The 72,089-nt window shown below is 40.0% G+C and overlaps 1 protein-coding gene and 1 long non-coding RNA gene across 2 annotated transcripts; both read right to left on the bottom strand.

The window, feature by feature from the left end:
* Positions 1-1,475: 1,475 nt before the first annotated feature.
* On the bottom strand, positions 1,476-9,330 carry PGRMC1 (progesterone receptor membrane component 1). The gene is made up of 3 exons (XM_019717038.2): positions 8,906-9,330; positions 5,426-5,581; positions 1,476-2,770 (listed from the first exon to the last, which is right to left on the bottom strand). Exons 1-3 carry the CDS (start codon positions 9,228-9,230, stop codon positions 2,667-2,669), a joined length of 585 nt encoding a protein of 194 aa, XP_019572597.1. The 5' UTR covers positions 9,231-9,330; the 3' UTR covers positions 1,476-2,666.
* A 3,391-nt stretch (positions 9,331-12,721) lies between these two features.
* On the bottom strand, positions 12,722-41,416 carry LOC141569606 (uncharacterized). The gene is made up of 3 exons (XR_012493294.1): positions 41,260-41,416; positions 39,375-39,432; positions 12,722-13,033 (listed from the first exon to the last, which is right to left on the bottom strand). It is a non-coding gene; the product is annotated as an uncharacterized LOC141569606 (long non-coding RNA).
* Between the last annotated feature and the right edge of the window lie 30,673 nt (positions 41,417-72,089).

The raw sequence follows: 72,089 nt of genomic DNA, 5'->3' as shown, positions 1-72,089 counted from the left end.
CACAGTAATATCCTTTTACATATAGTGAACACAATGTTGATTTAGTTTTGAGTGGAGGGAAATCAGGGTATTTGGAATAAAAGCTTTAACTAAGCTCTGGATGTTTTCGTCTTGGCGTCAGACGAAATCTGTTTAACTTTGTAAAAGGAGTAGTCTAATCTTCACATCTAAATGAGATTTCAGGCAGCAAATGTGGCCCAAGCTCTCTCTCCCACCCCTCCCCCAAAGCATACGAGGAAGATAATGCGTAACAGATTGTTTGGCACAAGACAGACAACTCGAATATTTGTTGAATTAAACCTAGTTGGGGAAAGGGGCATGTTTAAAAACAAAACCAAGGAATAATATGGTTTAAAAAAAAAAACCACAGCAAAGCTGTGAGGCCTTTGGTTCAGGGAGTACATCTCTTGTCAGAAAACTGCCAACAATAAAAAGGCAAAACTCTTAACATTGAGAATGAGATGTCTGTGTTCATACAACTGGCTATATGCAAATCTGGTATCCTCGTTTTGACATGAAGTGAATTAACTTTGCTACTCTAAAGTTTCCTGAATACTTTCCTGATCAGATACATTAAAAACAAAACAAAACAAACCCACAACAAAACCCTGCCTTGGCACTTGCTAACAATGCCTTCTGTAAAATTACCCCTTAAAATCCTTGCTATACATAGACCTCAAATGTGGAGGTCTGCCTTTGAGTTTAGAAAGTTCTGATTTAAAGAGGCAGAATTTGACTAGTCACAGAGTCAATTCAATTCACCATTTCTTTTTTTTTTTTTAAGATTTTTTTGGGGGGAGGGGGGAATGGGAACAGGACTTTATTGGGGAACAGTGTATACTTCTGGGACTCTTCCAAGTCGTTTGTTGTCCTTTCAATCTTAGTCGTGGAGGGCGCAGCTCAGCTCCAGGTCCAGTTGCTGTTGTTAGTTGCAGGGGGTGCAGCCCACCATCCCTTGCGGGAGTTGAACCGGCAACCTTGTGGTTGAGAGGATGCACTCCAACCAACTGAGCCATCCAGGAGCTCAGCAGCAGCTCAGCTCAAAGTGCCGTGTTCAATCTTAGTTGTAGGGGGTGCAGCCCACCATCCCTTGCAAGAGTTGAACGGGCAACCTTGTAGTTGAGAGCCCACCCTCCAACTGAGCCATCTGGCCACCGGGGAGCTGAGTGGCAGCTCACTGACTTCATTCTAATTGCGGGGGTTGCAGCTTGCTGGCCCATGTGGGAATCGAACCGGTAGCTCTGTTGCCCAGTTTGTGTTCTAACCAACTGAGCCACCTGTCCTCCCCAATTCACCATTTCTCAACAAGACACGCTGGTATTTGGTTTGTAGTGTGAGGCATCTGAAGTTTTGGCACTTGTTTCTTTTGGAATACAAAAATCACTCAAAAGTAAAACTCTCAGTATTAAGATAAAGTAAAATGGCTGAAACTGGTTCTTAGATTAAGGTTTTAAAATAAAACCCACCACACTACACTGGGTAAAACCATTTTATTAACTGACCAAAGCACTTCATTTTGTTTTCTGATTTGAGGTAAAACCATGAAACACGGTTCACAAGAAAATACAATGAAAATATTATTCAACTACAAGAGTTTGAAACCTCACTAGTTGTTCATATACTTTTACAAATTCATATAACTGTACAGTCTACTTAAGCTAAGTTTATTGTTAACCAAAAGACCAATATCAAAGACCTAGACACTTGACTACTACCCTTGCAGTGACTATAGTTTTGCAACAACAAAAGACAACTGCTACCTTATGAATATACTTCACTTCTTCAAAAACCACTTGGCTAGTGATGTGTACTGCTTCCTGTCTTCAGGGGTGTCTGTGAAGGTTCTCAGGAGAGCAAACACCAGTTCTACATGACCCTCTCATGTCAGATCGTGTAAAATAACCATTGCCCCACCATGAATATGGCGATTGGGAAGATACTCCTACAATCTTCATGTATTTAGGTTTTTAGGCAAGCCAGTTGATTTTTCCCCAAAGCTTTCTTTTGAATGTTCAGATCTGGTTTTAATCCTTACTACAGGTTACTATGTTAGTGGGGGTGTCTGAGGGTCTGAAGGACAATGATGCTGTCTCAAAACATTTAATGTATTTCTTCCAACTAAGCCCAGCTTTGAAATTTCATTTTGTTACTGGACACCTTTGTTTAATCAATACTAAAGCCTCTGGGATACTGCAGATTTGCTTTAGAGGTAGATAAAACAGAAATCACGCAGCTAAGTCAATTGAGAAATAAGGAATTTGCTCTCTTTCGAGAATATCATGACTAAAAGTTGATCCGTTGTTCTTGGTACTTGAAGGACTTTGCACATTTTACATTTTTATCTGTTTTGGGGAAATACCCAAGTCTTACCTGTCTCTCAGGAAAACAAATTTAAATTCAGCCTGTAATAACTACAAATAGAAGAAAAACTACTAACATTTGTATTACGGCACTGCAGTTCACTTTTCTGGATTTGTGACACAAACATATCATGCATTCTAAGACAGAAGTTAATTTTATCAGGGTCACTAGTGATGTTAATTTAAAAAATTTACAGCAAGTTCAAAACTTTTCTAAATATTGAAATCACCATGTTTTAAAGACAGACTGGAATGTTACAAATGATTCTGCAAAATACAAAAATAGATATGCTTCCACTGAATGCTTTAATCATTTTTCCGAGCATTCTCATCTTTTGGTTCATCCTCATCTGAGTACACAGTGGGCTCCTCCCCGTCCTTCAGCAGTTTGCCCACGTGATGATACTTGACTAGAAGTAGAGAGGAAAACACAAATGGTCATTCTCATGCTTGACAGGAAATCACATTTCATGTTAAAGCATTTGAGGCCTACAATCTACACAGCAATATGTTGGGCTTCTGAGTTTTGATTTTTGCTCCAAAAGATGCATTAGGGCTGATTGTCTGGCTAGGTCTTATTTTTGGGGAAACACGGTAGTGATATCTGACAATGAGTATGCACAAAGTGTCTAGACGAGCTGTGTTTGTGCTTATGTTTAGAAGAGCAGGGGATTGTTATGAGTTAGTGAGAAGGGTTGCAGATCACTTCATAAAAGAAGGATATGCTTTGGAAAATGTGTAGGACTGGGAGGGGGGGATTTCCAGAAAATGAAAACACCACACACACAAAAGCATGCAGGTGAAACTGAATGTATCTGGGGAACAATTAAAGAGCCCAAGTTGGTAGGAGTAGAGTAAGAATAAGGTTGGCTGAGCAGTGTGGGGAAATAAAAAAGATGTGGAAAGCCAGCCTGAGGAGTTTGGACTTATCCTACAGGTGGCAAAGAGCACTGAAGGTTTATGACAAAGGAATGACAAGGTAAAATAGTGCTTTGGCAACGATGGTATCACTGTGGTATTGAGGGCAGATTACAGTAAGCAGGAACAGAGTGACCAGGAGGCTGATAGGCAGATCCACATGTGAAGGAACAAGAGCCAGGAGTAGGGGGGTATCTGTGGGAGTGGAAAGGAAGAATATGAGATAATTTAAAGAACTGAAAACAAGAGTTAATGAAGTGAAAACTGGAGATTACATGGACTGAAACAGGGACTCAGGAGAGGGAGCCACTCTGGAGGGGAACATGACAGAAGATTTAGTACAAGGACTGGAGAAGTGAAGTTAGTATTGGCAAAAAGCAGGTCCCTGGAAACCTTTTAGAAAGTTCAATTGAATTGTGGGTCTTCTAGAAACCATATTGTAGGGAGGAAGGAGGTATAGAGAGGAAATGAAGGAAGCAGTGGATAGAACAACCACTTACTAGATGGTTATTTGACAGTGAGAAGGAAAGAATGATAATAATCTAGTGGATGGAGAGGATAGATAGCAGATGAAATTATTCTCCAACATGAGGAAAAAGTTATATATAATTAAAGGAAGTGGTAAAGGAGGCCGGAGAGCACTGGAGATATTGGGGAAAAGAGTTTTAAGAGAATAAACCAGAATGCAAGACTTGAGATGGGATGGAGCTAGCAAACCACCACCAAAATGGTTTGTATCACTGCGGCCCAGCTACTGCAGGGTTAATCATCTCAGTGTCAGAAGCCAAGAGGGCAGAGCCTTCTCTTTCCCAGTATGGGTGGGAATTAGAGGAGTACCCAACCTGTCTAACCAGGTAACCAGAGTGGCTTTTGTGTGAAATAATCACCAGAAACAATGGGAACTTCCCTATCTGAACATATTATAAAGGTCCCCAAGGGCGCTGGGGACTGTGCAAGACAAATAAAAGCCATGGTGCCTGAGAAACCTGCCTTAAAGGGAATCCACACCAGCCCTGAGTGTAGCTGAAGTTTCACAGCAGTATTTGGGGCTAGCCTTAGTTTAAGCAGGGAAAACCCACATTTTACCCCACCGATGAAGGCAAGCCCTAGAAAATAGAGCTTCGTAAGTTGTAAGTTACAACTCATTGGTTTCATATAGAAGACTATTGTTACAAAGGCATCTTGAGGATGCAAAAAAATGAGGGACTATGTTAGACAGCTGATTATGTTTTTCAACTAAAAAGACTTGCCTCTAGACTTGAAAGCTATAGTCTGCTTAGGATCCAAACTCTAAAGGTAGAGCCATCTCTGCCTAATTATTAACCCAGATCTCTCTCTCTGAAGTAAGTGTTAATTTCAAAGAAAATGGTTGAATTTACCCAAAAGTAATATGTAACTGATTATAGGGAACAGCAAATAGAAAACCACATTTTGAATGAAAAATCTTCCTCAAAGAAATGATCATGGTTTTTATATACTATTTCAAAGCCGGGAAAGATTATCATTCAAATTCTTAGCAATGAAATATTGCTAAAGGGATAAACACTTGGGTTTGACAAAAGCCATTTCCTCAGACTTTGAAATTAACCTCCATTCTTACCCCTAAAGACCTTAGCCCATAGCAGACGGCAGGAAACAAGTGTCTCCTTTTTTTCTCTTTTTAAAAATGCAGATACCATTGTTGCTGGGAAGATTATAAGCATCATTTGTAGATGAAGTCTATAGTTAGGCTCAATTAAATTCAGAGAAGCTGTTCTGTAGAATACAAGTCTCCCATTCTTCAACAAAAACACGGGCTGCTTATAAATGGCAAGTTCTACAAGTAAGGACTTATGAAAACCCTTTTCTGTAGCTAAGATGGCCACTCTCTTTCCCCCTCGCACCAAGCACCAAATCCTAGTGTGGAATCTATGCAAACCTCTCAAATACAAGTTTTCATAGAGGATGAGCTAAAAATTGGTATGCAGTCATGGCAAGTGACTCAGCACTTCTGCAATTACTTCAAGCCATGAACTTGATCTGTCTAAGATTCAGAAGCCAATGAAAGTGCTCCCAAGTTTCAGGCTGTTTGGTAATAACTATTGGACTGCCGTGAATCCCATTACTGGTCAAAATTTGATCTAGACACAATTTTTAAAAATGCTTACAAGTGAACTGAGAGTCCCAGTCACTCAGGGTCTCCTGCTGGGCAGGAGTGAGGTCAGAAAGGTCATCATACTCATCCTTCAGCGCGTCCTTATCCAGGCAAAATGTGGCGAGGCCCCTGGATGCATCTCTTCCCGCAAAGACCCCATACGGCCCCTCTTTTAAAGACAAAACAAAACCAAAGACCAATTCTTTATTAGACAGTCAAGTTCTCTGTTGTTCATGCACAGAAAATGGCTTCCTTACCCATCAACATAGAAAGCCCTCTTTTGGAATACCCAATTCCATTTGGAAAACGTAAGTGATGTTGATACTTTAATCATTATGTAGTGGATAGTAAAAGATCTGTTGTTATTAAACTTTTAAATAACTAAAACTAAATCAAAATGTTATACATTATCATTAATTTCCTGTGATTTTCAAACAGCTAATAAAAAGGCCATAAAACACTATCGCACCCATCTAGGTAATGGGTCCACAGGTCAGAATTCAGTTTTAGGACATTGAACCCAAAGCCTGGCTCTGTTCTGGGCACCTGGGCTACACCAGGGAAAGTTATGGTTTCTTAAGATAATAAACACTAAGATTTTAGTAAATGAGACCATTTCCTTCTAAATGTATTCTAATATGTTTTAATGAGTCAAACATATCGTATAGAGATTTTTGGTTGTGAAACTGTATTAAACATTAACATGTGGCACCTGCAGGAGAAATCATTTTATAAGAGTATCAGAAATCTATCCCCGTTACATAATCTCCACTGTCAATAAAGAGATAGCACAGAGATCAGCTCTATCACTGTTTTTGGTGGCCTTGAAGAAAAGAAGACTAAAAATCCTAAAACTATCATGGGAAATAAAGGCTCAATCAATATCCCAAACTAATTCTATAAAACATTAGAATGCTATTACATATATTATACTGAACTTTTGTCTAAGAGAGCAGTGATTTATTCTGTAGGTACGTAAAGTGGATGTTTATACTTATTTAAATATTGCACAAATACATGAAAAGAATCCAGTGTACTTTAAACAATGTGTGTTTCCCCAAAGGTTGACTGAGTAGCAACCCTGACATTAAAAAGTTTGTAGGTAACCACTATGCCAAGTATGAGAATGGGTCAAGTTTCAATATGGCCTGGTCACCTGCAACCTCAATCCACCAGGCTTTTTTCAAATTAGATTAAATTTAAGATCAACTTTTAAATGTTATCACCAGAATATTCACTAGAATGTAAACTTCATGAGCAGAGATTTGTTTTTTGTTGTTGTTCACTGCCATAGCCCCAGCACCTACAAAAGTGCCACGCATAGAATAGACACTCAAATGTATAATTCTTAGGAATCCTTTGTAACATGAAGTATCCTTTCCACGTGATGTCATATATTCAGGGTATCACGGGATGATAGTGCAGGGGAGAGACTAAGAGTGGGACATCCTTATGATTTTAAAGAGGGACAACTACTGTTTCCCCGAAAATAAGACCTAGCCGAACCATCAGCTCTAATGTGTCCTTTGGAGCAAAAATTAATATAAGACCCGGTATATTATATTATATTGTATTATATTCCCGGTCTTATTTCATTAATATAAGACCAAGTCTTATACTAATTTTTGCTCCAAAAGAAACATTAGAACTGATGGTCCGGCTAGGTCTTATTTTTGGGGAAACACGGTAAGGTCCACAGAGAACAATGCTTTGCACTGGGTCACACAGCTAGTCAATGATCCAACAAGGGCTAGAACCCAGGTTGCCTGACTCCCAGTTTTGGTGCTGTACACAGGCCTACATTCCTCTCAATGACTTTGCAAACTACAATCATATGACGATGCCCAATGCATGTGTTTTGACAACTTTATGATGTAGCTCAGTAATAACAGGTATTTACATGATTATGTTTATTGATAATGCCTCTAGGTGTGCCGCTGTGACAATACAGGTATGGTTTTTAAATTATTTTGAGTTACATATCTGCATTAAGTAGGTCTTCTAAATGATCCACAAGGAAAAACTGCTAAGTGGGAGAGTTCCTTAAGAATTTTAACATCTGATTTTGATGAGTCAGACTGGGAGAGTAAGACAAAGCAGAAGTGGAAATGGCCAGATTGCTGCCTTCTATACTCTTCCAGAGCAGCAGGGAAGAGAACACTGTCAATGTGGACACATTCCCTGAGTTCCCTGATTTTAGAAGAGTCCATATTGGAGGAGTTAAAATAAAATGTCTTCCACCTCCTCTGCAAATACTCTTTAAAGCAGGACTTTCCAAACCTGGCTGCAATGGCCTGGGGAAGCATGTTAAAAGTGTAGATTCCAGGTTATCTCCCCTAGAGACTCTTCCGTTGTTACGGTGATTAGGTCAGAATCAGTATGTTAACTCATTTGCATCAGGTGATTCTGATCCGACCAGGCTTAAATAAAAAGCCACATCACTAAGGCCCCTTCAAGCCTGCCTCCTCCAACAGCTCAGAAGTCATCCATCCACCCCTCATTTCCCTTTTGGCTGGCTTATCCTGAATCTCCACACCCAGCAGACTTCAGAGCCCTACCCCTTTTGTTTCTCAGGATCCTCCCACTTCTCCCTCCCTCCATTTTAATTTTTATTTTTTTGGCCTCTAGTCCTTTCTCTCCTGATGTAGTCTAAAATACTATATTACCTCGTCATGTTGCTACATTCCCATTGTCCACCACATCCAGCCTTTATTCCTCCTTCAACCAGCTCCCTTCCTCCTACGGAACCTCCCTTGTTCAACTTCCATCTTTTCCCAGTCCGCCACACACAGCGCCGCACACACATGCCACACACATACCTGACACATGCCACATTCCAAGCACGCGCGCACGCACACACTGCCTGACAAGCCACATACACTGACAATGCACACAGAGCGCACACTCACATGATTCACCCCCACGCACGATGCGTCTACCTGCTGGTAATCCCATCTCCCTTTCCTTCTCCCACACCCTCACATTCGACCAAAGCTACTCCTGGCGTCATCGGCCTTCACGTCCTCTCCAAGGCTGGACCTCCCTCCTCCAGCCCTCCACCCATGCCTCCCTCAAGACATCCACATTTCCTTTCTTCAGCCCAACACCGCCCCCTCCTTTCAGGCAACCTCAAACCTAATACCTTCGAAACTCCCCAACACTGCGTTCTGCTGTGCCCCCTAAACGTTTCCAGCCTCGCGATTTCATCCACCCACCCCGGCTTAAGGGCATCAGACTCTCCACCCCTTATTCCCGCGCTAGCGGCGCGAGGCTGGGAATCTGCGTCCCCCACTGGCCCGCAGCCCTTCTAGAGCGTCCCTTGCCCCCCGCCCGCCGTGGGAGCCGTCGGGCCATCACCGCCTGCCCGCCCTCACTGGCTCGTCGCCATTCTTCCCCCCGGGGGTGCTCTGCTCCCCCCCTTAACCCTCCCGGATCTTGCCCCGTGCCGGGGCCCCTTCCTTTGTCTCCGCGTCCCCAGGGCGGGCCGCCGTACCGGGCCCGTAGAACTTGCGACCTTTGGTCACATCGAACACCTTGCCGTTGATGGCCATGAGTATGCGCGGGTCCTGGACGCCGTCAAAGCGCCGCAGCTCGGCAGGGGTGAAGTCGCGCCGCTTAAGGCGGGGCAGCGGGGGCGGCTCATCGTCGTCGCTGTCGCTGCTGGCTGCCGGCTGGTCCCCGCGCACGATCTTGTAAAGCAGGAAGATGCAGAGGCCGAGCAGCAGCAGGTTGAGCGGCGACATGAAAATCTCGTTCAGCAGCCCGCCCTCCAGCTCGTTCGGGTCAGCGCCCGTCGCCACCACATCCTCGGCAGCCATGATCACTGGAGCAAAGGTTGGAGCTGGGTGGGGAGGGCTCCGGAACTCGCTGCTTTCTCCTCCCTCTCCGAGAGCTAGTGGCGCCTGAGGATCTGCGGACAAGGACTAGTCAGGGGAGGAGGCGGGGGAAAATGGGCGGAGCCTCCAGCCCCTCCTCTCCCGAAGCCGCTGTTGCGCGCGGCCCGGCTGAGTCCCGCCCCGCTCAACCCTGGGCCCCCATCTTCCTGTGGATCGTAGCTCCCTTCCCCCAGCCGGATCCGGCCTTCCAGCCAGAGAGATCGCTGAGTCCACCCCTCCGTTCCACCTGCTTGTCCCAGGTCCCCACTAGACGTAATCCTCACGCCAACTGGCTCGCGGCGACGCAGGGCGTAGCCCTCCTCCGCACCCCACTTGCTCCAGGCGCACAGACCCCCTTGGAGATCCTTGGTTCTGCTAAGCTCTGTCTGAGACCCTCTGTCACTTCATGCACACCAAACACCGACTCCATTTCTCTTGCTTCAGGCTTCTCCGTCGCCTCAATTCCGAAGCCTCATCTTTCCCCGGGCATACTCCAGGGCCTCGAGGCTTTCTTGGAAGACAGGAAATTTACTCCTCGAGCTCCTTTTTCCACCTTTGAGACCCAGCCTACCCATTTTCACCTGAGGAACCCCCCTATTCGCTCTCATGACGACACTTCTTCAATCTCCCCCCCCCCAGACGCTGTGGGGCGAACACCCCCGGGGTAGCTAAAGTCAGTGTACAGGCCCCCGTCTGACAACTCCCCCCAAATCTGGGGAAACGATCAGATTGCGCGATTTACTTTGGGTTCTTTCTCAGAAAACTAAATCCTTTTGCAGTCACTGATTTCCTCAGTCCCAACGCATCAGCAAGCAACATTCTGTTGTGCTTTTTTTCCCCCGTCAGAATAACGAGAAAAGTTTATTTGACAGCTTTCTATTTGAAGTCTGTCGAACTACTCTTGGCAGTCATAATAACCCTGTGTTGAAGCCCAGACGAAGGCGGGAGTTTAGAAGGATCCTAGTAGATTTGGTTCCTTTCTTTCCTAGGTATTTTATCCAGCCTTTTATGTGCTAACCGGCTGCACAGGAGCAGGTCTTATGGAGGAAGGGCTGTCTATACCCTTTAGAGTCTTAATCTGGCTGCCCTCTTTATTGTGGCAGGGGGAGGGGAGCCGAAGAAAAGGTGGGGGGGATAATTAAAACCAAGCCATGCCCACATCTGCAGCCCAGAGCTGTACTTTTCCGTGAGGAATTCTGTTCGCTTGCACATAACTTACTCCCCCTCCCAACACGCAGGCTTCTTACTTCAGAATTCTGAAAATTTCTGGCACAGCTTCCATCCCTGCCCCCATCCCATCTTCTTAAATCCTTTAAAAATGCATGTGAGCTGAACAATCTTTAAATCTGCCCACGCATTTTTTTTCACAGATCTCAATTTACGATAAGCTGAAATGGTCGTTTTAGGTCATTTGTCAAACCTCTTCAATTTAATCCAGGGAAAACAGGCTCAAAATCGGCTGGACTTAGGATCTAATTATCTTTTTAAAAAATTGTATGGCCAAGACAGTTTTACAAACCAACAAACTTGTGAAAAATATTTTCATTTGTAACCAATATAATAGACAAAGTGTTGATATCTTTTAAGACCTCATTTTAATTGACAAGAAAATCCAGAAGACTCTAGTTAATAAATGCGCAAAAATAGAAATAGGTAGTACACAGAGGAGGGGATACTAATGGTGGATAAGTATATGAGAAGTGTTAAGTCTCACGAGCAATAAAAAATGGCGATACCGCTGTCATGGTCAACGTTCCTATAGGAAAGATAAAAGAAAAAAGAAGGATGATATACAATGCTGGCAAGCAAGTGGTGAGACTCTTGTCACACCGTTGGGAGGAGTAAAAATTGGTATGACCTTTTGTTATCCATAAAAATATTTTCTATCAATTAATCCCACCTCTAGAAGTCTGCTCTTTCATCTTTAATTCCACTTGTAGGAATCTATCCTAAGGGAACACTTAGAAATATAGACAAAAATTTTATTACTGAGATGCTCATCAGAGAATCATTTTTAATATGGAAAAACTGGAAATAACACGAATGTTCAATTTCAAGAAATAGAAAATTAGTTGACTTCAATTATGACAGAACTATAAAATGGTGTATGATACAGTCATCCAAGTATTATCATGACATGGGAAAGTACGTGTACTTATGTTTTAATCTTAAGCAGCAAAACAGGATACAAAACTATATACAGTATGAACTCAACTATGTAAAAAAAAAAACCCACAAAAAACGAGTAAGTGGTAGCATGAGAGGAAACATGCTAAAATGTTAACTGTTGGGATTGTTAGTTCCTTCTTTATTCTTTTCCACATTTTCCACAATGAGCACATGCCCTTTTAACTTCAGGGAGGAAAATGGTTTATTATTCCTTTTCTGAAAAAAAATGCAGAATGGTAATACATGTTTACTATAACAAACTTAATATGTACGTGTATAAAGTAAAAAATGAAACTCATCTCCCTCTCCCAGCTCCCCAAACAATCTTTAGATCCAGCCCGCACATTAGCAGTTTGGTTTATATTCCTGTAGACATATGAAACACAGACACACACACACATACACACACACACACACACACAGATTTTGACATAAAACTGGGTAATTCTTTATTTTTATTTTTCAATTACAGTTGACATTCAGTATTATATTTGTTTCAGGTATATATCTTAGTGGATAGACATTTATATAACTTATAATGTGGTCCACCCAATAAGCCTAGTACCCATCTGGCACCATACATATTTATAAAAATATTATTGACTACCTTCGCTATGCTATACTTAAAATAATAAATGATTCATCAGTTTTTTTCTAATAAAGAGATACAAAGTAAAAAATAAGAATAAGCCATTAGCTCCCGCCCAGATAACCCCTGTTGGAATTTTTTAAAAGTCATATTCATTTAAGGTAAAAAAATTCAAACTACAGGAAGATACAAAAGGTAAATTAAAGCCCCTACCCCCACCCCTGATTCTCTCTCCACAAAGGTAACCACTATTAAAAGTGGGGGATATGTCAGACAGAGACAAATACTGTGTGATAGCTCTTGTACGAGGTCTGACAATTAAGTTCGCAAACTTGCCACCGTGTGCTTACATTGGCAGCACTGTACAAACAGCTCGGTAAGGTTTCATAACTTTGGAATGTCAGTGTCTCACAGCTGTGTTTGTGTTGACGTGTGTCGGTGTCTTGCTGAGTGGCATTCATTATTGTTGTTGCGTGTTTTTGTGTGCTGTCGCGAGAATGTCTGAGCTTGAATTAGAACAACGGACAAACATTAAATTTCTTGCTAAACTTGGCAAGAGTGGAAGTGAAATCAGGGCCATATTAGTCCAAGTTTATGGGAATAATGCCATGAAGAAAACGGCAGTGTACCAATGGATTAAACGTTCTTTTCTGAGGGGAGAGAATGAGTCACTGATGAAGAGAGGTCACGGCAGCCAGTAACGAACAGAACTGACAAAAACATAGCAAAAAATCATCGAATTGTGCATCAAAATCGTCAGCTGACTGTGAGAAGCATAGCAGACTACGTAAACATTGATAGAGAAATAGGAAAATCTTACTTGAAAATCTTGACATGAGAAAGGTGTGTGCAAAAATGATCCCAAAGGAGCTCACCAATGAACAAAAGCAAAGGAGAGTTGACGTTTGCCAAGACCTTTTTGTGAGGCAAGATGATGTTTTGGGCCATGTTATCACTGGTGATGAAACATGGGTGTAGCAATAGGACCCTGAAACAAAGCATCAAAGTGCACAAGGGAAATCAGCCAATTTTCCACGACCAAAAAAGTTCTGTCAGTCCAAATCAAGAGTCAAAATGATGTTGCTAACATTTTTTAATATTGGAGGCATTTTCATTATGAATTAGTACCAACTGGACAAACAGTTAACCAAGTTTACTATTTGGAAGTGCTAAAAAGGCTGCATAAAAAACTTAGATGAAAAAGACCTGAACTTTTCGCCAACAATTCATGGCTTTTGCGTCACGAAAATGCACCAGCTCACATGGCACTATCTGTGAGGGAGTTTTTAGCCCGTAAACAAATAACTATTGGGACACCCTCCCTACTCACCTGATCTGGCCCCCGATGACTTTTTTCTTTACCTGAAGATAACGAAATATTGAAAGGAAGACATTTTGATGACATCCAGGACATCAAGGGAAATACGATGACAGCTCTGATGGTCATTCCAGAAAAAGAGTTCCAAAATTGTTTTGAAGGGTGGACTAGGCGCTGGTGTTGTTGCATAGCTTCCCAAGGGGAGTACTTCGAAGGTGACTGTAGTGATATTCAGCAATGAGTGATGTAGCACTTTTTCTGGGATGAGTTCATGAAATTAATTGTTACACCTTGTATAAATGCTTTAAAACCAGACTCGATGTTAAGTAAAGTGGGATCTTAGGTAACACTGCGATGTTGAGATTGTTGAAAAAAAGCATCCCACCAGTCTGGCTCATGTCAGAATATTGGGTGGAAGGTCTTGTCCATAATGATAGTTCTCAAGTTCTCTGGAAGTAAGCAAGGTGCTCCTGACTAAAAAATCCTCTTCAGAACATGAAAGTTGCGGGACTTCCGGAAAAATGGCGGCGTGAGGTGAGCCTCTGTAAAGCTCCCCTGGAATTTACAAAGAATCGAACAACAAAAACTCCACAAAGGACTCCCTGCACAGCAGACAGGCAAGACGAACAGGCCCACTACCGACTGAAATCACCTACAGGTGGAAGATTCGCGCGAGTGGAGGGAGGAGGAAAGGGAGAAGTGTGCAGAGACGGAGCTGCACGGGCGCAGGACGCAGACTTCGCTCAGTGCACCGAGCTCACTGCTTCCCGGAGCTACCACAGCTGTGGGAGAGGGAAGAATTCGGACTGCTAGGGCTCCGCTTGTGGCCCACAGGGCTGAGGGGGCAGCATATAACACGGCTGAACCCAACGCTCACGGCAGAGACCTCAGAGAAAAGACTGAGGGAAAAAGGCTGAAAACGGTGGTTTAAGGCCGCACTGCCGAGCAGAGAACGGAGCCTTAGGCACTGAGACTAGCCGCCCCCTCCCTCCCCTCCCAGAGCTCGACCCGGCCCCACCTGCCCGGTGCTAGAAGCGAAACAGTAGCAGTGTCAGATCAAAACAACAGAAAATTTGCTGTTTTGAGAACTGTGGACCGCAAACACAAATTCACAGCCCAACTAGTTCCAGCAAAGGGAGAGAGCTGTGGAAGCAGGACCGCTGTGGTGGTGGTCGCCGCCATTGCTCTGGGCCACCTCTCACAACTCACCCCCCCTGACCCCACCTATCTGGGCGGATCCCTGCAGGAGTAAACAGAACTGCTGAAACATACGGGCTCTGAATCAGGAGCTGGAAGAGCTTTGGAACATCAAAAGCTCTCCATACCCACCGGGACACTGCGCCCTGTGACCTAGACGAACTATTAACAGAGGAGAAGCCCGTCTCCCAGGAATCCCCCATTGTGTGAGAAGTTGGAATAGTGCAGAGAAAACATAGCACTACCGTGTGGGAGAAGAAAATAAGTTGCAGTTGGAGAAATAATAAAACATTCTACCAACAAGTACTGGCAAACAAAAGAAAGACCGCTTCTATCAACCTGTTGCAGAAGTCACTCCTGTAGATGTCTAGGAAGAGAAATAGTAAACCAGTAATCGCCATGAATAACCAAGGCAACAAGATAGCTCAGAAAGAAAGTGAAAAATCTCCAGAGAAGGCACTTAAAGATACAGAAATATGTGACTTAAATGACAGAGAATTCAAGATTGCAGTTCTGAAAAACTCAACGAGATACAAGAAAACACAGATAGGCAGTTAAATGAACTCAGAAACTCAATCAAAGAACAGCATGAGCATTTTACGAAAGAGATTGAAATCTTAAAAAGAACCAAATAGAATTTCTGGAGATTAAGAACTCAATAGAAGAAATTAAGAATGAAATAACCAGCTTAGGTAGTAGAGTTGACCAGATGGAGCAAAGAATCAGTGACATCGAAGATAGAAACCTGGAAATGACACAGATAGAAGAAGAAAGAGACTTGAGACTTAAAAGAAATGAAAGAACTCTACAAGAACTTTCTGACTCCATCAGAAAGAGCAATATAAGAATAATGGGCATACCAGAAGGAGAAGAAAGAGAGAAGGAACAGAGAATATATTCAAACAAATTGTCGATGAGAACTTCCCAAATTTGTGGACAGAACTGGACCCTCGAATCCAAGAAGCAAATAGAACACCTAGTTACCTCAATCCCAACAGGCCTTCTCCAAGGCACATTGTATTGAAGCTGTCTAAAATCAACGACAAAGAAAGAATCCTCAAGGCAGCCAGGGAAAAGAAGACGGTAACTTACAAAGGAAAGCCCATTAGATTATCATCAGATTTTTCAGCAGAAACTCTACAAGCCAGGAGGAGTGGAACCAAATATTCAAACTATTGAAAGAGAGAAATCATGAGCCAAGAATAATATATCCAGCAAAGATATCCTTTAGATATGAAGGAGGAATAAAGACCTTTCCAGACATACAGAAGCTGAGGGAATTTTCTAATACACGACCTGCACTACAAGAAATACTAAAGGAGGCTATTCGACCACCATCAACAGGGACAATTTGTGGCAACCAAAACTCAAAAAGGGGAGAGTAAAGGCCTGAACGGAATATGGGAATGGAGAAAGTAAGCGTGCTGAAGAAAATGGAATACTCTAAATATCAAACTTTCTTTTACATAAACTTAAGGGTAACCACTCAAAATAAATCCAGAATTGAAATATATACTGAAATAAAAGAAGAAACAGAGGGAAACATCATAGAATACCACCACACAGAAATAATAGACAACAACAAAAGGCAAAGAAACAATGGAGACACAGCCTTACCAGAAAACTAAAGATAGAATGACAGGAAATCCTCACATATCAATAATCACCCTAAATGTAAATGGACTGAACTCACCAATAAAAAGGCACAGAGTAGCAGATTGGATCAAAAACTAAACCCAACCATATGCTGTCTCCAAGAGACACATCTCAGCTACAAGGACAAGCATAGACTCAAAGTGAAAGGGTGGAAATTGACACTCCAAGCAAATGGTACCCAGAGAAAATCAGGTGTAGCCATAATGATATCAGATGAAACAGACTTCAAGGTGAAAAAGATAACAAGAGACAAAGATGGACATTTCATAATGGTGAAGGGACTGTACAACAAGAAGACATAACAGTCATCAATATTTATGCCCCCAATCAGGGAGCACCGAAATACACCAAGCAACTACTAACAGAACTAAAGGGAGAAATTGACCAAAACACAATTATACTAGGGGACTTAAATACATCATTGACAGCTATGGATAGATCATCCAAACAGAAAATAAATAACGAAATAGTAGCCCTAAATGACACATTAGATGAAATGGACATAATTGACATTTATAGAGCACTTCATCCTAAAACATCAGACTATACATTCTTTTCTAGTGTACATGGAACATTCTCAAGGATAGACCATATATTGGGACATAAAATCAGTCTCAACAAATTTAAGAAGATTGAAATCATACCATGCATATTCTCTGATCACAAGGCTTTGCAATTGGATATCAACTGTAAAAAGAAAGCAGGGAAAAATACAAATACATGGAGATTAAACAACATACTTTTAAAGAAGGACTGGGTCAAAGAAGAAATTAGAGGAGAGATCAAAAGATACATAGAAACAAATGACAATGAAAATACATCCTACCAAAATTTTTGGGATGCAGCGAAAGCAGTTTTAAGAGGGAAATTTATCTCATTACAAGCCTATCTCAAGAAACAAGAAAACTCCCAAATAAATAACCTCATGTTACACCTTAAAGAACTAGAAAAAGAAGAACAAGTAAAACCCAAGGTCAGCAGAAGAAAGGAAATAACAAAAATTAGAGCAGAACTAAATGAAATAGAGAACAAAAAGACAATAGAAAAAATTAATGTGACAAAGAGCTGGTTCTTTGAAAAGATTAACAAAATTGACAAACCCTTGTCTAGACTTACTAAGATAAAAAGAGAGAAGACACTGATTAACAAAATCAGAAACGTAAAAGGGGAAGTTATCACGGACACCACAAAAATACAAAGGATCATCCAAGAATACTATGAAGGAATATATGCCACCAAATTCAACAACCTAGAAGAAATGGACAAGTTCTTAGAAACATATAGCCTGCCAAGGCTGAACCATGAAGAACTGGAAAATCTAAACAGACCGATCACCAGTAACGAAATTGAATCAGTCATCCAAAACCTTTTCAAAAGCAAAAGTCCGGGGGACCAGATGGCTTCACTAGTGAATTCTACCAAACCTTCAAAGAGGATCTAATACGAATCCTGCTCAAACTCTTCTAAAAAATTGAAGAAGAGACAGTACTCCCTAACTCATTTTATGAGGCCAACATTACCCTGATACCAAAACCTGGTAAGGACAACACAAAAAAAGAAAACTACAGACCAATATCTCTAATGAATACCGATGCAAAAATCCTAAATAAAATTCTAGCAAATCGAATACAACAATGCATTAAAAAGATTATTCATCACGACCAAGTGGGGTTCATCCCGGGGCACAAGGATGGTTCAACATACGAATCCATCAATGTGATACATCACATAAACAAAATAAAGGACAAAAATCATATGATTATATCAATTGATGCAGAAAAAGCATTTGACAAGATACAACATCCATTTATGATTAAAACACTTAATAAAATGGGTATAGAAGGAAAATACCTTAACATAATAAAGGCCATATATGACAAGCCCTCTGCTAATCTCATAATTAATGGAGAAAACTGAAGCCCTTTGCTCTCGTTCAGGAACACGACAGGGATGTCCCCTATCACCTCTGCTTTTCAACATAGTGTTGGAAGTCCTTGCCAGAGCAATCAGGCAAGAGAAAGAAATAAAAGGCATCAAATTGGGAATGAAGAAGTTAAATTATCACTCTTTGCAGATGACATGATGCTATATATAGAAAACCCTAAAGACTCCACCAAAAAGCTATTAGAAACAATCAACGAATACAGTAAAGTTGCGGCTACAAAATCAACGCACAAAAGTCCATTGCCTTCCTATATACTAACAATGAAATCTCAGAAAAAGAAATACAAAAACAATTCCTTTTGCAATTGCAGCAAAAAGAATAAAATACCTAGGAATAAACTTAACCAAGGATGTGAAAGACCTATATACTGAAAACTATAAGACATTTTTGAAAGAAATGGAAGAAGACCGAAAGAAATGGAAAGACATTCCTGCTCATGGATTGGAAGAATCAACATAGTTAAAATGGCCATATTACCCAAAGCAATATACAGATTCAATGCAATCCCCATCAAAATCCCAACGGCATATTTTAAAGAAATAGAACAAAAAAATCATCAGGTTTGTTTGGAACCACAAAAGACTCTGAATAACCAAAGCAATCTTAAGAAAAAGGAACATTGCTGGAGGTATCACACTACCCGACTTTGGCTTGTACTACAGGGCTACAATAATCAAAACAGCATGGTATTGGCAGAAAAACAGACGCATAGACCAATGGAATAGAATTGAGAACCCAGAAATAAAACCACACAAATATGGACAGATAATTTTTGACAAAGAAGCTAAAAACATACAATGGAGCAAAGACAGCCTCTTCAATAAATGGTGCTGGGAGAATTGGATAGCCACGTGCAAAAGAATGAAACTGGACTGCTATTTGTCACCATGTACCAAAGTTAATTCAAAATGGATCAAAGACTTAAGCATAAGACCTGACACAATAAACTGCATAGAAGAAAACATAGGTACTAAACTTATGGACCTTGGGTTCAAAGAGCATTTTATGAACTTGACTCCAAAGGCAATGGAAGTAAAAGCTAAAATAAACGAATGGGACTATATGAAACTTAAAAGCTTCTGCACAGCAAAAGAAACCATTGACAAAATAAAGAGGCCACCAACTGAATGGGAGAAGATTTTTGCAAACAGTGCCTCCGATAAGGGGCTAGTATCCAGAATATACAAGGAACTCATGCAACTCAACAACAAAAAACAAACAACCCAATTGAAAAATGGGCAGAGGACTTGAAGAGACATTTCTCCAAAGAGGACATACAAATGGCAAATAGACATATGAAAAAATGCTCAACATCACTAATCATCAGAGAAATGCAAATCAAAACCACAATGAGATATCACCTCACCCCAGTCAGAATGGCTATCATCAACAAGACAAATAGTAACAAATGTTGGAGAGGCTGTGGAGAAAAAGGAACCCTCATACACTGTTGGTGGGAATGCAGACTGGTGCAGCCGTTATGGAAGGCAGTGTGGAGGTTCCTCAAAGAATTACGAATAGAATTGCCATATGACCCAGCAATCCCTCTCCTGGGTATCTACCCCAAAAATCTGAAAACATTTAGAGATAAAGACACGTGTGCTCCAATGTTCATTGCAGCTTTGTTTATGGTGGCCAAGACATGGAAACAACCAAAATGTCCTTCGATAGATGAATGGATAAAGAAGTTGTGGTATATATACACAATGGAGTACTATTCGGCGGTAAGAAATGATGATATAGGAACATTTGTGACAACATGGATGGATCTTGAGAGCGTAATGCTGAGCGAAACAAGTCAGAGAGAAAAAGCAGAGAACCATGTGATTTCACTGATATGTGGTATATAAACCAGAAACAGCAAAAGAACAAGACAAACAAATGAGAAACAGAAACTCATAGACACAGACAATAGTTTAGTGGTTGCCAGAGGGTAAGGGGGGCGGGGGTTGGGGGGTGGGAGATGAGGGTAAGGGGGATTGAATATATGGTGATGGAAGGAGAACTGACTCTGTGTGATGAACACACAATGGGATTTATAGATGATGTAATACAGAATTGTACACCTGAAATCTATGTAATTTTACTAACAATTGTGACCCCAATAAATTTAATAAAAAAAGAAAGAAAAAAGAACAACAACAAAAAAAAGAACATGAAAGTTGCATGTTCCTTGGCTTCAAATCAATTTCGAAAGCCTATATACTTGACCTGAGGACTACTTATTTCCCAAGATATGTACGTTAAGTCTTTTAATGTTTTCAAATTTCCTGCCTCCTTTAAATTATTTTCAAAGATTTTTAAGAGCTTTAAAGGAGAAATAGCACAATTGGCTGATTACCTAGATAATGTGTGGGAAGTAATTCAACCTCTCTAGTAATCACATAAATCCAAAGGAACATAATAACAATATACCATTTTCATCATTCAAATTACTGATGTGTTCTTTTTGCCTTTGGCTTCTTAAAACATTTTAAGAAAGGTGATACTTGGTGTTGGGAAGTATGTAACAAGACAAGCACTCTGACACAATGCTGGTGAGAGCGAAATTGCTAGAATGAAAGATTCATTTTGTTCACCAATTTATTTAAGCCCCTAGACCATGTCTGCCATGTAGTAGGTGACCAATAAATATTTGTTAAATTGAAGTACATTGTGAGTGGGTCCTTTCAGCAACATACATTAAGAGTCTTAAATTATTCATAACCCGTGACCAAGGAATCTAACTTCCAGAAATTTTTGCTAGGGAAATACTGAGGGATATGAACAGAGATTTGCATAGAAAAATCACAAAGCATGATATAATAGCAAAAACCTGGAAACCACCTAAGTATCCAAGGAAGCTCCCCATCTCACTCATAGTAAAAGCCCAAAGTCCTACAAGGCCCTACAGGATTTGATCCATCCCACCCTACCCTTACCTTTAGGACTCTAGGACCTTGTTTCCCACTTCATTCCATTACTATACTCTAGTCACAGTGACCTCTTTGCTGGCCTTCAAACAATCAGGTATGTTCCAGTTCCTCTGTACCGGTGATTTCTTTTGTTGGAATGCTCTTCCCCAAATATTCTTATGTATCATTCGCTCACTGCTTTCAAGTCTCAAAACATCCTCCCCCTACTCTCCATTCCTTTACCCAGCTTTTTTCCCCCATTGCATTTACTGCTGCTTTTTTTTTTTTTTTTTTCAGTGCTGCTTTTTTAAAAAATTAGTTTTAGGTGAACAAAACAATGTAATAATTAGACATTTACACCCCTCAAAAAGTGATAACTCCCCTACCCCAATGTACTACCCCTCTGACATCATATATAGTTGTTATAATTCCATTGACTCTATTCCCCATGCTGTACTCCACATCCTGTGACTATATATATATATATATATATATATATATATATATATATATATATATATATATATATATATAAAATTATAGTTGACATACTGTATTATTCAGCCTCAGCTTCAGGTATACAGCGCAGTGGTCAAGCCTCTACACCATCCATGAAGTGGTTTCTCTAATAAGACAAGTGCCCATCTGACACCTTGTGGAATCTTTACATTATTGATTATATTCCCCAAACTGTCTTTCATATCCTCATGGCAATATTGTGGCTACCAATTTGTATTTCTAATCCCCTCACCTTCTCCCCTATCCCAACCCCCTCCCATCTAGCAACCCTCAGTTTTTTCTCTATATCTCTGAGACTATTTCTACTTAGTTTGGTCATTTATTCTGTTCCTTAAGTTCCACATATAAGTGAGATCCTATGGTATTTGCCTTTCTCCGTCTGACTTATTTCACTTAGCATACTATTCTCTAGGTCCATCCAGATCATTGCAAATGGTAAGATGTCATCATTCTTCTTTATGGCTGAGTAATACTCCATTGTATAATTGCAGCACAGTTTCTTAATCCAGTCGTCTACCAATGGGTATTTCAGTTGTTTCCATGTTTTTGCTATTGTGAATAGCACTGCAATAAATATAGGGGTGCATATTTTTTTTTAATTAGCATTTTGGAATTCTCTGGATAGATACCTATGAGTGGAATGGCTGGGTCATAAGGTAGTTCCATTTTCTGTTTTTTGAGATACCTCCATACTGTTTTCCATAGTGGCTGCACCAATCTGCAAGCCCACCAACAGTGCACAAGCGTTCCCTTTTCTCCACATCCTCGCCAGCACTTGTTGCTTGCTGATTTATTGATGATAGCGATTCTGATTAGAGTGAGGTGGTATCTCATTGTGGTTTTTATTTGCATTTCTCTAATGATTAGTGAGGTTGAGCATTTTTTTGTATGTCTGCTGGCCATCTATATGTCTTCTTTTTTTAAAAAAAACTTTATTAGGGTGACAATTGTTAGTAAAATTACATAGATTTCAGGTGTACAAATGTCTTCTTAATATACAGTATAATTTCCTCACTTTGGGGTTATCTCCTCCAACTTGAATATAAGCTATAAGAGAACAGAGATTTTGTCTGTTTCACTCACTGCTATATCCTCTGTACTTAGAATACTGGCTGGCATATAGTAGGTGTTCAATAAATACTTGTGGACTTGAATTGATTAGAATATGAAAAACCATTATGTTAAATATACATGTACAGAAAAAAAATCGGAAGGAAATACACCTAAAAGCTAATATCAGTTATCTCTGGGTTGTATGATTATGGGTATTTTTTGCTTTCTTTTTTGTACAGTGAGCATAGATTACTTTTATTATTGTAAAAAGCAATACAAAGTTCAAACTTTTAAAGGATAAAAAAACAAAACACTAAAGTTGCCAACTATGTCTCAAACAATAGAAGTATATGGATTTCATATTTTCAATTCCAGAGACTACAGTAGACAACGCTTGGTAATGAAATTTTAAAGAGACTCAAAAGGAGCCTGTCCATCCACATCCACTTGACCATCCTCTATTGAGCTCCATGCTAGGCTCTGTGGCAGATGCTAGGGATGCAAAGTCTTTCCCTTCAAGGAAGAACCTCACCATGTAGCAAGAGGAGACAGACAGTCAAAGGTAATAGATGCTGTGGTGAGGTCTGCACACGGTCAGGGAGAGGTAAGCAAAGGAAGGATGGGGGGGGTCTGATCTAGGAATAGGAGGTAACATTTGAGCTCAGTCTTTAAAATCTTTACCAGGTGGACAAAAAAGGGATGAGTTTTCTGGGGAAACCAATGGTTCTCAAACTTTAGTGAGGATCATAATAATCTGGAGTGGGGAGGGTATTTATTAAAATGTCTATTCCTAGGATAAGCCACCAAAGATTCTGATCCATTAAGTCTAAGGTAAAGCCTGGAAATAGCTATCATTGTTTGAGCACTTATTATGTGCTAGGGATTATGCTAAGTGAGATAAATCAGACAGAGAAAGATAAATACTGTATGATATCACTCATATGTGGAATCTGAAAAATCCAAACTTCGAAAAACAGAGTAAAATGGTGGTTACCAGGGGATGGGATGTGGGGAATATGACAGATGTTGTTTAAGAGTATGAACTTGTCAAGAGTAGTAAATAAGCCCTAGAGATTTAATGTACAGTACAGTGATTATGGAAAACAATATTCTATTATGATCAAACTGGCTAAGAGACTAGACCTTAATTATCCCAACCACTAAAAAGAAATGATAATCATGCTATGTGATATAGGTGCTATCACTACAAAATGGCAATCATATTACATACACAAATTTATCAAATTAACATCTTGTATATTTTAAATATACACAATGTTGGTATGTCAAATATATTTCAACAAAAAATTAAATAAGCCCTTTGTATGGAGTAACTCATATATGCTTCATAAAACACTGTGAGACAATTGGTTATGTTATTCCCAGTTCACAGCTGAAGAAACTTAGGTATAGAGAAGTTAAGGAACTTGCCCACTGTCACAGAGTTAGTAAGGTGGCGATGTCAGAACACAAATGTAATTAGTGTGGCTCCAACGCTTGTCTTCTCAGTATTTAGCTATTTCATCTCTAGTTCCAACAAGTGCACAAGCACCCAGGTGATTCTAATCCAGGTAAGAAACACCAAAGATAGAGGAAGCAATCCGAGCAAAGGCATAGTGGTGCCAAACAGCATGCCCCATTCTGTGGAAACACTTTAATGACTCCCCAATGTCAGTGAAGTTAAGTCCAGGGTTCTTAGTATGGTTATCACAGTGGTGGGCTACCCCAATTTCACCTCCTACTGCCACTTCTGAGACACAGGCACTAACTCATGTCCCCTGCTCCCTAATTACTGAAAGTGTTAGTGGCTAACAGCTTGCAACAAATCTTCCTCCTGAGATCGGGGCCAAAGAGAGCTTCCTGGTCCAAAGTCACATCTCCTTCTTAAGGGACCCTGCTGGCAATGAATGATCAATACAGGAGTATAAAGTCCTGTTCCCATTGCCCCAACTGAGGATGACTCTATGGGGCCAGCCCAGCCTTGGAGCTCCCGGTGGGATTGACTGAAGCTGTGTTGTGACTGCACTGTAGCTCAACTTCTCCCATTACCTGACTCTGCTTCCTTGCCTTACCTTCAGGTGTAGATCCCAAGAGCACTCCCCAATAAAATTCCTACATACTAACTTCCATTGCATAGTCTGTTTTCCCAGGAAGCCCAACCCAGTACTCTAACCTTCCATGATCTGGCCTCACCCTACTTGTCCAGCTTTATCTCTTTCTACTTCTTCCTTACTCCCAACACTGCAACTATCCCAAAGCTGGGAGTGACAAGGCCAACATCGTAGCTAATGTGTATTTATTGAATGCTACAAACACTTTACATATATTGCCTCATTTATCTCACAGTGAGTTAGGTTCTACTATCACCTTCTTTTTTATAGATGAGGAAACTGATACACAGAGGGGTTAAGCTACTTGCCCAAAGCCACATAGTTAGTAAGAGACAGAGCTGGGATTTAAACCCAGATGTCTAGTTTCAGAGGCTCAGGCTTTACATGACATCACTTTACTTTTTAAAAGTATCATGCTAGGATTTCCGGTCAAGAAGGCAGAGTAGTTAAACACTGTGCTTGCCTCCTCTCATGACCACATCAAAATTACAGCTAAACTACAGAAGAATCATCATTGAGAATTGTCTGAAGTTTAGCTGAACAGAAGTCCTGTAACTAAGGATATACAGAAGAAGCCATGTGGAGACTGGTAGATGTAGAATGTTGAACGGACTGGTTCCACTCCCACATATTAAAAATGGTGAGAGGTATCTCAGCTGCAGAGGTCTCCCTGAGGAGCAAGTAGTGCCAGACCAACACTAGGCTCCCCGGTGCATGGTTTAAGTGCTGGAGAGAAGTCCCCACAATGTCTGGCTGTGAAAACCAGAAGAGACTGTGGCTGAGTGAGATGGAAGATGGCTGCAGTCCTAGGGGCTCCTCTTACAGGGCCTGCACACAAACTTACTCACTGACAGACTCACTCACTCTGAACTCCAGCACTGGGACAGCAGCTTGAAAGGCACTGAGGATACATGGCGGAGGAACTGAGTTGTCTGACTTCAGGATAAGAGCTGGAAAGGCAGCTTTCTCCCAGACAGAAGTGCTGGTATAATCCATTGTTTCTTTGTTGAGCCTTCCACCCTCCTGGTGTGCAGACCCCAGTGGCTGCCATACCTGAGTCTCCATCAACCTGGCTAACACTGTTCGTTCACCCTTCCCTGCTGATTCCCTGAGACTACATCCCACACAATTTTCAGGCACATCCAAGCCACTTCCAGTGGCTTTTCCATACAAATGGCATGTCTTGGCTTGTGCTTCAGACTTTCCTAAAATCTCTCAAAGATTCCCAAAACTCAAACAAACAGCATCTGGCTGTAGCATGTCCCCTACCACTTGCTGAGCAACCCCAAGCCTGGCACTAGTGGCAGCCAGCCTCGGTTCAAGGCTTTGCCTCTCAAGGCACCTTCAAGCCCAGAGCAGGTGACAACCATCTATGGATTGCTTTGTGGCTCTTATCAGGTGGCTCTGGTTAGGGCACAGGCTGCAGCTGAACTTGACCTGTGGTGGGGCTCCTCCCAGGAGATGCATGGGCTGTCATGCCCAGTTTCCACCTTCAGACAGAGCTGGAACACCAACCACCTGCCTCTGAGGATGACACACCCAAAGGACAAACTGCAGGCATTAGAGCCCTGCTAAAGCAAATCTTACTCTACAGAGTGAGCATCTGCACAACAGCTCCTCCACTGCAGTTATAGCCAGACCTCATAAGCAATCAGCCCAACGGTCAATCTCTCACATTGACATGGAAATAGCAACCATGGATCAACTACAATACGAGGGCACACACAACTCACACAGGGATACACTTGGAGCATCCATTTCAAGTGACCAGGGAGATTGTACCACTGGGCCCCACAGGACATCTATTACATAAGGCCACTCTACTAAGACTGGGTGACATGGCAGCCCTGCCTAATACATAGAAACAAGCACAGGGAGGAAGCCAAAATGGGGAGACAAAGAAACATGTCCCAAATGAAAGAACAGAAAAAGCTCCAGAAGAAGAACTAAACAAAATGGAGACAAGCAATTTACAAGATGCAAAGGTCAAAACACTGGATGCTCAATAATCTCAGGGAGAACTTCAACAAAGAGATAGGAAACATAAAAATGGAGATAGAAAACATAAAAAAGAACCAGTAAGAAATGAACAATAGAATAAGTGAAATCAATAATACATTAGAGGAAATCAACAGTAGATTAGATGAAACAAATAAATGAATCAGCAATTTAGAACCTGAGGTAGCAGAAAATACCCAATCAGAATAGCAAAAAGAAAAAATAATCCAAAAAAATCAGGAGAGTTCAAGGGGCCTCTGGGATGACATCAAGTATACCATCATTCACATCACAGGGGTGCCAGAAGGAGAAGAGAAAGAGAAAGGAATTAAAAACTTATTTAAAGAAATAATAATGGAAAACTTCCCTAACCTGGTGAAGGAAATAGACACATAAGCCCAAGAAGTACAGAGAGTCTGAAAAAAAATGAACCAAAAGAGGCCCACATCAAGTGACATTATAATTAAAATGCCAAAGGTTAAAGACAAAGAGAGAATCTTAAAAGCAGTTAGTTAGCTACAAGGGAGTTCCCATAAGGCTGTCAGCTGATTTCTCAACAGAAACTTTGCAGGCCAGAAGGGATTGGCAGGAAATATTCAAAGTGATGAAAAGAAAGAACCTATAACCAAGAGTACTCTACCCAGAAAAACTATCATTTAGAATCAAAGGAAAGTTAAACAGCTACCCATACAAGAAAAAGCTAAAGAAATTCATTACCACCAAGCCAGTATTACAAGAAGTGATAAAGGGACTTTTTAAAGAAGAGAATAAGGAGGAAAACTAACAAAAGAAGATAAAAAATATGAATAATAATATGGCAATAACCATGTACCTATCAATAATCACTTTAAATGTAAAGGGATTAAATGCTCCCATCAAAAGATATAGGCTAAATGAATGAATAAGAAAACAAGACCCATACATATGTTGTCTACAAGAGACTCACCTCAGATCGAAATACACACACAGACTGAAAGTAAAATGATGGTAAAAGATATTTCATGCAAATGGAAACGAGAAAAAAAAACTGGGGTAGCAATACTTATATCAGGCAAAATAGACTTTAAAATGAAGACTACAATAAGACACAAAGAAGGACATCACATAATGATAAAGGGATCAATTCAACAAGAGGGCATAACACTAGAAAACATCTAAATGCCCAACATAGGAGCAACTATATATAAAACAAATATTGACTGACATATAAGGAAAGATTTACAGTAGCACAATCATAGTAGGGGACTTTAACTCTCCATTGACACCAATGGACATATCTTACAGACAGAAAATTAACAAGGAAAAAAAAGTCTTATATGATACACTAGACCAGAAAGATTTAATTGATATTTTTAGAGCATTTCACCCCAAAGAAGCAAAATGTGCATTCTTTTCAAGGGCATATGGAACACTTTCCAACATAAGCCACAAGTTAGGCCAAAAAAACAAGTCTCAATAAATTTAAGAAGCCTGAAATCATATAAAGCATCTTCTCCTACCACAATAGTATTAAACTAGAAGTCAATTAATTAAAACAAGCAAGCGAACAAACAAACAAAGAAACAAACAAAAAAACCCTGAAAAACACAAGAACACTTGGAGGCTAAATAACATGCAACTAAACATTGAATGGCTAACAAAGAGATCAAAGAAGAAATCAAAAGATACCATGAGACAAATGAAAATGAAAACAAAATGACAAGAGACGTCATCAAAATGGCAGCATGAGGTAAGCCTCTGGAAATCTCCCCTGAAATTTACAATAAATTAAACAGCTATAACTTCACAAAGGACTCCCTGCACAGCAGACAGGCAAGGTGACGAGGCTCACTACTGAATTAACCTAAAGCTGGGCAAATTGCATGAGCAGGGGAAGAGGGAAGGAGAAGTTTGGAGACGGGGACCTAGCTCAGTGCTCCCAGCTCACTGTATCCTGGAACTAATGCAGCTGCAGGAGAGGGAAGAACCCGGACTGCTAGGACTCTGTTAATGGCCCACAGGGCTGAGGGAACAGCATATAACATGGTTGAACCCAATGCTCACGGCAGAGACCTCGGAGCAAAGACTGAGGGAAGAAGGCTGAACACGGTGGTTTAAGTCCTCTCTGCCAAGCAGAGAACAGAAGCCTTAGAACTGAGACTAGCCGCACCCTCCCTATCCTCCCAGAGTTCACCCTGCCCCCATCTGCCCAATGCTAGAAGTGGAACAGTAGGAGTGTCAGATCAAAAGAACAGAATATTTGCAGTTCTGAGAACTGTGGTCTGCAGCCCAACTAGTTCCCACAAAAGGGAGGGAGACACAGAAGCAGGACTGGCTGGGTGGTCCCCGCCATTGCTCTGGGCTACCTCTCACAACCTACCCCACCCTTGTTTCCATCTATCTGGGTAGATCCCTGCAGGAGTAAATAGAACTGCTGAAACACACAGACTCTGAATCTGGTGCAGGAAGAGCTTTGGACTTTCAAAAGCTCTCCCCATCCCCACAGGGACACGGTGCCCTATGACCCAGGCGAACTGTTAACCGAGGAGAAGCCCGCCTTCCAGGGAATCTCCCAATTGTGTGAGAAACTGGAATAGTGCAGAGAAAACATAACACTACAATGTGAGAGAGAAAAAAGGGCTGCAGTCGAAGAGAAAAAAAATATTTTACCAACACGTACTGGAAACTAAAAGAAACACCTCTTCCAAACAACCTGTTGCAGAACCCACTCCTGTAGATGTCTGGGAAGAGAAATAACAAATCAGTAATTGCCATGAATAACCAAGGCAACACGAAAGCTCAGAAAGAAAGTGAAAAGTCTCCAGAAAATGAACTTAAAGATATGGAAATATGTGACTTAAATGACAGAGAATTCAAGATTGCAGTTCTGAAAAACTCAATGAGATGCAAGAAAACACAGAAAGGCAGTTTAATGAACTCAGAAACACAATCAAAGAAAAAAAATGAGCATTTTACCAAAGAGATTGAAATTTAAAAAAGGAACCAAATAGAATTTCTGGAGATTAAGAACTCAATAAAAGAAAAGAAGAATGAAATAGCCAGTTTAGGTAGTAGAGTTGACCAGAGGGATGAAAGAATCAGTGACATCAAAGATAGAAATCTGAAAATGACACAAATGGAAGAAGAAAGAGACTTGAGACTTAAAATAAATGAAAGAACTCTACAAGAACTTTCTGACTCCATCAGAAAAAGCAATATAAGAATAATGGGAATTCCAGAAGGAGAGGAGAAAGAGAAGGGAACACAGAGTATATTCAAACAAATACTCAATGAGAACTTCCCAAACTTGTGGACAGAACTGGATCCTCAAATCCCAGAAGCAAATAGAACACCTAATTACCTCAACCCCAACAGGCCTTCTCCAAGGCACATTGTATTGAAGCTGTCAAAAACCAACGACAAAGAAAGAATCCTTAAGGCAGCCAAGGAAAAGAAGACGGTAACCTACAATGGAAAGCCCATATCATCAGATTTTTCAACAGAAACTCTGCAAGACAGGAGGGAGTGGAACCAAATATTCAAACTATTGAAAGAGAGAAACTATGAGCCAAGAATAATATATCCAGCAAAGATATCCTTTAGATATGAAGGAGGAATAAAGACCTTTCCAGACATACAGAAGCTGAGGGAATTTTCTAATACAGGACCTGCACTACAAGAAATACTAAAGGAGGCTATTCGACCACCATCAACAGGGACAATTTGTGGCAACCAAAACATAAAAGGGGAGAGTAAAGGCCTGAACCGAATATGGGAATGGAGAAAGTAAGCATGCTGAAGAAAATGGAATACTCTAAATATCAAACTTTCTTTTACATAAACTTAATGGTAACCACACAAAAAAAATCCAGAACAGAAATATATACTATAATAAAAGAAGAAACAGAGGGAAACATCATAGAATACTACCACACAGAAATAATAGACAACAACAAATAGGGAAAGAAACAATGGAGACACAGCCATACAAGAAAACTAATGATAGAATGACAATAATCCTCTCATATCAATAATCACTCTAAATGTAAATGGACTGAACTCACCAATAAAAAGGCACAGAGTAGCAGATTGGATCAAAAAACTAAACCCAACCATATGCTGTCTCCAAGAGACACATCTCAGCTACAAGGACAAGCATAGACTCAAAGTGAAAGGGTGGAAATTGACACTCCAAGCAAATGGTATCCAGAGAAAATCAGGTGTAGCCATACTGATATCAGATGAAACAGACTTCAGGGTGAAAAAGGTAACAAGAGACAAAGATGGACATTTCATAATGGTAAAGGGGACTATACAACAAGAAGACATAACAGTCATCAATATTTATGCCCCCAACCAGGGAGCACCGAAATATACCAAGCAACTACTAACAGAACTAAAGGGAGAAATTGACCAAAACACAATTATACTAGGGGACCTAAATACATCATTGACAGCTATGGATAGATCATCCAAACAGAAAATAAATAATGAAATAGCAGCCCTAAATGACACATTAGATGAAATGGACATAATTGACATTTATAGAGCACTTCATCCTAAAACATCAGACTATACATTTTTTTCTAGTGTACATGGAACATTCTCAAGGATAGACCATATATTGGGACATAAAACTAACCTCAGCAAATTTAAGAAGATTGAAATCATACCAAGCATATTCTCTGATCACAAGGCTTTGAAATTGGATATCAACTGCAAAAAGAAAGAAGGAAAAAACACAAATACATGTAGATTAAACAACATACTTTTAAAGAATGACCAGGTCAAATAAGAAATTAGAGGAGAGATCAAAAGATACATAGAAACAAATGACAATCAAAATACATCCTACCAAAAATTTTTGGATGCAACAAAAGAAGTTTTAAGAAGGAAATTTATATAATTACAGTCCTATCTCAAGAAACAAGAAAAATCCCAAATAAATAAACTCACATTACACCTTAAAGAACTAGAAAAAGAAGAACATATGAAACCTAAGTCAGCAGAACAAAGGAAATAATAAAAATCAGAGCAGAACTAAATGAAATAGAGAACAAACAGACAATAGAAAAATTAATGTGACAAAGAGCTGGTTCTTTGAAAAGATTAACAAAATTGACAAACCCTTGGCTAGACTCGCTAAGATAAAAAGAGAGAAGACACTAATCAACAAAATCAGAAATGAAAAAGGGGAAGTTATCACTGACACCACAGAAATACAAAGGATCATCCAAGAATACTATGAAGGACTATATGCCACCAAATTCAATAACCTAGAAGAAATGGACAAGTTATTAGAAACATATAGCCTTCCAAGGCTGAACCATGAAGAACTGGAAAATCTAAACAGACCGATCACCAGTAAGGAAATTGAATCAGTCATCCAAAACCTTCCCAAAAGCAAAAGTCCGGGACCAGATGGCTTCACTAGTGAATTCTACCAAACCTTCAAGAGGATCTAATACCAATCCTGCTCAAACTCTTCCAAAAAATTGAAGAAGAGACAGTACTCCCTAACTCATTTTATGAGGCCAACATTACCCTGATACCAAAACCTGGTAAGGACAACACAAAAAAAGAAAACTACAGACCAATATCTCTGATGAATACAGATGCAAAAATCCTAAACAAAATTCTAGCAAATCGAATGCAACAATGCATTCAAAAGATTATTTATCACGACCAAGTGGGGTTCATCCCCAGGGCACAAAGATGGTTCAACATCCGCAAATCCATCAATGTGATACATCACATAAACAAAATAAAGGACAAAAATCATATGATTATATCAATTGATGCAGAAAAAGCATTTGATAAGATACAACATCCATTTATGATTAAAAACACTTAATAAAATAGGTATGGAAGGAAAATACGTTAACATAATAAAGGCCATATATGACTAACCCTCAGCTAATCTCATAATTAACAGTGAAAAACTGAAGCCCTTTGCTCTATGTTCAGGAACACGAAAGGGCTGTCCCCTATCACCTCTGCTTTTCAACATAGTGTTGGAAGTCCTGTTAGAGCAATCAGTCAATAAAAAGAAATAAAAGGCATCCAAACTGGGAATGAAGAAGTTAAATTGTCACTCTTTGCAGATGACATGTTGTTGTATATAAAAAACCCTAAAAACTCCACCAAAAAGCTATTTGAAACAATTAACGAATACAGTAAAGTGGCCGGCTACAAAATTAACGTACAAAAGTCCATTGCATTCCTTTATACTAACAATGAAATCTCAGAAAAAGAAATAAAAAAAACTTCCTTTTGCAGTTGCAGCAAAAGAATAAAATACCTAGGAATAAACCTAACCAAGGATGTGAAAGACCTATATGCTGAAAACTACAGGACATTTTTAAAAGAAATTGAAGAAGACACAAAGAAATTGAAAGACATTCCGTGCTCATGGATTGGAAGAATCAACATAGTTAAAATGGCCATATTACCCAAAGCAATATACAGATTTAATGCAATCCCCATCAAAATCCCAATGGCATTTTTTAAAAGAAATAGAACAAAAAATCATCAGATTTGTTTGGAACCACAAAAGACCCCGAATAGCCAAAGCAATCTTAAGAAAAAAGAACAATACTGGAGGTATCACACTCCCTGACTTTAGCTTGTACTACAGGGCTACAATAATCAAAACAGCATGGTATTGGCAGAAAAACAGACACATAGACCAATGGAATAGAATTGAGAACCCAGAAATAAAACCACATAAATATGGACAGACAATTTTTGACAAAGAAGCTAAAAACATACAATGGAGGAAAGACAGCCTCTTCAATAAATGGTGCTGGGAGAATTGGATAAAACTGGACTGCTATCTGTCACCATGTACCAAAATTAATTCAAAATGGATCAAAGACTTAAGCATAAGACCTGACACAATAAACTGCATAGAAGAAAACATAGGTACTAAACTTATGTACCGTGGGTCCAAAGAGAATTTTATGAATTTGACTCCAAAGGCAATGGAAGTAAAAGCTAAAATAAACGAATGGGACTATATGAAACTGCACAGCAAAAGAAACCATTGACAAAATAAAGAGGCCACCAACTGAATGGGAGAAGATTTTTGCAAACAGTGCCTCCGATAAGGGGCTAATATCCAAAATATACAAGGAACTCATGCAAGTCAACGACAAAAAAACAAAAAGACCAATTGAAAAATGGGCAGAGGACCTGAAGAGACATTTCTCCAAAGACGACATACAAATGGCAAATAGACCTGTGAAAAAATGCTCAACATCACTAATCATCAGAGAAATGCAAATAAAAACCGCAATGAGCTATCACCTCACTCCAGTCAGAATGGCTATCATCGACAAGAGAAATAGTAACAAGTGTTGGAGAGGCTGTGGAAAAATGGAACCCTCATACATGTTGGTGGGACTACAGACTGGTGCAGCCGTTATGGAAGGCAGTGTGGGGGTTCCTCAAATAATTATGAATAGAATTGCCATATGACCCAGCAATCCCTCTCCTGGGTATCTACCCAAAAAATCTGAAAACATTTAGAGATAAAGACACGTGTGCTCCAATGTTCATTGCAGCTTTGTTTACGGTGGCCAAGACATGGAAACAACCAAAATGTCCTTCGATAGATGAATGGATAAAGAAGTTGTGGTATATATGCACAATGGAATACTATTTGGTGGTAAGAAAAGATGATATAGGAACGTTTGTGACAACATGGATGGGTCTTGAGACTATAATGCTAAGCGAAATAAGACAGACAGAAGAAGCAGAGAACTATATGATTTCACTGATATGTGGTATATAAACCAAAGCCAACAAAAGAACAAGACAAACAAATGAGAAACAAAAACTCATAGACACAGACAATAGTTTAGTGGTTACCAGAGGGTAAGGGGGGAGGGGGGTGGGAGATGAGGGTAAGGGGGATCAATTATATGGTGATGGAAGGACAACTGACTCTTGGTGGTGAACACACAATGGGATTTATAGATGATGTAATACAGAATTGTACACCTGAAATCTATGTAATTTGCTAACAATTGTCACCTCAATAAATTTAATAAAAAATATTAAAGAGTATAAAGAAGAAACTGAAACAAACTGTAGTCCTGCAGCAGAGACAGACATAGTTAATATTCTGATGTCTCCACGTTTTCTTTCTCTGCATTTTTTAATAATTCAGGTCTCTTTATATTCTTTATTATCCTCAATTAATATTTTATCATCAGTATTGCCCTACTGTGGTAGCCAATCTCCAAGATGTTCTTCAGTGATCCCTACCAGCTGGTACTCACACCTTTTTGTAGTCCCCTCTCACATTGTGCCAGGATTGGTCCGTGTGGTCTATAGTATATGACAGAAGTGATGGAATGTCATGTCTGGGATTAGGTTACATATGACTGTGGCTTTCATATTAAGCTGGTTCACTCTTTCTCTCTCATCTCTCCCTCTGGGGGAAGCAAGCTGCCATGTTTTTAGCAGGCTTATGACTGTGTCCACATGGTGAAAAACTGAAGCCTCCAGCCAACAGCCAGAAAGTCTGCCAACAGCCATATGTGTGCTTGGAAATGGCTTCTCCAGCCTCAGTCAGGCCTTGAGAAGACATGTATTTGGCCAACAGCCTGACTGAAATCTCATGAGGCACCCTGAACCAGAACCACCAGAAATTAATATACATTTGCTTATTGGTCATATCTGATGACTCAACCATCCAATGCAAACGCATGATCCTTTCTTCCATTGTTCTATTTGTTTTTTCTCATCTCAGGGAATAGCTCCACCATTCATGCAGTCTAGCACTCCAGAAACCTGAGAGTCATCTTAGACTCTCTCGCTATCTCACCTCTTAGATACACTCCATGCCTATCTTTACACCTCCCTCTCCTGCCTGCCCCACTGATACTGCCTTACTGCAAACTTTGTTCGGCTTTCTCCCTGTCTTCATTTTCAATATTTTCTTTTTCATAGTTCTACTTTACCATAATGGATTTGTTATTCTTGGAAGAACTAATGATAATTTGATTTTATTTAGCTGTAATTACTTACTATTATTTTCTACTTTTATGACTGTATCACTGAACACTATAATACTAATATTTTATGTACAAAAGACCATAACTATTTTCATGAAATAAAATACCACCTGGACAAAAAAAGAAAAAAAGAAAGAAAAAGTACATATTGATAGTTATAAAGTTATAAAATAGTAATGAGGATATAAAGTATAGTATGGGAAACAGTCAACAACATTGTAAAAATTATGCATAGTGTCAGATGGGTACTAGAGTTTTTGGGGGGATTACTTCATAAAATATATACTTGTGTAACCACTATGTGGTACACCTGAAATTAATATAAAATAATACTGAATGTCAACTACAATTAAAAAATAGTCATAGAGATATAAAGTACAGCATAGGGAATAAAGTCAATGGCATTGTAATAGCTATGTATGGTGTCAGATGGGTAATAGATTTATTGGGGTTATCACTGTGTGAGGTATACTCATATAAATGTCTATCGAACATGTTGTTTTATACACCTGAAACTAAAACAAACAAACAAATAAACAAACAAACAAACAAAAATAACCTCAAGAGACAAACGATCCAGTAATTCCATTTCTGGGTATTTATCCTAAGAAATCCAAAATGCTACTTCAAGGGGACGTGTGCATCCATATGTTCACTGCAACGTTGTTTACAATGGCCAAGATGTAAAGGCAGACTGGGTGTCCGTCGATGGATGAATGGATAGAGAGGAAGTGGTACATATATGCAGGGAAGGGAATGGATTCTTGCCATCTGTGGCGGCATGGATGGACCTGGAGGGAATTGTGTTGAGTGAAGTATGTCAGACAGAGAAAGGCAGATGCAATGTGATTTCGCTTACATGTGGAATCTAAAGAACAAAACAAACCAACAAATAGGAACAAACTCATAGATACACAGAACATTTTGATAATTGCCAGATGGGAGGGGGATTGGGAGTGGGTGAAAGAGGTCAAGGGATTAAGAAGTACAAATTGGTAGTTACAAAATAGTCACGGGGATATAAAGTATAGTATGGGGTGCATAGTCAATAATATTATTATTGGAAAGAAATGGAAAGACATTCCGTGCTCATGGATTGAAAGAATCAACATAGTTAAAATGGCCATACTACCCAAAGCAATATACAGATTCAATGCAATCCCCATCAAAATCCCAATGGCGTATTTTAAAGAAATAGAACAAAAAATCATCAGATTTGTTTGGAAACACAAAAGACCCCGTATAGCCAAAGCAATCTTAAGAAAAAAGAACAATACTGGAGGTATCACACTTCCTGGCTTTGGCTTGTACTACAGGGCTACGATAATCAAAACAGCATGGTAATGGCAGAAAAACAGACACATAGACCAAAGGAATAGAATTGAGAACCCAGAAATAAAACCACATAAATATGGACAGATAATTTTTGACAAAGAAGCTAAAAACATACAATGGAGCAAAGACAGCCTCTTCAATAAATGGTGCTGGGAGAATTGGATAGCCACGTGCAAAAGAATGAAACTGGACTGCTATGTGTCACCATGTACCAAAGTTAATTCAAAATGGATCAAAGACTTAAGCATAAGACCTGAAACAATAAACTGCATAGAAGAAAACATAGGTACTAAACTTATGGACCTTGGGTTCAAAGAGTATTTTATGAATTTGACTCCAAAGGCAATGGAAGTAAAAGCTAAAATAAACGAATGGGACTATATGAAACTTAAAAGCTTCTGCACAACAAAAGAAACCATCGACAAAATAAAGAGGCCACCAACTGAATGGGAGAAGATTTTTGCAAACAGTGCCTCCGATAAGGGGCTAGTATCCAGAATATACAAGGAACTCATGCAACTCAACAACAAAAAAACAAACAACCCAATTGAAAAATGGGCAGAGGACTTGAAGAGACCTTTCTCCAAAGAGGACATACAAATTGGAAATAGACATATGAAAAAATGGTCAACATCACTAATCATCAGAGAAATGCAAATAAAAACCACAATGAGATATCACCTCACGCCAATCAGAATGGCTATCATCAACAAGACAAATAGTAACAAGTGTTGGAGAGGCTGTGGAGAAAAAGGAACCCTCATACACTGTTGGTGGGAATGCAGACTGGTGCAGCCGTTATGGAAGGCAGTGTGGAGGTTCCTCAAAAAATTACGAATAGAATTACCATATGACCCAGCAATCCCTCTCCTGGGTATCTACCCAAAAAATCTGAAAACATTTAGAGATAAAGACACGTGTGCTCCAATGTTCATTGAAGCTTTGTTTACGGTGGCCAAGACATGGAAACAACCAAAATGTCCTTCGATAGATGAATGGATGAAGAAGTTGTGGTATATATACACAATGGAATACTATTCAGCGGTAAGAAAAGATGATATAGGAACATTTGTGACAACATGGATGGATGTTGAGTGTAATGCTGAGCGAAATAAGTCAGACAGAAAAAGCAGAGAACCATGTGATTTCACTGATATGTGGTATATAAACCAAAAAACAACAAAAGAACAAGACAAACAAATGAGAAACAGAAACTCATAGACACAGACAATAGTTTAGTGGTTATCAGAGGGTAAGGGGGGTGGGGGGTAGGGGGGTCGGAGATGAAGGTAAGAGGGATCAAATATATGGTGATGGAAGGAGAACTGACTCTGGGTGATGAACACACAATGGGATTTATAGATGATGTAATACAGAATTGTACACCTGAAATCTATGTAATTTTACTAACAATTGTCACCCCAATAAATTTAATAAAATTAAAAAGAAAGAAAGAAAAAAACCCACAATGAGATATCACCTCACCCCAGTCAGAATGGCTATCATCAACAAGACAAACAGTAACAAGTGTTGGAGAGGCTGTTGAGAAAATGTTACCCTCATACACTATTGGTGGGAATGCAGACTGGTGCAGCCGCTATGGAAGGCAGTGTGGAGGTTTCTCAAAAAATTACAAATAGAATTACCATATGACCCAGCGATCCCTGTCCTGGGTATCTACCCAAAAAATCTGAAAACATTTATACATAAAGACAAGTGTGCTCCAATGTTCATTGCAGCTTTGTTTACGGTGACCAAACATGGAAACAGCCAAAATGTCCTTCGATAGATGAATGGATGAAGAAGTTGTCATATATATACACAATGGAATACTATTTGGCGGTAAGAAAAAATGAAATAGGAACATTTGTGACAACATGGATGGATCTTGAGGGTATAATGCTAAGCGAAATAAGTCAGACAGAAAAACCAGAGAATCATATGATTTCACTGATATGAGGTATATGAACCAAAAACAACAAAAGAACAAGACAAACAAATGAGAAATAAAAACTCATAGACACAGACAATAGTTTAGTGGTTTCCAGAGGTTAAGGGGGGAGGGTGTGGTAGATGAGGGTAAAGGTGATCAAATATATGGTGATGGAAGTAGAACTGACTCTGGGTGGTGAACACACAACGTGACTTATAGATGATGTAATACAGAATTGTACACCTGAAATCTATGTAACTTTACTAACAATTGTGATCCCAATAAACTTTAATTAAAAACAAACAAAAAAAAAACAAAAAAGAATATTATGATAGCATGGTACAGTGTCAGATGGTTGCTGGACTTACCATGGTGATCACTTCTTTAGGTGCGTAAATGTTGAATAACTATGATGTATACCTGAAACTAATGTAATACAGTATGTTAGCTTTATTTTAATAAAAGTCTTAAAAAATAAATAAAAGTATCATGCTGGTAGGAGCACTGAGGATGCATTGGAGGGGTGGATGCTGCAGCAGGGACACCAATGAGGATCCCTACTGCAGGAGAAAATGAGGGCTTAAATCAAGGTTGTGATAGTGAGGACATAAAGGCATGGATGAATATGATGTATGTTAAGGTGTTGTATGGGACAGGGTTTAGGATGCCTCTTATACTTCTCTCATTCCCTCTACATCCACTTTATGCCCAAGCCCTTGTTTGTGTGACTGGGTGGATGGTGTATCTTCTACCAAGAGGAGGTAAACAGGGGAGAGCAAACTTGCAGAAAAGACCTTGTATTCAAATGGGAGTTGTGTCTTAAAGTGTGGCTCATGCTGGGAGCTTGTTAAAAATGCATGATCATGGGCAGCATCCCAGACCTACTGAATTAGAATCTCCATTTTAGAAAGACCCCCACATGAGTCACATGCACATTCATGTTTGAAAAGGACAGGCATGGGAACAACCTGGTGGAGATATCCAGTAATGTGTCCAGTTGGATACTGGGTTTGTGGCCTGGGATAGAGGTCTAGGCTGCAGTGATAAAGACAGGAGCTATCAACCTGTGAGTGGTAGTTGAAATCACTGGCATTGAATAAGATCACCAGGGAGAATGTAGGACAGAGGTCTTACCAAGGCTCATTGCATAATGTGCCTTATAAGCCAAGGTTAAGAATTATTGGCCCTGGTGATAAGAACTGGCTCGAATACATGTTCATCTTATTCTCACATTATGTTAATTTAAAAAATATTAGATGTAAATACTTAACTAAAAGATTTTTACATAAAGCCCACATTTCTGACTTGTCTTAAAAGCATTAGATCCTTGTATGTCAGCAACTGGTCAAAACTGATTGGCAGCTTTGATTGCCTTCAGAGGGCATACCTAAAGGAGGCCCTCTTCTCTCTGCTGTATTCCCCAATGCTGAGACCAAATATCAGTTGTCTTTTATCATATGTGTTCTTTCTTTGTTAATAGTAAAGAGGATAGTCAAATGTTTTTTGTACCCATTACCCTATTGAAATTGGAAAATGAAAGATAGAGAAGAGGGTTACTGCTTCAAAAATGGGGGAGGGGAGAAAGCATCTACTATCCTTGCATTACTTATTCATATTACTTGCCTAGCATCTATAGGTTGTTAGCTGGTCGTAGAGAGAAAAAGAGGGCCAAGATAGAATCTTGGGGGGAGATTAACATTATAGGGATAGGTAGAGGAAGAGGAACCCACCCAGGAGATTGAGAATAAAAATTCGCCGGCAATTGAAAGATGACTGGGGGAGTGTAGTCTGACAGAAACAAAGGAAGGAGAGAGTTTCCAGGAGGGAGAAGTTCACAGTGTTGGGTGCTGCAGAGAGGTCTAGAAAGGTGAAAACTAAATAATAAATTGGACTAGACCATTTGGAAGTCCTGGGTTACCTATGCCAGATTCCTTTTGGTGTGAGAAGGACTGACTGGAGCCTGGTTCCAAAAGGGCCCAGAAAGTGAGTGGGATGTGAGGACTGAGGAGGATGAGCTCTCAAACAATAAGCTTGAGAAACTCAAGTAAAGGGAGAAGGAATGCAGGACAGGGAAGTTGGATTTCTTGGTTTGATTTGTTTTTTGGAAAGCTATAATAGATTCAGGCTGCAGCGACACAGCCAGTAGATACTTAAAGGTTTGAAAACACAGGAGAAAAGGGATATTAACCAACCCTGGGGCAGGAAGTGAGACAGGAAAGTATGAAATCCAAAGGACAGACAGAGGGATCATACCTTTTCCTGTAGGAGGAGAGGGAGAGAGATGTGGGGATCTCAAGGTTGAGGGAACTCACACTGACAGCCTCAATGTTTTCCATGAAGTAGGAGGCAAGGTCAATTGCTGGAGGAGTAGAGTTGGGGAGGGGTAGGGGTAGAGCAGGTCCTTGAATGCTGGCCAAGGTTAATATTTTCACCATTCCTCCCATAGGGGCATTTAGAAACAGGAAGAAGCAGGAGAAATCATGTTGCCTAGGGAACTCAGTGGTTTAGTAAAGCAATTGTAGGTTGTTTTTAAGCTTATTAACTCATTCATATCTGTTGCCACCTAAAAGAGAATTGTTGAGTAGGGGCGGAAATAGAGACAATTCTGCTTTATAGGGCACACAGTGGGCATCCCCTGTAGCCTAATGAGAATATGGGGGTATGTGTACTCCTGGGACAAGAGACTAAAATAAAATGGGAGGAATCAAGTAAATGGCAGGCAGTACGGTGTCAAAGACAAATTTCCCCTATCTCTTTGTGTTTGTACGTGTCCAGAGGCAGGCAGACAGACAGACAGACAGACAGACACACACACACACACACACACACACACACACTTCATATCTCTGCATGTGTATAGGTATGATCCCACTACCCCACCAAACAGAAATATCTAGGGTTAAAATGCTGGAATTATTCCTTTGATTTTTTTTTTCTATGTGGCAGGATAATCTAATTAGCTGTCACCTGTTTTCTCTGCTGTAGATTCATCATTAAATAAAATTTATTTTTTTCTCCCTTACTCAATTTTACCACAAATGGTGGCCAAGGCTTGTGATATGAAGGTCCAAACTCTACTTGCCCCAGGAGGACAGTAAAGAGGCCTATGTTTCCAAGAAGTTTAGGTTATTGAGAGTTTAGACCTGGATTATCTGAGAGTAGAGGCCTCTCAGGGTAGGAGGAATGGAGTGTGGACCAGCCCCAGCGAGTGCTGATCACCTGAGCATGGGCATATATTGGGAAGGGAGGCAGAGTTGCACAGTGTCTGGGATTTATGCCTTGGGTCCCTCCACGCCCCAGAAGACTGGAGCAAATGTATACATTCTACTGAGGGATCCTTTTCCTCCAGACTCCATTATCCACCCCAAGCTAATGCTGGTTCATCATTCCTGGCAACTTTAATATCCACATGGATGACACACCCCAGACGCTGCCTGTCTTCATCTCCAACCATCTTTTTCTCTACCCCACATTGGCCACCCTCTCTCTTGGTCACACATTAGACCTTGTCAAAAGGCCAACCCTGGTTACACCCAGCTGTCCCCCATTTCCTACCTGCACCTAAACAATTGAGCATTGTAGCAGAAAGCACAGTACTCTACTGGCTGATTTCACTTGAAAAAAATTTTTTTTTTTTTTGGAAAAGAAGTAAAACTTTTTTGTTCACAGATGACATGATCATTTACATAGAAAGTCCAATGAATTCTACAGATAAGCTATGAGAACTAATCAGTGAGTTTAGCTAGGTTGAAGGGTACAAGATTGACATATAAATATCAATTTTATTTCTATATAATAGCAATGAACAATCAAAAATTGAAATAAAAAAGATACCATTTACAATAGCATTGAAAATATGAACTACTTAGGGACAAAAAGGTATATATATTATATAATTCCATTGATATATCTCTCCAGAAAATGCAATCTAATCTATAAGGACAGAAAACAGATCAGTGGCTACCTGGGGATAGGGGATGAGGAGGGGCTTGCTTGAAAAATTTTGACCATAATTCACAAATGGACAGTGCTATCCCACACAGTCCATTCTCTCTCCTACTCTCCTTCTCTGGGAGCACTCTATCATACTATCTGCATTCTTTTCAAACCTCCAATATCTCCTTTCTATTCTCACTCTCAAAATGATCTTGCATTTTATTCATTAAGAAAATAGAAGCAATTAGATGGAAACCCCCTATCTTCCCACCAACAAACCCACCAACCCCTATCTCTATCTACATACTCTGTTTTTCTTCTTGGTACAGTGTATCGTCCTTTCTCCTATCAAGGTCCTTCCCCTTTGACTCTGCATCCATTTGCCTCACATACTCTTGAGACCTGCTTGTACAGTTATCCCTTCTCTCTACTGCATATTAATACCATCCTCTTTACTTGATCATACCTATGTGCAAATAAACATGCTCTAGTGTTTCTTCTGCTTTGCTTTTACCTCTGAACATTCATTTTTCAGAGTTTTCTATGTAAATAAAATTTTTCATAAACATAATTTTAATGACTCCATAAGACACCATCATATGTATCAACTATAATTTATTAGACAATTCCCCTATTTGCATATTTAGGCTTATTTCCATTTTTTATGAACAATAACTCTGCAATGAGCACTATGTATGAAAATTTCTTTCCTCTTTCTGATAATTTCCTTAGCATAAACTCCTTAAAATTCAACTCCTGGATCAAAGATTATACGATTTCTAAAACTAGAATTATTGGGTCAGAAGTTGTGAATATTTTTAATGCACTTGGTGTGACAGTTGATTTTTATGTATCAACCTGACTGGGCCACAAGATTCCTAGATTAAACATTATTTCTGAATGTGTATGTAAGGGTATTGCTAGATGAGAATAGCTTTTAAATTGGTGGACTCAATAAAGTAGATCACCCTCCCCAATGTTGGTGGGCATGATCCAATCTATAAAAGGCCTGAATAGAACATGAAGTAGAAGAAGAGAGGATTTACCCACCCCTTCTTTTCTGCTGGCTGAGCTGGGACATTGGTCTCCTGCCCTTGGACTGGGATTTACACCATAGGCTCCGCTGGTTCTCAGGCCTTCTCTGGACTCAGACTAAACTACACCACTTGCTCTCCAGCTTGCAGATGGCCAATCATAGGACCTCTTAGCCTCCATGATCATGGGAGCCAAATCCTATACTAAATCTCCTTTTATAATTATCTCCTATTCGTTCTGTTTCTCCGGAGAACTCTGCCTAATACACTTGGGTATACTAATGGATATACCAACTGGCAATATTTGAGAGTATTCATTTCACTGTGTCCTCCTCACCTAAACTAGGAATGGTTACCTTTTCAAGTTTTGGCTATACAAGGTGTTATCACAAAATATGGTGAATGTTCAAATAAAAAAATTGTTACAGTAAAAGACACATTGCTATTAATTGCCCTCAAAATATTCCCCCTTGCTTTAAACACACTTATCCCATCATTCTTGCCACTTTCTGAAGCAGTTCTGGAAGTCCTCTTTCATGAGTGTCTCTAGTTGCGCTGTCGTGATTGCCTCGATGTGATGTTCTGAATAAATTCAAAACATTTACCTTTCGTGGTTATTTTGACTTTGGGGAAGAGCCAGAAGTCGCACGGTGCCAGATCCTGTGAGTAAGGTGGATGAGGACACACCGCAATGTTTTTATTTGATGGAAATTGCCATACCAGAAGTGATGTGTGACACAGAGCATTGTCATGATGGAGGATGACACTGTTTGCCCATTTCTCATGCTGCTTTGTATGCACATTGTTTCTTAAACACTCTAATAAGCCTTTATAATATTCAGAGCCCACTGTATTGTTCCTGGGTACGAACCCAGCTCTCACAATTCCGTCAAGGTCAAAAAACACAATTAACATCACCTTTCTGTTGGATGGCACTTGGCAGTAGCATTCACCATATTTTTTTATCACACTTGTAAGTATGTTCCATGCAACATTTGCAATATATTAACAACTTCATTGTTTTTCTGAAATTCAAATTTAACTGTGTATTTTATCTGGTAACATTACTTGAAGTGAATATCCAAACCCTCTTCTTTTTTTGAGAGAATCCTTCATTGTGAATTTGGAAGGCAAGGACTCACCTCCTAGCATGGAAACTAAGGGAAGCACATATTGCTTCTTCACATGCCCTGGGTGGTTAGGGCACCAATAGGGGACCCAGGCTCTCATTAAAGACTTTGAATCTTGAGAGATTTATACAAAAAGTGGCAGTTTTGAATTCATTCATAGGAACTACATCTAGCAGAGGCCCCAGTAGCCAATATTGTATCCGTGGAGTCCAGAGGCAGCAGTTTTTTGGTGGTGATATCTAGAGGTGGTGGAGGTAGCTGTTGCCAGTGGTGACATAGTAACAAAAGTAGTCCTAGGGCATGACCTTAACTGGAATTCCCACTGCTAAGCCTCCCTTGTTTCTTGACCATTTCCCTAGCCTGGTTCATCTGCTTTCCTGTTGATTCTGTGAAATGGTCAATAATTTGCTCGATTCAGCCAGAAACAGTTTCTGTTGTTTTCAACCAAGAACCCTAACTGCTATAAATATAAGCACAGATAGATGAAAGAAAAATTGAAATCATGATATTTCCACCATTTTTTTTGGTGTTCCTAAAAATGGATCTTCTTATTGTTTTTAAAGATGTTCTCCCAAACAAATGACTGTTTCTTGAAGGATAGATTTGGAATTTCCCAAAATAAGCACTAGATGGTGCTCTGAGGTAATATATTCTTGATTGTGTGCCCAGATAACTAGGTTTAACACTTTCAATACCACCACCACCAGAGGCACTGTTAATAGGAATAGCTAACGTTAATTGAGTGCCTAACATGTGCCAGAAACTATTCTAAGTGTTTTATAGGATGAACTCATTCCTTACACCCAATAAAGCATTATCTACGTTTTGCAGAAGAAGCAACTAAAGCATGTTTAGATTAAGTAACTTGTCCAAGATCGGAAAATTAATTCGTGGTGAAGATGAGATTTGAGCCCAAGAAGTCTGGTCCCAGAGACTGTAGTCTTAACTTATATGCTCTACTACCTCTCACAATTATGCTACAGTGGCCATTTACTGATTGCCTACTCTGAGCCAGATTCTGAGCCAGGCATGTTGCATAATGAGGTCATTATTGCCATTTTACAGATGAGGGAACTGAGACTCAGAGGCTAAGTAACTAGTTCATATTCCACAGACAGAAACAAATCCAACAGTGTCTGTAAATATAATTCCATAATGTTAATAATAAAATTAAAGTATATTAAATAAAAAACAGCATTTGTCACCTGAGAGACTAATTCCACTTTGGGGATTGGGAAAAATAGACTTTGAAAGTAGTTGGCATGGTAAACCATTCCTTTACATTTCAGCTCTTCAGAGAAGTGTGGCCAAAATATTCTCCCTCTTTAGTTCCCTTCCTCTAGGAGCTAAAGAAGGTATGAAAGCTAAAGGCATTTTTGGAACCTGGCTCTTCTGGGTTTTTGCATTGTTCATTCTGAGGATGTTGTCTAATGAGCCAAAGAAGTGAATTAGGCAGCCCCCAAATGGGACTTACGTAGGCTCTGGGACAGAAGCAGCTCTCCTGACAAAATGATTGTAATATTTAAATACCTAAGAGAAGTTTGAGTCAGAGGAGTAATGCTATCAAAATATATTATAAAACCACAACATTTAAAACAGTGTGATAGTGGTGCAAGAAGAGACACATCAATGCAACAGAATAGAAATCCCAGAAAAACAAAACGAAACAATATGTGTGTAATGTACCTATGTATGTATACAAATATATGAATGTATGAGGTAAAGGAAAGATCACAGAGTGATGGAGAAGGGACGGGTTACTCAATAAACAGCACTAGGATGATTTGTGATTTGGGAAAAATAATCACATTATACATTGAAATAAATTTCGCATGTATAAAAGATAAAATTTTAAAAGGCAGAAACAAAATTATCCATCTGATTCCTGGATGGAGAAGTGCTTTATTTGGAATACATGTGATAGAAAAGATAACAAAGGAAGAAATTGACTGATATGCTTACATAAAAATTAAACCTTCTGAACATCAAGAAATAGCATAAACAAAATAAAAGGCAAAATAAAAAACCCACTGAAAATTCTTGCAATAAATATAGAAAATTGATAAAGAGATGATGTAAATCAATAAGAAAGACACTAAAAAAGCAAATGACAAATGGACAAAGAACTGAACAGATGAATCATACAGGAAGAAATATAAATATGTAATAAAATATCAACAAACTTTGACCTCACTTGAAATTTTAAAATGACAAGTAAAAATAATATAGCATTTCCCATCTATCAAATCAGCAAAGATGTTTTGAAAGTCATAACCCCTAACATTTTAAAGTCCTTTCATGTACTGATGAGGACGACAAATTGGTCTGACCCTTCCGGATGGCAATTTGGAAGAATACATTAAGAGACTGAAATTGCAAGTAAGCTCAGGTCTTGTGTTCCAGAAATTCCATGTCTATGAGTTTGTCTTAAGGAAATAGGCATACAGATAGAGATTTTTGTACAAAGACATTCTTTTTAGCCCTGTGAATAATCTGAGGAGAGCCATTAAGAAAATGGTTAAATAAATTATGGGACAAGTGTACAATAGGATGCTATGCAGCCATCAAAATGATGTTTACAAAGGACTTTTAATGACACAAGAAAATGTATCATAATAAATTAGATAATTTAGGTGAGATGGAAAATTCCCAGAAACACATATTACCAAAATTAACTCAAGAAAAAACAGAAGAGTTGAATAGAACTAAAACAAATAGAGATTTTTATCAGTAATCAAAAGCCTCCCGTTATCACACAGGCACTCCTACTTCCAGTCTGCACCTTTCATAGAGGAGTCATTTTTTAAAATTTTATTTATTTTTTATTACAAGTTTCAGGTGTACAAAACAACATAATGATTAGACATATTGCCCCTCTCACATCATATATACCTGTTACATTTCCATTGACTATGTTCGCTACACTGCACTTCACATCCTGTGACTGTATACCGTGTTTCCCTGAAAATAAGACCTAGCCAGACCGTCAGCTTTAATGCGTCTCATGGAGCAAAAATTAATATAGGACTCGGTTTTATTTTACTATAATATAAGACCCGGTCTTTAATATAATATAATATAATATAATATAATATAATATAATATAATATAATACTGAGTCTTATATTAATTTTTGCTCCATGAGACACATTAGAGCTGATGGTCTGGCTAGGACTTATTTTCGGGGAAACACGGTATGAATATACAGAGGGTGCCAAAAAAGTGTATACACATTTTAAGAAAGGAAAACTGTATTAAATTTGTAATAATATATACCAATAACAAAAGATGAATACAAGTCACTTTTTTTTTTTTAAAGATTTTATTGGGGAAGGGGAACAGGACTTTATTGGGGAACAGTGTGTACTTCCAGGGCTTTTTTCCAAGTCAAGTTGTTGTCCTTTCAATCTTAATTGTGGAGGGTGCCATTCAGGTTCAAGTTGTTGTCCTTTCAGTCTTAGTTGTGGAGGGCGTAGCTCAGCTCCAGGTCCTGTTGCCGTTGCTAGTTGCAGGGGGCACAGCCCACCATCCCTTGTGGGAGTCGAACGGGCAACCTTGTGGCTGAGAGCCCACTGGCCCATGTGGGAATCGAACTGGCAGCCTTCAGAGTTAGGAGCACGGAGCTCCAACCGCCTGAGCCACCGGGCCGGCCCAATACAAGTCAATTTTGACTTCTGCAATTACAAGGGGTGCTCAAAGTGGTTACCATCAGCGAGCATCCAGATACTTCTGATTATGATGAACTACTGCTTGAGCAACATTGACTAAATTGTCCACTTGTACACCTTTTTTTGGCATCCCTGGTATATATTAGTGGACACTTTGGTCCACTAATTCCTCACACTTTCATCCCAACTCTGCTTCTCCCAGGGAAAATTATAGCTAGGAGTGTGGAGCTGGGGTCTTATGGGGCCTATGTTCTGACAAGAGGAGAGAGCAGTGTGCTTCTCGGGGCTAGAGCAACCAAACAGAGCATGCAAGGGTGAAATTGTGGCCCTAATTGATGCTGCTCCAGGGAAAAAGGAAGGAAGGTGCTGTCTTTGATCCTTTGGCTTTGATCTTCTTGGTTACCTGCACTTTGGAAAACTGGGCCCAGATAAGCATGGGCATTGGGCTGGGCAGGACCATCCTGGGGTGAAGGCCCAGGCCAGGCCAGGCCAGTTGAGGAACATCAAGGCTTTTTTCATTCCCACATGCTCTATGGTAGCTGCCAACTTTCTGAGGGCCTTTACACTAGGCTCCTAAAGGCTCACAGAGACAGGGAGCAAGCCTTGGGCAAAGTTGTAATAGAAACATTTGTAATAGAAACTCTAGTATAGTACCTCATCTGCTTGTGCCCCCTCTCCCCAATCAAAACTCCCTTACAGACTAACCAATCTCAACATCCTGTTCTGTGGGTGGAAAAGACTTACTCAGCTAAATGTATCAAATCTCAGATGCTTTGTCCCAGGGAACATGGAGCTTTAAGTCAGTGAAAACCCTCCCATTCTGCACCTGTATGGGAAAGATATGGGGTAAGGGAGTCCTATTTTCCTGGTGCCCTTTAAATCAGATTTTCACCATTCCTTACTCAGTCCCCAGAGCAATGGGTCTCAAGCGAGGGCTTCATTTTCCCAAATTTGGTTGAAAATGTAGATGTTTGAGACAAAAATCAACAAGAGTATAGAAGAACTTAACAGCATCACTGACCAACTAGATTTAATTGACATTTCTAGGACACTCCACCCACTCCAGTAAAATACACATTTTTTCAAGTGTATATAGAACATTCACCGAGATGGCCCATAAAATAAACCTCAACAAATTTAAAATAATTGACATCATCACAGTATGTTCTCTGACTACAACAGAATTGATAGAGTATGTAGGAAGGTGGACATGAGCAGGAGGAGGAGGAGCTAGGAGGTCCCCACAGGTAACCCAGTGATGTCATCAGCATCCTGTTACAAACCCACTGAAGCGAGTAGCCAGAACAGAGACTTGGGCTAATACAAACACACTAGGATGAAGGAGAGGTGCAGAAGGAGGAGAAAAGCCAGAAAAGGGGAGGAGGAAGATAACCCATCAATAAGATATAAGGCCAGGGTACCAGACACGTTGACCCGCTGCCCACCCTCGGGTCAGCTTGCTCCATGCTCGGAGTATACTTGCTTGGCAAATCAACTTTGCTGACTGCTGCTTGCTTCACTCTAGTCTCTTGACTGAATTCTTTCTTTCAAGAAGATAAGAACCAAGGAAATCACTGTTCCCGGTAACAGAAACAAACTAGAAATCAGTAACAGAAAGATATGAGGAACCCAAGGTCCATAAGTTTAGTACCTATGTTTTCTTCTATGCAGTTTATTGTGTCAGGTCTTATGCTTAAGTCTTTGATCCATTTTGAATTAATTTTGGGACATGGTGACAAATGCAGTCTATTTTCATTCTTTTGCTTGTGGCTATCCAATTCTCCCAGCACCATTTTTTGAAGAGGCTTTCTTTTCTCGATTGTATGTTTTTAGCTTCTTTGTCAAAAATTATCTGTCATATATATGTGGGTTTATTTCTGGGTTCTCAATTCTGTTCCATTTGTCTGTGTTTCTGTTTTTCTGCCAATACCATGCTGTTTTGATTATTGTCACTTTTTAGTATAAATTGAAGTCAGAAAGCATGACACCTCCAGTCTTGTTTTTTTTTCTTAGGATTGCTTTGGCTATTCAGGGTCTTTTGTGATTCCATACAAATCTGATGATTTTTTTTGGTTCTATTTTTTCAAAAAATGCTATTGGGATTTTGATGGGGAGTGCATTCAATCTGTATATTGTTTTGGGTAATGTGGCTGTTTTAACTACGTTGATTCTTACAATCCATGAACATGGACTATCTTTCTGTTTCTTTGTGTCTTCTTCAATTTCTTTTAATAATGTCTTATAGTTTTCACTGTATAGGTCCTTCACATATTTTATTATGATTATTCCTAGTGAATTATGGCTCTTTCCATTAACGAGATTTCACTGTTTGTCAGATGTCCAACCCAGGCTCCATTTTAAAGTTAAGTGAAAAGTTTAGAACTATTTCCAAAGATACAGTTATATTTGTTTATAAGTGTCTAACACACACACACACACACACACACACACACACACACACACACTCAATAGTCTCCAACAGTGAGGTAGAAAGGAATAATGTAAACTATAGGGAATTGTGGCTATCTCAAAGGAGAGGGTAGAAAGTAGAATGTACTTATGGGATTTGGACTTGTGTTCTTGATTTTGGGAGCATTTAAGGGAGTAAGTTTGCTCTAGAATTGGATACCATCAGGAAGCAGAGGAATTCTATGACTGAGTATTGCAATAAATCTTATTTAGAAGGAGGGCAGATTAGGGTGTAGCTAAAGATAATTGGTAAAGAAGAAGCAGCTACTCATATTAGCTAGGAAAGGGAATGTTTGGTCATTTTTGTGGCTTGGACAATGTGCATGTTTTGTCTGGGTTCAGACATGATTAAGGAGAAGTGTTTTATTGCCTTTGCTACTCTGTCACAGAGTGGTTTTGTCTGAAGTTGCTACTTTGGAAATTGTTTATATTCAACAGAACACCGAGGCCAACCTGTGAGTGCAGGGCCATGTGCTAGCTACACCAAGGCCTAACTGATAGTGCCAGGGCAGCTCATGGATGGCAGGTAATGCTTCTCTCTTTGTCAATTTACATTATAATATTATATTATGTTATATTATATTATAATCTTCATATATTAAACAGAGGATGCTTCTCAGTCAATTTATATTAATCTTCATATAATATAACCCTCATATTATAGTACAATTACACACACACACACACACACACACACACACACACACACACACACGGGGCACCAAAAAATGTGTATACATTTTAAGAATGTTATCTGTGTATTACTTTTTTTTTTATTATTAAATTTATTGAGGTGACAATTGTTAGTAAAATTACATAGATTTCAGGTGTACAATTCTGTATTACATCATCTATAAAGCCCATTGTGTGTTCATCACCCAGAGTCAGTTCTCCTTCCATCACCATATATTCGATCCCCCTTACCCTCATCTCCCACCCCCTACCCCCCACCCCCATTACCCTCTGGCAACCACCAAACCATTATCTGTGTCTATGAGTTTCTGTTTCTCATTTGTTTGTCTTGTTCTTTTGTTGTTTTGGATTATATACCACATATCAGTGAAATCACATGGTTCTCTGCTTTTTCTGTCTGACTTATTTCGCTCAGCATTACACTCTCAAGATCCATCCATGCTGTCACAAATGTTCCTATATCATCTTTTCTTACCGCCGAATAGTATTCCATTGTGTATATATACCACAACTTCTTTATCCATTCATCTATCGAAGGACATTTTGGCTGTTTCCATGTCTTGGCCACTGTAAACAAAGCTGCAATGAACATTGGAGCACACGTGTCTTTATGCATAAATGTTTTCAGATTTTTGGGGTAGATACCCAGGATAGGGATTGCTAGGTCATATGGCAATTCTATTCGTAATTTTTTGAGGAACATCCACACTGCCTTCCATAATGGCTGCACTACAAACAAATGAGAAACAGAAATTCATAGACACAGACAATAGTTTAGTGGTTGCCAGAGGGTAAGGGGGGTGGGGGGTGGGGGGTGGGAGATGAGGGTAAGGGGGATCAAATATATGGTGATGGAAGGAGAACTGACTCTGGGTGATGAACACACAATGGGATTTATAGATGATGTAATACAGAATTGTGCACCTGAAATCTATGTAATTTTACTAACAATTGTCACCCCAATAAATTTAATAAAATAAAATTAAAAAAAAAAGAATGTTATACACATGGAATCATACAGTACATGACTTTTAGAGGTCTTTTTTTTTTTCTGAGCATAATGCCTTTGATGTCCATCCAAGTCATTGCATGTATTGATAGTTTGATTATTTTTTCTTTTAAGGAGAGTGCTTTTGGTATGTCTAAGAAATTTATCAAACCCTAGGTTCTGAAGATTTTCTCTTATGTGTTCTCTCCCTTGACTCTAGAGAATGAGAATGAATCTTCCTTTCCCTGAAGCTCCACAGCTAATCCAACACATGTCCTGTTGATTCCACTTCCTAAATGTGTCTGGACTCTGTCCACTGCTCTCCATCTTCACCACGCCCCGCTAATCGAGGCTACTGTCATTATCTCCCACCGGTAGCAGCTTTCCAACTGTCTCCCCGTTTCTACTCTTGGCTGTCCCCCAAAGCCAAAACCAATGCAAACCTGGTCCTGTCTTCTGCCAGAAGCCCTTTAGTGGCTCCCCAAAGTTCTTGAACTGCAACCCAAATCCTTCTCACAGCCTGTGAGGCCCCATCTGTTTGGTCCCTCCTTGCCTATCTCCCACAAACTCATATTGAGCCTTTCTTTTAACTTCACAGATCCCCAACCCTTGGATGCTTTCCATTCTTTGAAAGTACCACACCGTCTGGCCTTCACTTGCTTTCACTTGCTGTGTCCTCTGTAAGATGGCACTTCTCCCTCTCCTGCCTCCCCACCTAGCCAAATCCTGCTCATCCTTCAGGTTTCAGCTTGAAATGTCACCTCCTCAGTAAAGCCTACCCTGACTCCTCCATTGATCGGGGGCCTCCCTATTATAGTCTCTTTCAAAGCATTTAGCACAATTGTAATTAATTAGTTATCTATGAAATTAATTAAACCTCTGTCACTCTAAGCTCCCCAAGAGGCCATTGCTATCTAGTTCATCCTTAAATCTCCAGCTCCCAGAGAAATATCAGCTCTTTGTGACTGCTCAGTGGCTTCTTCTTGAGTACATGAATGAAGGAAAGTAGAACCAACTAATCATAAGTTACTGTGACTTTAAAAGACAGGGAGGAACTTTATGGAGCTATTGGGAGGAAGGGGTTACCAAATGACACACTGACTGAACAGCTGGATGTTCCAGAGGCCTCACTGCAAACTCACCCTCCTCTTTCTTCCCTCTTCAAACCTTCCTTTATGGGTGAGAGGCCCTGTGAAGGGAGAAGGTTTTTATGAGGTGCTAGGGACCCATTTTTGAGTCTTATATGTCTGCAAAATGTTGGCAGTTTCTTCAAAACATTTAGATTTCAGGCTTGGCAGCACTAACTGGAAAGCATCTGTGGGTCTTTAAGAGGTAGGTTGTGGCCTCATGGTAATGAAGGCCTCTTTTAACTACCCTGTCTAAAGACCCACCTTCCTCTTTCTCCCCCATTAGGCTATAAACTCCAGAAGGGCAGAGAGCTGGTCCTGTTCACTACTGTATCTCTAGTGCCCAGCACATAATAGGTACTTTATAAATATTTATTAAGTGAAGTAATGGTTAATGAGTGAATGAATGAATAAATGAATGGTTAGATGAGTTGGTGAAGGTCCACAGGCTAACCAGAAGCCAAAACTGACTGGCCTGAGCATATGCTGTTGTCCTCATACCACTTCCCTAAGAGCTCTGTCTCCTCATGCTAGACTGGGAGTAACCGGAGTGCTGGCACAGTGGCCCTGGGGGCACAGCATGGGGCCAGATACGAGGAGGTACTCAGCAAGCACTTGCTGAATGGCTTGCTGACTGCTCAACAGCCCCCCTACACCCCGCAACCTCTCCCCATTCAAACTTTACTGGCCACAGAGCTGCTCTCAGCTTTCCAAGTTGGCAGACTGCATTGCAAATGGATGAACTAATCCAAGCAAATGGCTTGCAGTACTCCCTGTCCCAAGCAGCATGTGTATTCTCACATTTCGGTCTTATTTATCAGAGACCTGGTGGGGTCAGCTGTGAAGAGATGGGACCCTGGAAGGGAAAACATCCAGACGCTGGGTGGGAGGTTGGGTGGATGGCGTGGGATGGTGGGGGCGGGTGAGGGGCAGCTACCTCCTCTTCAGCCTGCTTTCCGGGTAAGTCCTGACTTGCTTCTCTTCTGTCTCTGAGTGAGACTCCCAGGACACTCTGGGCATGTGGGATAGGTAAGAAGAAAAGCTCCCTCCCCACTCCATCCCCAGCTGTCCCTACTGAGGAGAGGCTGGAGGAGGTGCCTAGAAAGGCCCTGGAGAGCCAACTGTGAGAGGCACTGGGAGAGACCCAAACCCTGAACTGGTTTCTCTGCCTTTAAGTAGGTCATTGAACGCTCAGAACAGAGAGGGAGGGAAGCCATCTCCCGAGGCACCACCCCATGGAGACTGCCAGACCTGCTGTGACAATAGGTCTTTCACATAGGAAGTTGTGTGGAAAGGCATGATGGGACCTGGTCACAATTCCCTTTGGAGAGGTTCCAGGTTGTAGCAGGGAAGAGCTGCATTTTCTTTGTCTTAGCTTTTCCTTTTGTACACTCTCCATGCTGTGGAAAATTCTGACCCACAAGTCTGGCCCCAGCAGTGCCACTGACTCACTCACTGTGTGAACCTTGGGCAGGTCTCAGGCCTGGGTTTACAAACGTGGACCAGGGATGCTCCCTGCTATGCCTACCTCAGGAGGGCAGTGAGGAGCAAAGGTGATTATGGAGAGGAAAACTCTTGTAAAATTGAGATGCTTTTCTTCTCTGCAGTACTCTCTGGTCTCCCAAACTGGCAGCCGGCCTGTTCCATGGGCCCTGGCTTCCATCCCATGATGTTCCTGAGTGGAGTTATCCCCAAGCCAGGAGCTATCTACATGGAAGGCTACTGCAAAGGGCTCTTCAAAGTCTCCCTGAGCAAAGACCTCTGTCCTGCTGGGGGCTGAAACTTCCTTCTCTCTCTTTAGAGCCAACCTCTGGTTTTAAGCATTCTGCCATTATCAGTACTAACAAGCACTTCCTAAGAACCTACTAGGGCAGGGACTTGGGCTAAGCCATTAGGATACAAGAAGTTCTATGACACAGCCCCTTCCTTCAACTGAGGAAATGAGGACAGGAAAGGAGGAAGAGAGGGAAGAAGACTTTACTTTGTGTATTGCTTTACAATTTATTAAAATAAGTGTTGCCACATTTTCATTAAATCGTCAAATTTATTTTATAGGTAATGATAGGGAATCTCAGAGAGGCTAAGCAATTTGTCCAAGGTCACAAAGCAGATTAACACCAGAGCTACAAGGTATCCTGACTTTAAATTCAAGGTAGTGTCTTCTACAAAAAGTTCCCTTGTATGATCTCCAGGAAGCCCTGCTAACATAGACATAAATGGGAGGTGGGGATAATATTAGTGCCTTGAGTGCCCACTAACACCTCAACATGGATTACTATAGCAGGGCCCAAGAGAAGGGGATAAACACAGGAACAAAAATGTCTTTCTTTTTTTTTAAGTTTATTGGGGTGACAAGTGTTAGTAAAATTACATAGATTACAGGTGTACAATTCTGTATTACATCATCCATAAATCCCATTGTTTGTTCACGACCCAGAGTCAGTTCTCCTTCCATCACCGCATATTTGATCCCCCTTACCCTCATCTCCCACAATCACCCTCCTTACCCTCTGGTAACCACTAAACTATTGTCTGTGTCTATGAGTTTTTGTTTCACATTTGTTTGTCTTGTTCTTTTGTTGGTTTTGGTTTATATACCACATATCAGTGAAATCATATGGTTCTCTGCTTTTTCTGTCTGACTTATTTCGCTTAGCATCACACTTTCCAGATCCATCCATGTTGTCACAAATGTTCCTGTATCATCTTTTCTTACCGCCGAATAGTATTCTATTGTGTATATATACCACAACTTCTTTATTCATTCATCTATCGAAGGACGTTTTGGTTGTTTCCATGTCTTGGCCACCGTAAATAAAGCTGCAATGAACATTGGAGTACACATGTCTTCATGTATAAATGTTTTCAGATTTTTTTGGTAGACACCCAGGAGAGGGATTGCTGAGTCATATGGTAATTCTATTCGTAATTCTTTGAGGAACCTCCACACTGCCTTCCATAACGGATGCACCAGTCTGCATTCCCACCAACAGTGTATGAGGGTTCCTTTTTCTCCACAGCCTCTCCAACACTTGTTACTATTTGTCTTGTTGATGATAGCCATTCTGACTGGGGTGAGGTGATATCTCATTGTGGTTTTTATTTGCATTTCTCTGATGATTAGTGACGTTGAGCATATTTTCATATGTCTATTTGCCATTTGTATGTCCTCTTTGGAGAAATGTCTCTTCAAGTCCTCTGCCCATTTTTCAATTGGGTTGTTTGTTTTTTTGTTGTTGAGTTGCATGAGTTCCTTGTATATTCTGGATACTAGCCCCTTATCGGAGGCACTGTTTGCAAAAATCTTCTCCCATTCAGTTGGTGGCCTCTTTATTTTGTCAATGGTTTCTTTTGCTGTGCAGAAGCTTTTAAGTTTCATATAGTCCCATTCGTTTATTTTAGCTTTTACTTCCATTGCCTTTGGAGTCAAGTTCATAAAATGCTCTTTGAACCCAAGGTCCATAAGTTTAGTACCTATGTTTTCTTCTATGCAGTTTATTGTGTCAGGTCTTATGCTTAAGTCTTTGATCCATTTTGAATTAACTTTGGTACATGGTGACAAATAGCAGTCCAGTTTCATTCTTTTGCACGTGGCTACCAATTCTCCCAGCACCATTTATTGAAGAGGCTGTCTTTGCTCCATTGTATGTTTTAGCTTCTTTGTCAAAAATTATCTGTCCATATTTATGTGGTTTTATTTCTGGGTTCTCAATTCTATTCCATTGGTCTATGTGTCTGTTTTTCTGCCAATACCATGCTGTTTTGATTATTGTAGCCCTGTAGTACAAGCCAAAGTCAGGAAGTGTGATACCTCCATTATTGTTCTTTTTCTTAAGATTGCTTTGGCTATTCGGGGTCTTTTGTGGTTCCAAACAAATCTGATGATTTTTGTTCTATTTCTTTAAAATATGCCATTGGGATTTTGATGGGGATTGCATTGAATCTGTATATTGCTTTGGGTAATATGGCCATTTTAACTATGTTGATTCTTCAATCCATGAGCATGGAATGTCTTTCCATTTCTTTGTGTCTTCTTCAATTTCTTTCAAAAATGTCTTATAGTTTTCAGCATATAGGTCTTTCACATCCTTGGTTAAGTTTATTCCTAGGTATTTTATTCTTTTGCTGCAATTGCAAAAGGAATTGTTTTTTGTATTTCTTTTCTGAGATTTCATTGTTAGTATATAGGAAGGCAATGGACTTTTGTATGTTGATTTTGTAGCCGGCAACTTTACTGTATTAGTTGATTGTTTCTAATAGCTTTTTGGTGGAGTCTTTAGGGTTTTCTATATATAGCATCATATCATCTGCAAAGAGTGATAATTTAACTTCTTCATTCCCAATTTGGATGCCTTTTATTTCTTTCTCTTGCCTGTTTGCTCTGGCAAGGACTTCCAACACTATGTTGAAAAGCAGAGGTGTTAGGGGACATCCCTGTCGTGTTCCTGAGCGTAGAGCAAAGGGCTTCAGGTTTTCTCCATTGATTATGAGATTAGCAGAGGGTTTGTCATATATGGCATTTATTATGTTAAGGTATTTTCCTTCTATACCCATTTTATTAAGTGTTTTAATCATAAATGGATGTTGTATCTTGTCAAATGCTTTTTCTGCATCAATTGATATAATCATATGATTTTTGTCCTTTATTTTGTTTATGTGATGTATCACATTGACGGATTTGCGTATGTTGAACCATCCTTGTGCCCCAGGGATGAACCCCACTTGGTCGTGATGAATAATCTTTTTAATGCATTGTTGTATTCGATTTGCTAGAATTTTATTTAGGATTTTTGCATCTGTATTCATCAGAGATATTGGTCTGTAGTTTTCTTTTTTGTGCTGTCCTTACCAGGTTTTGGTATCAGGGTCATGTTGGCCTCATAAAATGAGTTAGGGAGTACTGTCTCTTCTTCAATTTTTTGGAAGAGTTTGTGCAGGATTGGTATTAGATCCTCTTTGAAGGTTTGGTAGAATTCACTAGTGAAGCCATCTGGTCCCGGACTTTTGCTTTTGGGAAGGTTTTGGATGACTTATTCAATTTCGTTACTGGTGATCGGTCTGTTTAGATTTTCCAGTTCTTCATGGTTCAGCCTTGGAAGGCTATATGTTTCTAAGAACTTGTCCATTTCTTCTAGGTTGTTGAATTTGGTGGCATATAGTCCTTCATAGTATTCTTGGATGATCCTTTGTATTTCTGTGGTGTCCGTGATAACTTCCCTTTTACGTTTCTGATTTTGTTAATCAGTGTCTTCTCTCTTTTATCTTAGTAAGTCTAGCCAAGGGTTTGTCAATTTTGTTAATCTTTTCAAAGAACCAGCTCTTTGTCACATTAATTTTTCTATTGTCTTTTTGTTCTCTATTTCATTTAGTTCTGCTCTAATTTTTGTTATTTCCTTTCTTCTGCTGACCTTGGGTTTTACTTGTTCTTCTTTTCTAGTTCTTTAAGGTGTAACATGAGGTTATTTATTTGGGAGTTTTCTTGTTTCTTGAGATAGGCCTGTAATGAGATAAATTTCCCTCTTAAAACTGCTTTCGCTGCATCCCAAAAATTTTGGTAGGATGTATTTTCATTGTCATTTGTTTCTATGTATCTTTTGATCTCTCCTCTAATTTCTTCTTTGACCCAGTCCTTCTTTAAAAGTATGTTGTTTAATCTCCATGTATTTGTGTTTTTTCCTGCTTTCTTTTTACAATTGATATCCAATTTCAAAGCCTTGTGATCAGAGAATATGCATGGTATGATTTCCATCTTCTTAAATTGGTTGAGACTGATTTTATGTCCCAATATATGGTCTATCTTTGAGAATGTTCCATGTACACTAGAAAAGAATGTATAGTCTGATGTTTTAGGATGAAGTGCTCTATAAATGTCAATTATGTCCATTTCATCTAATGTGTCATTTAGGGCTACTATTTCGTTATTTATTTTCTGTTTGGATGATCTATCCATAGCTGTAAATGATGTATTTAAGTCCCCTAGTATAATTGTGTTTTGGTCAATTTCTCCCTTTAGTTCTGTTAGTAGTTGCTTGGTATATTTCGGTGCTCCCTGATTGGGGGCATAAATATTGATGACTGTTATGTCTTCTTGTTGTACAGTCCCCTTCACCATTATGAAATGTCCATCTTTGTCTCTTGTTATCTTTTTCACCTTGAAGTCTGTTTCATCTGATATCATTATGGCTACACCTGATTTTCTCTGGGTACCATTTGCTTGGAGTGTCAATTTCCACCCTTTCACTTTGAGTCTATGCTTGTACTTGTAGCTGAGATGTGTCTCTTGGAGACAGCATATGGTTGGGTTTAGGTTTTTGATCCAATCTGCTACTCTGTGCCTTTCTATTGGTGAGTTCAGTCCATTTACATTTAGGGTGATTATTGATATGTGAGGATTTCCTGTCATTCTATCTTTAGTTTTCTGGTAAGGCTGTGTCTACATTGTTTCTTTGCTTTTTTGTTGTTGTCTATTATTTCTGTGTGGTGGGATTCAAGATGTTTCCTGCTGTTTCTTCTTTTATTTCAGTATGTATTTCAGTTCTGGATTTATTTTGATTGGTTACCCTTAAGTTTATGTAAAAGAAAGTTTGATATTTAGAGTATTCCATTTTCTTCAACGCTTACTTTCTCCATTCCCATATTCGGTTCAGGCCTTTACTCTCCCCCTTTTTGAGTTTTGGTTGCCACAAATTGTCCCTGTTGATGGTGGTCGAATAGCCTCCTTTAGTATTTCTTGTAGTGCAGGTCGTGTATTAGAAAATTCCCTCAGCTTCTGTATGTCTGGAAAGGTCTTTATTCCTCCTTCATATCTAAAGGATATCTTTGCTGGATATATTATTCTTGGCTCATGATTTCTCTCTTTCAATAGTTTGAATATTTGGTTCCACTCCCTCCTGGCTTGTAGAGTTTCTGCTGAAAAATCTGATGATAATCTAATGGGCTTTCCTTTGTAAGTTACCGTCTTCTTTTCCCTGGCTGCCTTGAGGATTCTTTCTTTGTCGTTGATTTTAGACAGCTTCAATACAATGTGCCTTGGAGAAGGCCTGTTGGGATTGAGGTAACTAGGTGTTCTATTTGCTTCTTGGATTCGAGGGTCCAGTTCTGTCCACAAATTTGGGAAGTTCTCATCGACAATTTGTTTGAATATATTCTCTGTTCCTTCTCTCTTTCTTCTCCTTCTGGTATGCCCATTATTCTTATATTGCTCTTTCTGATGGAGTCAGAAAGTTCTTGTAGAGTTCTTTCATTTCTTTTAAGTCTCAAGTTTCTTTCTTCTTCTATCTGTGTCATTTCCAGGTTTCTATCTTCGATGTCACTGATTTTTCCTCCATTTGGTCAACTCTACTACCTAAGCTGGTTATTTCATTCTTAATTTCTTCTATTGAGTTCTTAATCTCCAGAAATTCTATTTGGTTCTTTTTAAAATTTCAATCTCTTTCATAAAATGCTCATGCTGTTCTTTGATTGAGTTTCTGAGTTCATTTAACTGCCTATCTGTGTTTTCTTGTATCTCGTTGAGTGTTTTCAGAACTGTAATCTTGAATTCTCTGTCATTTAAGTCACATATTTCTGTATCTTTAAGTCCCTTTTCTGGAGACTTTTCACTTTCTTTCTGAGCTATCTTGTTGCCTTGGTTATTCATGGCGATTACTGGTTTACTATTTCTCTTCCTAGACATCTACAGGAGTGACTTCTGCAACAGGTTGATAGGAAGAGGTCTTTCTTTTGTTTTCCAGTACTTGTTGGTAGAATGTGTTATTATTTCTCCAACTGCAACTTATTTTCTTCTCCCACACGGTAGTGCTGTTTTCTCTGCACTATTCCTGCTTCTCACACAATGGGGGATTCCCTGGGAGGGGGGCTTCTCCTCTGTTAATAGTTCGTCTAGGTCACAGGGCGCAGTGTCCCGGTGGGTATGCGGAGAGCTTTTGATGTTCCAAAGCTCTTCCAGCTCCTGATTCAGAGCCCGTATGTTTCAGCAGTTCTGTTTACTCCTGCAGGGATCCGCCCAGATAGGTGGGGCCAGGGGCGGGGTGAGTTGTGAGAGGTGGCCCAGAGCAATGGCGGCAACCACCACCACAGCCGGTCCTGCTTCCACAGCTCCTCCCTTTGCTGGAACTAGTTGGGCTGTGAATTTGTGTCTGCGGTCCACAGTTCTCAAAACAGCAAATTTTCTGTTGTTTTGATCTGACACTGCTACTGTTTCGCTTCTAGCACCGGGCAGGTGGGGGCGGGGTGAGCTCTGGGAGGGGAGGGAGGGGGCGGCTAGTCTCAGTGCCTAAGGCTCCGTTCTCTGCTCGGCAGTGCGGGCTTAAACCACCGTTTTCAGCCTTTTTCCCTCAGTCTTTTCTCCGAGGTCTCTGCCGTGAGCGTTGGGTTCAGCCGTGGTATATGCTGCCCCCTCAGCCCTGTGGAGCCCTGGCAGAGCCCTAGCAGTCTGAGTTCTTCCCTCACTCGCAGCTGCGGTAGTTCCGGGAAGCAGCGAGCTCGGCGCACTGAGCTAGGTCTGCGTCCTGCGCCCCGTGGCTCCATCTCCGGGCACTTCTCCCTTTCCTCCTCCCTCCACTCGCGCGAATCTCCCACCTGTAGGTGATTTCAGTCGGTAGTGGGCCTCTTCATCTTGCCTGTCTGCTGTGCAGGGAGTCCTTTGTGGAGTTTTTGTTGTTTGATTCGTTGTAAATTCCAGGGGAGTTTTACAGAGGCTCACCTCACGCCGCCATTTTTCCGGAAGTTCCAGAACAGCAAATATTCTGTTTTTTGATCTGACACTGCTACTATTCCGCTTCTAGCACTGGGCAGGTGGGGGTAGGCCGAGCTCAGGGAGGGCACTCAGGGTGCGGCTAGTCTCAGTGCCTAAGGCTTCCGTTCTCTGCTCGGCAGGGAGGGCTTAAACTACCGTTTTCAGCCTTCTTCCCTCAGTCTTTTCTCCGAGGTCTTCGCCATTAGCGTTGGGTTCAGCCATGTTATGTGCTGTCCCCTCAGCCCTGTGGGCCATAAACGGAGCCCTAGCAGTCCAAGTTCTTCCCTCTCCCGCAGCTGCGGTAGTTCTTGGATGCAGTGAGCTCGGAGAATTGAGCTAGGTGTGCGTTCTGAGCCCGTGCGTCTCCGTCTCCCCACTTCTCCCTGTCTTCCTCTCCTTCTCGAGCGATTCACCCACCTTTCGGTGAATTCAGTAGTTGGCCTGTTCGTCTTGCCTGTCTGCTGTGCAGGGAGTCCTTTGTGGAGTTATCGTTGTTCGATTAGTTGTAAATTGCAGGGGAGCTTTATAGAGGCTCACCTCACGACGCCAATTTGATGACGTCCTGTTTTTATTATTTAAAATTCATCCAAGAGAACTCAAGATTTTATTTAGGGAAAATCAAATACTCCACATGTTGCTTTTATTATTAGTTGTTGTGGGGAGAGAGCCAGGAGTGCATTTTCCAGGCTCTCGCCCTCATATGGAAATGTGCTCACTCGGGTAGTAAATGGCCATCAACTGTGAATTGATGGCCATCAGCTATGGTTAGTTGGCTATCACCTGTAACCAGTGAGCCATTGGTCACTAATGTAATTGCCATGGCTATGCTAGCAGCAAATGGAGGCTAGCAAGATAATGGTGGCTGAGCTAGCAGAGCGATTGCAGAGAGGCGGATGCTGCCAGCGAGAATATAGTGATGTGACTCCCCTGCTTATGGCTCCTTGGGTATTCCTTTTTGGCCTCACCAAATCCTGTGTTCTTATGTGGGAAGCGGGAGCAGAGACCCCGCAGGCCACCCCTCATGACACATGATGCAGTGAGCAGGGTCTCCCGCATGACAGTTTTTGTGTAGGCTTCTTTTGGTTTTGTTTGTCAAGCTGGCATCCTTACTGAGAATGATTCACAGAGTCAAAATAAGGAGCAACATGTATGTTTAAGAGCAGATTACAGGGCTCCCATTATAGTGTTGGAGACTGGCTGGACTTCAGAGAGCATCCTTAGAGGGGTGTACTGGTTAAAAATATCTTAATGCTCCCCTGTACAGAAATAATATTTAAAGAAATAATCAAAGTTATTAAAAATAAAACTGATTAAAGAAGAGAATAGAGAAAGAGTAGACTTCAGGAGAGTGCCATCTCTTCTCCATTTGTGGCTAATGTAGCACTTCCATTTGGAGAATTTGAGAAAGGGAACAATTGCCAATCGAACCTGCAGGCCTGATTCAGCATAATCCATCAGAATTTATGTCATTGCACTTGTAGTCTTGGCCAATGGATGGACAGCCCTGGGTGAGGATTGAAGGTAGGGATTATACTCTGGTCATTTCCCCTCTGGCCTAGTGCACATCTGGATGAAATTTCAAGAAATGGCTCCACTTGTATTGTGGCCATCCAAAGAAAACAACATGAATGAGGATTACTATCATTTACAGAGGTCTTGCCCTGTGCCCGTACCCTGTTCTGAGGGCTTTGCATAGATAATATAATTTAAACCTAACACAAACCCTCTGAGGTAAGGACCATTGTCATTCCCATTTTACAGAACAGTTACATATGCTGTTAAGAATTAAGGTGTGATTAGGCCAACTTTGCAGATTCCTCTAGGTTAGGCAAGAACCACAATATTTGGGTACTAAGGGAGAACAGGAGGCTCCTTGCAGATGTTTGCATATAGGCAGTGATGTCACTCCTCACGTTCCACCTCCATACCCTTCTGTATAGAAAACCTGTTGCTGATTACACTGGTCTTTGTCTTGTTAATGAAACCCAGCACCAGTTGCTAGCTTTAAGAACTGTTACTGCTTGACGTCATCAAAATGGCAGTAGGAGGTGAGCCTCTGGAAAACTCCCCTGGAATTTACAACAAATTGAACAACTGTAACTCTACGAAGTACTCCCTGCACAGCAGACAGGCAAGATGAAGAGGCTCACTAATGAATTCACCTAGAGATGGGCAAATTGCGTTAGCCGGGGAGGAGGGAAAGGAGAAGTGGGGAGAAGGGGCCGTGCGGGTGCAGGACGCAGACCTAGCTCAGTCTCCGAGCTAGCTGCATCCTGGAATTACCGCAGCTGTGGGAGAGGGAAGAACTTGGACCGCTAGGCCTCCACTTATGGCCCACAGGGCTCACGGGACAGCATATAACATGTCTGAACCCAACACTCACCGCAGAGAGCTCGGAGCAAAGACTGAGGGAAGAAAACTGAAAAGAGTGGTATAAGCCGTCACTGCCACAGAGAACAGAAGGCTTAGGCACTGAGACTAGTCGCCCCCCCCCCCACCCATCCAGAGCTCGCCCCACCCCAACCTGCCCAGTGCTAGAAGCGGAACAGTAGCAGTGTCAGATCAAAAGAACAGAATATTTGTAGTTCTGGGAAATGTGGTCCGCAGACACAGATTCGCAGCTCAGCTGGTTCCAGTGAAGGGGAAGGATCTGTGGAAGCAGGACCGGGTGTGGTGGTCACCGCCATTGCTCTGGGCCACCTCTCACAACTCATCCCGCCCTTGGCCCCACCTATCTGGGCGGATCCCTGCAGGAGTAAACAGAACTGCTGAAACACGAGGGCCCTGAATCTGGTGCACGAAGAGCTTTGGAACTTCAAAGCTCTCCGCATACCCACACAGACGCGGCGCTCTGTGACCCAGATGAACTGTTAACAGAGGAGAAGCCCGCCTTCTTGGGAATCCTCCCATTGTGTGAGAAGCTGGAATAGTGCAGACAAAACATAGCACTACCGTGTGGGAGAGACAAAAAGGCTGCAGTCCGAGTGAAAATAAAACATTGTACCAACAAGTACTAGAAAACAAAAGCAAGATCTCTTCCTATCAACCTGTTGCAGAACTTACTCATGTAGATGTCTAGGAAGACAAATAATAAATCATTAATTACCATAAATAACCAAGGCAACAAGACAGCTCAGAAAGAAAATGAAAAGTCTCCAGAAAAGGAACTTAAAGATATGGAAATATGTGACTTAAATGACAGAGTATTCCAGATTGCAGCTCTGAAAAAACTCAATGAGATGCAAGAAAACACAGAATTGCAGTTGAATGAACTCAGAAACACAATCAAACAAAAAATATGAACACTTTACAAAAGAGATTGAAATTTTAAAAAAGAACCAAATAGAATTTCTGGAGATTAAGAACTCACAGAAGAAACTAAGAATGAAATAGCCAGCTTAGGTGGTAGAGTTGACCACATGGAGGAAAGAATCAGTGACACCGAAGATAGAAACCTGGGAATGACACGATTGGAAGAAGAAAGAGACTTGAGACTTAAAAGAAATGAAAGAACTCTACAAGAACTTTCTGACTCCATCAGAAAGAGCAATATAAGAATAATGAACATACCAGAAGGAGAAGAAAGAGAAAAAGGAACAGAGAATATATTCAAACAAATTGTTGATGAGAACTTCCCAAACTTGTGGACAGAACTGGATCCTCAAATCCAAGAAGCAAATAGGACACCTAATTACCTCAATCCCAACTGGCCTTCTCCAAGGCACATAATATTGAAGCTGTCTAAAATCAATGACAAAGAAAGAATTCTCAAGGCAGCCAGGGAAAAGAAGATGGTAACCTACAAAGGAAAGCCCATTAGATTATCATCAGATTTTTCAGCAGAAACTCTACTAGCCAGGAGGGAGTGGAACCAAATATTCAAACTATTGAAAGAGAGAAATCATGAGCCAAGAATAATATATCCAGCAAAGATATCCTTTAGATATGAAGGAGGAATAAAGACCTTCCCAGACATACAGAAGCTGAGGGAATTTTCTAATACACGACCTACACTACAAGAAATACTAAAGGAGGCTATCTATTCGAACACCATCAACAGGGACAATTTCTGGCAACCAAAACATAAAAAGGGGGAGAGTAAAGGCCTGACCAGAATATGGAAATGGAGAAAGTAAGCATGCTGAAGAAAATCGAATAACCTAAAAATCAAAATTTCTTTTACATAAACTTAATGGTAACCATACAAAACATATCCAGAACTGAAATATATATTATAATAAAAGAAGAAACAGAGGGAAAAATCATAGAATACCACCACAAAGAAATAATAGACAACAAAAAGGCAAAGAAACAATGGAGACACAGCCTTACCAGAAAACTAAAGATAGAATGACAGGAAATCCTCACATATCAATAATCATCATAAATGTAAATGGACTGAAGTCACCAATAAAAAGGCACACAGTAAGTAGCAGATTGGATCAAAAAACTAAACGCAACCTTATGCTGTCTCCAAGAGATATGTCTCAGCTACAAGGACAAACATAGACTCAAAGTGAAAGGATGGAAATTGACACTCCAAGCCAATGGTGTAGATAAGGTGTAGCCATAATGATATCAGATGAAAAGACTTCAGGGTCAAAAAGGTAACAAGAGACAAAGATGGACATTTCATAATGGTAAAGGGGAATATTCAACAAGAAGACATAATAGTCATCAATATTTATACCCCCAATCAGGGAGCACCAAAATATACCAAACAAGTACTTACAGAAGTAAAGGGATTCACCAAAACACAATTATACTAGGGGACCTAAATACATCATTGACAGCTATGGAGAGATCATCCAAACAGAAAATAAATAACGAAATAGCAGCCCTAAATGACACATTAGATGAAATGTACGTAATTGACATTTATAGAACACTTCATCCTAGAACATCACTATACTTTTTTTCTCAGTGTACATGGAACATTCTCAAGGATAGACCATATATTGGGACATAAAATCAGTCTCGGCAAATTTAAGAAGATTGAAATCATACCAAGCATATTCTCTGATCACAAGGCTTTGAAATTGGATATCAACTTCAAAAAGAAAGCAGGAAAACCACAAATACATGGAGATTAAACAACATACTTTTAAAGAATGACTGGGTCAAAGAAGAAATTAGAGGAGAGATCAAAAGATACATAGAAACAAATGACAATGAAAATACATCCTACCAAAATTTTTGGGATGCAGAAAGCAGTTTTAAGAGGGAAATTTATGCCATTACAGGTCGAGATCAAGAAAGAAGAAAAATCCCAAATAAATAACCTCATGTTACACCTTAAAGAACTAGAAAAAGAAGAACAAATGAAACCCAAGGTCAGCAGAAGAAAGGAAATAACAAAAACAAAGCAGAACTAAATGAAACAGAGAACAAAAGACAATATAAAAATTGATGTGACAAAGAGCTGGTTCTGGGAAAAGATTAATAAAATTGACAAACCCTTGGCTACACTCACTACGATAAACAGAGAGAAGACACTAATGAACAAAATCAGAAATGAAAAAGGGGAAGTTATCATGGACACCACAGAAATACAAAGAGGATCATCCAAGAATACTATGAAGGACTATATGCCACCAAATTCAATAACCTAGAAGAAATGGACAAGTTCTTAGAAACATATAGCCTTCCAAGGCTGAAACAGGAAGAACTGGGAAATCTAAACAGACCGATCACCAGTAACGAAATTGAATCAGTCATCCAAAACCTTCCCAAAAGCAAAAGTCCGGGACCAGATTGCTTCACTAGTGAATTCTACCAAACCTTCAAAGAGGATCTAATACCAATCCCACTCAAACTCTTCCAAAAAATTGAAGAAGAGATAGTACTGCCTAACTCATTTTATGAGGCCAACATTACCCTGATACCAAAACCTGGTAAGGACAACACAAAAAAGAAAACTACAGACCAATATCTCTGATGAATACAGATGCAAAAATCCTAAACAAAATTCTTGCAAATCGAATACAACGATGCATTAAAAAGATTATTCATCACGACCAAGTGGGGTTCATCCCAGGGCACAAGGATGGTTCAACATATGCAAATCCATCAATGTGATACATCACATAAACAAAATAAAGGACAAAAATCATATGATTATATCAATTGATGCAGAAAAAGCATTTGACAAGATACAACATCCATTTATGATTAAAACACTTAATAAAATAGGTATAGAAGGAAAATACCTTAACATAATAAAGGCCATATATGACAAACCCTCAGCTAATCTCATAATTAATGGTGAAAAACTGAAGCCCTTTGCTCTACATTCAGGAACACGACAGGGCTGTGCCCTATCACCTCTGCTTTTCAACATAGTGTTGGAAGTCCTTGCCAGAGCAATCAGGCAAGAGAAAGAAATAAAAGGCATCCAAATTGGGAATGAAGAAGTTAAATTATCACTCTTTGCAGATGACATGATGCTATATATAGAAAACCCTAAAGACTCCACCAAAAAGGTATTAGAAACAATCAACGAATACAGTAAAGTTGCTGGCTACAAAATCAACGTGTGAAATTCCATTGCAGTCCTATGTACTAACAATGAAATCTCAGAAAAAGAAATACAAAACGCTATTCCTTTTGCAATTGCAGCAAAAAGAATAAAATACCTAGGAATAAACTTAACCAAGGATGTGAAAGACCTATATGCTGAAAACGATAAGACATTTTTGAAAGAAATAGAAGAAGACACAAAGAAATGGAAAGACATTCCGTGCTCATGGATTGGAAGAATCAACATAGTTAAAATGGCCATATTACCCAAAGCAATATACAGATTTAATGCAAACCCCATCAAAATCCCAATGGCGTTTTTTAAAGATGATATAGGAACATTTGTGACAACATGGATGGATCTTGAGAGTGTAATGTTGAGCGAAATAAGTCAGACAGAAAAAGCAGAGAACCATGTGATTTCACTGATATGTGGTATATAAACCAAAAGCAACAAAAGAACAAGACAAACAAATGAGAAACAGAAACTCATAGACACAGACAACGGTTTGGTGGTTGCCAGAGGGTAAGGGGAGTGGGGGGTGGGGGGTGGGAGATGAGGGTAAGGGGGATCGAATATATGGTGATGGAAGGAGAACTGACTCTGGGTGATGAACACACAATGGGATTTATAGATGATGCAATACAGAATTGTACACCTGAAATCTATGTAATTTTACTAACAATTGCCACCCCAATAAATTTAATTAAAAAAAAATTAAAAAAAAAAAAGATATAGATCAAAAAAATCCTCAGATTTGTTTGGAACCACAAAAGACCCCGAATAACCAAAGCAATCCTAAGAAAAAAGAACCATGGTAGAAGTGTCACACTTCCTGACTTTAGCTTGTACTACAGGACAACAATAATCAAAACAGCATGGTATTGGCAGAAAAACAGACACATAGATCAATGGAATAGAATTGAGAACCCAGAAATAAAACCACATAAATATGGACGGATAATTTTTGACAAATAAGCCAAAATCATACAATGGAGAAAAGACAGCCTCTTCAATAAATGGTGCTGGGAGAATTGGAAAGCCACGTGGAAAAGAATGAAACTTGACTGCTATCTGTCATCATGTACCAAAATTAATTTAAAATGGATCAAAGACTTAAGTATAAGACCTGAAACCATAAACTGCATAGAAGAAAACATAAGTACTAAACTATGGACCATGGGTTCAAAGAGCATTTTATTAATTTGACTCCAAAGGCAAGGGACGTAAAAGCTAAAATAAATGAATGGGACTATATGAAATTTAAAAGCTTCTGCACAGCAAAAGAAACCATCAACAAAATGAAAAGACAGCCAATTGAATGGGAGAAGATTTTTGCTAATAGTGCCTCCAATAAGGGGCTAATATCCAAAATATACAAGTAACTCATGAAACTCAACATCAAAAAAAGGAACAACCCAATTGAAAAATGGGCAGAGGACTTGAAGAGACATTTCTCCAAAGAGGACATACAAATGGCAAATAGACATATGAAAAAATGCTCAACATCACTAATCATCAGAGAAATGCAAATCAAAACCACAATGAGATATCACCTCACCCCAGTCAGAATGGCTATCATCAACAAGACAAATAGTAACAAATGTTGGAGAGGCTGTGGAGAAAAAGGAACCCTCATACACTGTTGGTGGGAATGCAGACTGGTGCAGCCGCTATGGAAGGCAGTGTGGAGGTTCCTCAAAAAATTACGAATAGAATTGCCATATGACCCAGCAATCCCTCTCCTGGGTATCTACCCAAAAATCTGAAAACATTTAGAGATAAAGACACGTGTGCTCCAATGTTCATTGCAGCTTTGTTTACGGTGGCCAAGACATGGAAACAACCAAAATGTCCTTCGATAGATGAATGGATAAAGAAGTTGTGGTATATATACACAATGGAATACTATTCGTAAGAAAAGATGATATAGGAACATTTGTGACAACATGGATGGATCTTGAGAGAGTAATGCTGAGTGAAACAAGTCAGACAGAAAAAGCAGAGAACCATGTGATTTCACTGATATGTGGTATATAAACCAAAAACAACAAAAGAACAAGACAAACAAATGAGAAACAGAAACTCATAGACACAGACAATAGTTTAGTGGTTGCCAGAGGGTAAGGGGGTGGGGGGTGGGGGGTGGGAGATGAGGGTAAGGGGGATCGAATATATGGTGATGGAAGGAGAACTGACTCTGGGTGATGAACACACAATGGGATTTATAGATGATGCAATACAGAATTGTACACCTGAAATCTATGTAATTTTACTAACAATTGTCACCCCAATAAATTTAATAAAATAAAATTTAAAAAAAAAAAAAAAAAAGAAAAATGGGCAGACGACCTGAAGAGACATTTCTCCAAAGAGGACATACAAATGGCAAATAGACATATGAAACAATGCTCAACATTACTAATCATCAGAGAAATGCAAATCAAAACCACAATGAGATATCACCTCACCCCAATCAGAATGGCTATCATCAACAAGACAAACAGTAACAAGTGTTGGAGAGGCTTTGGAGAAAAAGGAACCCTTAAACACTTTTGGTGGGAATGCGGACTGTTACAGCTGCTATGGAAGTCAGTGTGGAGGTTCCTCAAAAAATACTGAATAGAATTACCATATGACCCAGCAATCCCTCTCCTGGTTATCTACCCCAAAATTCTGAAAACCTTTAGCCATAGAGTAAGTGTGCCCCAATGCTCATTGCAGCTTTATTTACGGTGTCCAAGACATGGAAACAACCAAAATGTCCTTCGATAGATGAAT

The sequence above is a fragment of the Rhinolophus sinicus genome, chromosome X (genome assembly GCF_036562045.2).
Source record: "Rhinolophus sinicus isolate RSC01 chromosome X, ASM3656204v1, whole genome shotgun sequence".
Taxonomy (NCBI): domain Eukaryota; kingdom Metazoa; phylum Chordata; class Mammalia; order Chiroptera; family Rhinolophidae; genus Rhinolophus; species Rhinolophus sinicus.
The sequence above is the reverse complement of the archived record's forward strand: the minus strand, read 5'-3'. Positions and strand labels throughout refer to the sequence as shown.

Bases quoted from the DNA above. Each gene is read 5' to 3' on its own strand.
- PGRMC1 (XM_019717038.2), bottom strand. From the start codon at position 9,230: ATGGCTGCCGAGGATGTGGTGGCGACGGGCGCTGACCCGAACGAGCTG. The intron at 5,582-8,905 runs GTACGGCGGCCC...TGTCTTTAAAAG, and splicing joins TCGCAAGTTCTACGGGCCCG to AGGGGCCGTATGGGGTCTTT. The intron at 2,771-5,425 runs GTAAGCATTTTT...CTCTACTTCTAG, and splicing joins CTGGGACTCTCAGTTCACTT to TCAAGTATCATCACGTGGGC.